This window comes from Amblyomma maculatum, chromosome 10 (assembly GCF_055883805.1).
Source record: "Amblyomma maculatum isolate TAMU_Amacu chromosome 10, ASM5588380v1, whole genome shotgun sequence".
NCBI classification, from domain to species: Eukaryota; Metazoa; Arthropoda; class Arachnida; order Ixodida; family Ixodidae; genus Amblyomma; species Amblyomma maculatum.
Genome location: NC_139353.1, coordinates 25787336 through 25859100, shown reverse-complemented (window position 1 = coordinate 25859100; position 71765 = coordinate 25787336). Strand labels below are relative to the sequence as shown.

Sequence of the window (71765 nt, the reverse complement as noted above, 5' to 3'; positions counted from 1 at the left end):
GTGAACCAGGAGCATTTCCGACTTCTTACTGGAGCATGCCAAGCCCACAAGCTGCGCGTAACATAACGTGGCGTCACCTGCCTTCTAGAGCGCGTCCTCTAGCTCCCCATCAGAGCCAGCCGTGATCGATATTTTAATATCGCCCACGTAGGTGGAGTTAATTGTGAGGTCGACGGCATTCAGAACGACAGGGAGACCAGTCACTGCCAGATTAAAGAGAAGGGGTGAAAGCACAGCACCCTTTGCTGCACCGCTTCCATGAAAAGGGCGGGGCCTACGTTCGAACAGGCAGCGCTGGAATGCATTGAAGCGGTGCGGTCGCGCATGAAGAAACGGATGTAAATACAGTCGTGCCCCGTTAATATGACCCCCGTTAATATGGACGACCCGAATTATGGACAGTTTTTCTGGGGACGAAACCTTTTCAATGTATTTATGCCTCGTTAATATGGAAACTCGCTGTCCGGACAATGGACAGGGGAAGAATGCACGCGCCCCACTTGGGCCCATGTATTTTTGTCTCGTTAATATGGACAGTGCTTGAAAAAAAAAAACAGAGTAGTCCGAACGCAAGTTAAAGAAGGGCGCGCCGCTCGCGAACCCACGCGACAGCCGATACGGCGGGATGCCTGAACGAGTCCTGTGGGGAACCAAAGCCGGCGTGTCGCCGGGGGAGGGGAGCGCAAGAGCGGAGAGGAGCGTACACAGCAGAGAAACGCGCTCTCCCTCGAGACCGGCCGTGACACAGCAAACCGAGGGCCAGCGTAAGAAAGACCCCGAAAGGGGGAACCTGGAGGCTTCTGGGTGCAGCGGGAGTGCCGCCGCAGTCGGGAAAACAGCAACATGTGGTTGCAATAAATTCTGCTGAACGTGAACACAGAGGCCGGTAAAAGCGTAAGAAAGAAATGACAGGAAGAAAGACAAGTGCCTACAGTGGCGGTGGGAACTGAAGTTTTCTTTCCCAAAGCGCAATGTGTGTTCCATGAAGCCGTTAACGCTTTTCGTTGAGAGTTAAGACACGCTCACAAAGTACAGCGACAAAAGAGGCGACGTACGAACACGCAACCCGGACCGGGCGTCCCGTCCTGGACGCGCTTCCCTCTCATGCTCCTGGTTTTCGTCCTTGTTGCACTGTCGAACGGCCAAACTTTGCACACTAGGCGGTCCGTATGTCGGCTCCGCTTTGAGTCAACGATGCGGCCTTGACAAGGTCTGAGCTCTTCGTAGTCGGCTAGCCGTCGCTGTAAACTCTACTTCAGCTTGCAGTGTTTGTTTTATGGGAACACATAAAAACGGCGCCAAGAAGATGGGATGTTCGATAGCCCTCTGCATAGCAGCTTGCCAGCTTGATTCCTTCGCTTTCTTACAGAAACAGTACAAGGCAAAAAAAAAAAAAAAAAGAATCAGAAGAACGGAAAGGCAAAAAGGTTAACTAAGCAAAAAAGTGCACAGCATCAGGAGCCTGTAGCCCTGAACTTGAGTCTGGCTTTTGGCATGGCGGGAGTTAAACGCAAAAAGAACAGAGCTGAACGTAGGCGCGAAGAAATCTGTGAATACAAGCGGCAAAAGCCATCTCAGTCAATCCAAGCTGCGAGGGACTAGTATCGACAGCTCAGCTGTTTCCTCGCCTCAGGAGAATCTCAAGCAGCTACTTAGCGGCTACTTAGCTCAGTGAAGAGCACATTTTGGAAGTGGCGGTGAGTAGAGAATCAGACGCTGATTCATCGCCCAGTGGGGAGTTCGTGCTCGAAAGTTCGACCACCACAAAGCCCAACATCACGGGTGTCATGGTAAGCGAGTCGCTTCAGGCTGCACTACAATTTTTTGAAGACAACAATGACAAGGATAATGCACTCAAATGTGCCGGTGTTCTGTGAAATTTTGAGTCCAGTGCACACCGTTATGTACAAAAGCAGTCGTTAATTACAATTCTCTTTTCTCAATAAAATCCTTTTTGTTTTTATTCATGACTCGTTATTATGGATGACTCACTTTATGGACAGTTTTGATCGGGAACCAAAGTGTCCATATTAACGAGGCACGACTGTACATACCCACTACTCGTTGTTTGTAGTATAGGTGTTCCCAACGTCACGAAGTTTCGACCAAACAAAATCGTCCTTATTTTAGTGCTGCGAAACTGAGCTCGTCGTTCCCAAGGTTGGACCCACCGTGGTGTCTCGCTGGTTACAGCACTCAGCTAATGAGTCGGTATACGAGGTTTGAACTCGACCGCGGTGCCGCAATTTAGAAAAAATGTACCCTGCTGTACGATGTCAGTACGCATGAAATATCCTCAAGTGGTCAAAATAATTCCACAGCCCTCCACTGTGGCATCTTTTCTGCCCCCTTTTCTATCACTGCCACCTTCCTTCCTTCCCTGCGCAGCCCAGCTACTCACGCGGAATTAGGCAGATACGGCGTCTTCCATTTCCTGAATACCAATTGTCATGTTTTTCCTAGGGATATGACCATGAAGCCACCGTTTCTTTCTTTTCAGATTATTAATGGCTCTGCAGAAAGTATAGTTACTTAACAAATAGGCCTCATGAACACACGTGCAATCTGTTTTTGGATTGGAAGTTGTGTAATGCTCTTGCTTCGAAAAGCAATGATGACAAGTGAAAGTCGGTCGGTACCGATGGACCACGACTTTAAAACGACGAACTCGAAGTGCAGCAAGGCATCGAACTTAAGTGTGGTAGGGCCGCAAGACAGATTCTAAAATTTGTCATGCGCATGCTAGCCCTAGTTCCTCCCTGACGTTTTACGCACGTGCCCTCCAAGCCCGCTATCCGTTAAGCATCCAAAGCCCACTATACTACAGCTCTCTATTGTATGTAGCTCTTCACTAATGCGTCCCTCATGCTTGTGGTTTGCATCAGCCAAAGTCAAGTCAGTGACAGCCGTCTCACAAATCTGTTGTCGGGTTCACACATACGAGGTTCGAGTCAAGTGACCGCTCAGCTCTGTGTCAGCCCGGCGGCAGAGAGCAGGTTGACACTATCCAACCCAGGGAACCTATGTGCACCAGTTTCAAAAGCCTGTACATGCACTCTCCTTAACCAAATCTGTTTTTCAGGGAGTATATGTAATATATATACGCTGCCACATCGGGCCAGCGCCTCCCCCTCTTGCCTCTTCACTTCTTGGACAGCAACAGCGTTTGTCTGGACATTGTTCCACCTCGTCTATAGCGTCAGCGAGTAGTTTCCTTCTCGACGCTTGGTGCAACGGCGATTTCGGCCCGGCAGAAACGGGATCACGTAAACGCTGTCGGGTCGGACTCAGCCAGCCCGATATCTGGCGATCCCCGACTCTACTGACTAGCTTCGGACTCATATATACAAAGCTGAGTTGCTTTGCAATGTTAAGCCCTAAAGATCTCGATCTGAAAAGTAGGGAACTTTACCTGCATTAGTCCTCAGAAAGGAATGGACAGGGGGTAATTGTTGCAGGCGGAAAAAAGGCCACAAGCATCATCTTGAATTACTTGAATTATAATTATTATCATAAAAAGAAGAAGCAAAGGTACAATATCGATTAACACACAAAGCATACATCTGAAAAGGGCCCACGCAAAGAGGAGGAAGCTAAGCTAGAAATTCTAATATGACAACTATTGAGAGAAAAATGGAACTGTTACATTTGGACCACGATGTTTACCAGTTAAAAACAATGATCTAAAAATACTCGTGAGGTAAGTCCTGTCTGTGTCACTACGTGCATTCCTGTTTTCAAACAGCTGTCCCTTCAAAAAGCAACCCCGCCCCATTCTGGCGGCAGCCATCACATAGGTCAGCATTCACAGTTCCTTACCATAACAAGTTGGATTATGTGTGTCGGTCTGCGCAAGGTAAGATCAGCCCTAGGTACACGCTGCACGGCCACCGGGACGCCAACTGCAGGACGTGTCCTGGGGACGCCCTGTATGCCTACATCCGACGGTGGAAGCACTATGGCGGAAGACTGCAGAAGTTCATCTGCGAGACGACTCCTCCTACGCGACCGCCCATGTCCAAGAGCCAAAGCCTGGTTGCTTAGAATGAGCATGCTCACATTCAACAAAGCTAGTATTTACTTCCCTTCACTTCATGAATCTCTAGTCTAAGAAACACTTTGAAAGCAAGTCCAATCGTGATGCATGGCACGGAAGTTAATGGCAGAATACTTCCTGGAAGTTCCGCAACGCTGATCACAAGGTGTCTTGCAGCAACCTAACACTCTCTACAATTTAAGGTCTATAAACAGCGGTTAACACCCACGCAGACACGACCCGCTGGCTTCTATGGAAGTGACGACCTTCCTTACGAATTTAACTGAAAGTGAAATCGTTCTTGTTCACGCATCGATGAGAGGTAAACAAGGGCAAGTCAGTCGAACTAGTCAATCAACAAATTCAGTAGAGCTAGTTGGCTAATTTCTTTAGTGGGCAGCTGAAATGGCTTTATATTTAGACTACATTAAAGTAGTCGAATCTGTGAAGGCTGATGGTTAATCATACCAAGTCGTTTTGCGCTAGCATTTAAGTTTGCGCCCTGTTTCGGTGCTCAGGCCTCTCCGCAGCACACGGTATGGAGGATGCGCACCCATGATGACGTCATCTGCGGAGGTGATGCATTTCGAATGCATAAACGCTTACACTGAGGAAGAAAACCAACGCCAACGACGGTAAGGTTACAAATGCGTTGTTTGGAGGCATCAGACGACGCACAAAATGAAGTGGGCGAGAGAGAGAAAGCGAGAGCGAAAACTTTATTCGTCAGTCGTTTAGATGGTCTTGGTCTTGGGCTGCACTCAGCTGGTCCAGGTGACCGGCAGTTTAAGTCTGTCAGCGACCTCTTACGCTCTTGCCTAGGCCCGGGACTGGACGTCCGGGTCCCGACTGGCGAGAACATCTTCCCATTGTTCCAGCGAGGAAGATAGTACTAGACCTGCCGGAGGCGGATCCTCCGCGCAGTCCCAGATTAGATGGTCTATGGTGGTAGTCTCGCCGCACAATTGGCAGTACGGATTTACTGTGGCGAGAAAGATTTTGGCATACGTCCAGGAGCTTGGCTGCGACCGCGTTTTCAGCCGCCGCCACGTGGTAGCCTGTTCTCGGCTGAGCGAAACGTGCGGAGGAAGCATGGCTCGCTCTCAGCTCCTTGTAGCAAGTGGTAATGGCTTGAAACGTATCCCTAGTACGGGCTGGAAGTGGGCGAAAGCAGTAGAAATCTGAAACGTCACCGTCAATGATGTAATTGTGAAGTTACTCCGCATAGCTTTGCTGCTGTGATGAGAAACCTAAAGATCATCATCACTTTAATAGTAGATTACTATTAATAGCGGTTAGATATATGCAATGGCAGCGCGAAACCATTTCTTGAGCTTAATCTGTAAGCTTCATGTATTCTAATGCGTGCATCTCGTGAAATTCTCGAAGAACTGTTTCAGCTTCCCTTTAGGACGTACGACATGATCATTTTGACAGACCTGAAGAGCACAGTCACTACCAAAGGATGGTAACGTTCCTAAATGTGGAATTCTTCCATCTCATTCAGTTCTAGTTTGTAAGAAATAAAATGTATCGTAACATTCATCTGCCCTTACAACTGTCCGTAGTCGGTACAACCCCCCCCCCTCTCCCCCGAAGATGAATAAAAAAATGAACAACGTAAAATTTCTGATACTGCAAGTATTCTGCTCGAGACTCGCACTAGTGGCTACAAGGAATTGTTCACCGCGAAGGACACCAACTGCCATGGAGGCACCCTCCAGGGACGCAGCGTCGTGCCATTTCATTCCCGTAACTTCCAGGCATCAGGTTAACGACCAGCAGTAAATAACTCTTAAGCTCTAGATCATGGTATTTATACGAAAAGGAAATTCATCCGTTTCGACCGCGACATCGCCTCACGCGATGAAAACGGCACCTGCAATGCAACAGCGTTAAAGGCTTTGTTCTGCAGAAAGTCCGGCGTCGACGCTGTGATCAAATCATAATATAGTCATCGAAATTATCGAAAAGAAATTTAAAGTAAGCTTTAAACTACAGTCGAACCTAGTTTCACAACTGGTTGCTTGGTTTAGTCATGGTCGGAATTCAGTGGTGGTGGCGTGCCACTCGAGTCATGCCATGCTTTAGTCAGCTAAATGCTCATCCGTTTCTACTTAAAGGGCAACTCCGGTGGTTTTTTCATCATTTTGTGTTTTTAGTTGAATTACATTCCTCGGCAGGTCCTGATTCCAACACAAAAAGCAGTTTTTCGAAATTCCGATTAGAAGTATTTTAAAAGAAGAAAAACAGCAAATCGAAACCGAAACTGCTTTCGCGGCCAGAAACGACGTCCCAGGTGACGAAATGGTGACGTCACACTCAGTATTAGAAAAACACTCGTACGTGCGTTGGATGGTGAAAATAAAGTATGGAAATCATGACGCTCTGCATAAAATGTCTTAGGTACTTCAACATAATGCTCGCAATTTCATAATCACTCGGGAAGTGGACAGTAACGCCGGTATACTGTTTGTGATGAGACTCTCTGTTGCCCGCAGAAATACTCTCAACTTAAGCCATGAAAACAGCATATTTTAAAGCCGTGTTGCGCGTGACCAGATTATCGTACGGCACCCAAATTTTATAGAATGCGTCAGGACGAAGAGGAGAACCTATAGTAAAATTTTTACTAGAATATTGGAATGTCAAAAAGCCTCCGTTAATTACGCACAGCGGCATCGACTACGCAACCACTTTAAAGCTATATGGTAGGCACTAATGCTACGCCTTTAAGGATATTGGGCGTTAACGTTAAAGGCTCCGGCCTGGGGCTCGCTTATTTACCAGCCCCTAATTTGCGCCTCTAATAAATCATACATTCTTACTAGTATACAGTCATAAACTATAACGTTATTCAGCTGCCAATTCTAATCGATTACTCGGAATAGATAAAAAGCACTTCTTTAGCCAAGTCGTACGAACGTGGCTGCATGGCCTCGGAGTTACGTGCCTTAATCTGCATCCTATAGAGGCCATAAAGATTTATCCCTATCGCATCATCCCAACTCAAACGAGCTACCTGGGTACTCCCCCGAGCTTTGCGACAACAGGGCTATTTTTTTTTAACCTACACCACCTACACTATCGTGCAGCAAAACACCATTGGAGGTACTGGAGTTTTCCTACACTGGTGTAGCTAGTGTAAGTTAAAAAAAATGGCCCTAATATATGGCATCATTACGTCGCACAAATGGTCGACGAATGGGTGCTCGACCATGCCATCTGCCAACTGTTCCCTTCCAGAGCCGTGCCCGTGATTGCTATGCTGGGCTTCTCAAGGTTAAGTCAAGGTCAAATCGAAAGACCTCTTGGTGAGCGACTTTTGAGTTGAATGGAGCTACTGATCATGCCACCTGCCAACTGCTGTTCGCAGTTGGCAGGTGGCATGATCGGGCACTGATTGGTCGACAGGTTCTGTGACGTCACTAGGCCAAAATGCATGGCCGACATTGGCAGCAGCTGCCAACTCGGATAACCTCTTTGAGATGGCAGAGTGATACATGGAAAGCGAACTCACCGTAAATATCTAATCCCGAATAAGATACGCTTCTCCCAAGCACAGCTGGCATATTCGCATGACTTGTTTAAAGCGGGACTTTATCTTTACGTCAAGCGATATATCTTACACATATATAGTGTAGCAGCCGGCGACTAGCTGTATGCTAATAAGAATATGTGAGATAATAGAGGCCTAATTTAAAAGATTAGGGGCTAAGCTAGCAGCAAAGGTATGTGCGCCAACGACGCTCCGCACCGGGAGCCAGCAAGCCTATGTCACAGTGGAGGCCATTTTGTAGTGCATGAAGCACGGCGAAGGCTGCAGGTATAACTAACCGGCTTATCGTTATCTGTTTCGGATTGGGCGGCTGAAGCTGTGCTCTGCACCACAAAATGGCACCCGTGACGTCACTTGATAACCTATTATAGATGCTATCAGCGGGAATAAAACTGAGACAACATTTTGTGTATCGAGCAGAGAGACCAAATACACTATCAATTATATGGAAAAAGAGCATATGACGAGAAAACTGGTAGCTCAGCGGCTTAGCGCATACATCACTGTGAGCTGACCGGCATTAGCCACCGAGAACTTAAAGTGGTAGAAGTCCGCTACCGAGAAGAAAAACGTTGACGTGGTCATGTGCACAAACGTATCCACGATATTAAAAAAAAAAAAGAAATGACAGTATGCAGCTGCTGTTGGCCGAATAGTAATGTGTCGTGTTCCAAGGTGTAGGCGGACAAAAAAAAATCAACTCGAGCCTTTCAACAACCTCAGCACCCCGATTAAGTCTGAAGAGTTGACCTTCAAAAGCGTAGCCCATAGCGTGTTCCATCGATGAACTCGAATTCAGACGGATAGGAAGGGGAAGGGATGCATGGGAAGCCGAAGAACGAGATGAGGTGCGCTGTAAATCCGCTTCGCGCTTACATAGCTCCGTCAGGGCTCGGGGATCTTAATCCCTTCCCCGTGCCACGAGTGACGGCACCTCAAGAGAGTCCACTGCTTCTCCAGCCAGTGGGTACTACTATACCAGCAACACAAGCGTATATACGAGTCGCCCGAGGGGAAACTACGTGGGAACGCGATATAAAACGATCTCGACGCCTTGAGCTCTTGCAGGGCAACCTTCCCCTTCAAAACGACGCTCGGAGAGAGCAGAGCGTTTATCGAGCCACCCCACCGATGCATGGACACCATGCCCCTCCATATGTCCCTGCAACATCGCCAAAGCTTCCTTCTTTGGAGTCATTTTTAGCTTTTATCTTCAGTTCTTGCTGGTTTCTTTTCAACATTTCCTCGTTTTCCTTCTTCACCGCTGCAGTCGCCTCCCCAGATAGACTGGCGTCATCTAAGAAAAAAAACAAATGAAAGCCGGTCTTGGTGGTGGAAAGACGCCCCCCTACCCTCCTGTCCTTTGTGTCGTCGGTACAAAGGAGCTGAGCGTCCTTTGACTCGGGTGCCTTCTGTTGTTTGCTAAGGCGTTCTTTTTCTGACGAGAAAAAGAGATTTCGTCGGCCGTCGGGGCTACGTGGGAGCTAGAAAGGAGAGAACGATGGGGGAGAGGCGGAGGAGGGCCAAACGCGAGTCGCCAGCAGTCGGGAGCTCCATGCAGAAGCAAAATCCAGAGAGAGAAAGCCATTCATTCATGTCAGTTATGAAACTGCGGCACAAAAGTGAGCATCATGGTGTCGCACCTTCTTTCGCCAAGTTTTGGACAGTGAAAACGAAGGCTTTGATTTGGCTTCAGCTACACCGGCGGATCTCTGGAAGCATGGCAGCAGGACACGCGGAGATCTGCAGTCCCTAAAATTTTACTCTCATTAACATGCAGTCTGTTTGAACATCGTGGGCAGGTGAGCAGACGACAGCTAATGGCGAGCACTTAGCGTAGGTTTTTGATAGAAAATTTGCCGTTAGCGCTTAGCAGCTGGGACTTGCTTTTTGCTGTCTTCGCGTACATCTCATACGGGTTCACGGCTGTTACGTCGGTGAGCATCAGTTAGTCACGTAACGATAACGTTAAAGGCCTCGTTCATCGAAAATTGGACGCCGGCGCCGGCTTTGACGTTGTGAGCGAAAAATCGCGAGCATTCATGGCTTTGGCAGGCGGTAGCTGGCAGCTGACATGGCTCCGCACTGATTGGGTATATGGTTGTCTGACATTGCGTTTGGCAGGAGCTGCCACCTCGGATCTCTCTTTTCATATGGGATGGTGATATCAGAATCAGCCGTACAAGAAACTTGCATTCCTGTTATCCCTAGGCTACACAGGCGCTTTATATGTGGGCTGGTAGCACACACTCTCGCGTCATACCCTTAAGGCGGAGCTCAAGTGTCCCCCATATTTTGTGTATGTGTGTGTGCATGTGTGTGTGCGTGCGCGCTCGCAACTGTGCTAAAAAAAATTAACCAAGACCTTCCGCCTTATTCACCTCTGGTTTAAGCCATTATAGTTTCAAACATTCCAGTAGTCACAGAGCTCTGGCTTTTATCTTTCCTGGTTTTATCGAAACCGGAACAAAGTTTTTCTGGACAGTATCTATCGCCTTCAAAGAAGACATTGTTTTCGGAAGGACCACGAACCATGGAAGGACCACACCCTTCCTTCCCAGATGTCAGTAGCCTCAAATGGTTCGAATGCAGGAAATAAACAAGTGACCATTCATACCTCTTCCTATATTTGTCGTCAGTCTGTCTCCTGGATAAAACTGCAGTACACTCCCCAATGCATCTTGGTCGGTGATCCTCCTGTGCAAGACGAGTAATCGACTGGCGACCGTCACCTTTTCATCTTATCACGGGTGAAGCAACAAGCAGAACTTCGATCTCTTTTGTTAAAGGCCCGCGTGCCTTTGGAATTACTGTTTAACACAGAATGATGTCTTACCTTGCCGCTGCGATCCTTTTTCAGTGATTGTAGCTGTAGTTGCAACATGTCCCATACTTGTCAGAATTTACGCACCAGTCCCGAAAGATGCAAGACTGCAGGTGGTGATGGTGCTCCGCTAAGCTCACAAGCAACCCGAAGGCGGCATTAATAAACAGTCTTCGGTGCCAACTTTCTGGGGACAAGATTTTGCACATAAGACGGAAGTGGCCCTTGGATGGCTGCAGGAACCCACACATCACCTGAAGATTTGATGGAGAAGAGGAGTGTGTGGTGTAGGAGCGCACGGCCAGAATCGACCAACTATGGAGAAGGAGAGCCCGGCCGCTGCTCAGTGCGTAGCCTAAGCTATCCTGTGTGTGTTACATGCAACTGTTGCTTTCACAATTCAAGGTTTGACCGGAGCTAAACCATTGCAAATTTTTCGACACCTTCCTATTTCTCATCTATATAAATGACTTTCCGGCTAAGATTTCTGCATCAATTTTTTTTTCTGGTGACTGTTATTAAAAGGGAAATTAGGGACGATAGCGATGCATTTTGCCTTTAGACTGACATTAACAAGGTTCTCGATGGGTGTAACAAATAGAATATGAAATTAAATACTGATAAGTGTAAGAATGTGCACATTTCTCTTATTTAAAACACACCTAACACTTATCCGTTTAACAATGCTTCTATTGAGACGGTGCTATCTTATAAATACCTTCGTTTTTAAGTTTCCTCTAATCTGTCCTGGAAAAGGCACATTGACTATATTACAAATAACGCCAACCACATGCTTGGGCATCTTCGCTTAAATTTCTCTCGTTCATCCAGTTCATTAAGTTATAGCTTTATAAAACTCTGGCACGGTCAAAATTAGAATATTCAGCATCTGTTTGAAGCCCCGGCACTTACGCACTTGTTTTCGATTTGTGAAGGTGTGCAGAACCGCGACTGTCGTTTTATACTTTCTAACTTCACTGAACAAGTATAGTGTAAACTGCTTTGAAATCAAGTTTTTCCCTTCCACTTCTATCTCACCGCAGGTCATTAGCGTCATTATACCATTTTCATGAAATTCACCAAGCAGTTATCTCAAAGACAGATTACTAACAAGACCATCTTGCATATCAGCACGCATTGATTACCGTCATAAAGTTGGGGCTTCATTCTGCCACACAAAACGTTTTCATGAATTATTCACACCCAGACCTTGTATCAGCAGGAATCACTTTCACTCTAATATCGTTTGTATCTCAGATTATAATGTATTTCGCAAAGCTTTTAATGTCCCTTTGAATATGTGTATGCTTGTAATTACGACAATGTTTGACTTTTACTCCCTAAACATGTGTTTAATGTATCTCACTGCACTTGGAGCGTATTGTTTTCTTTATTTCCGGCTATTTCTGTATATTCGTATTTTTTGTCTGTGTCACTGCTGTATATATTGTACTCTTATGTATCCTTAATCCCCTCTGTAGTGCCCTCGGGCACTGAGGGTAAAATAAATAAATAAATAAATAAATAAATAAATAAATAAATAAATAAATAAATAAATAAATAAATAAATAAATAAATAAATATGCTTGCTTGTTTTCACTGAGCACATACGTTTCCACATCGGTCATTACTGAAAGCAAGGTAACTACATTTGATTTTTTATTTAGATTTTTGACCTTTTATTTGTCTTCATGTGGTACATATAAAACACTTCAATAAAATCCTTCATTATTATTTGAAGCACGAGCATGATAAAACATTTATGTCGTTCACCACTTATTGTTCAACAACAAAGCGCGCAAAAATGTACGAATAAAAAGTAAACAAACGCTACTTTTCTTTTTTTTTTTTTTTTTCCTTTTGGTGAAAGGAAGCCCGCCCGCCTCATCTGGAACCAATCCCTGGGGCTAACTGTGACCAACACCTCTGTGTGAAACCTTCGAACCAAACCATAGCAACACAAGTGTTGCATCGTTTTGTTGCTACAATTACGGGTTTTATTGTAATGGGATATGAAAGGGTTCCGCCTGAACTTGGTGACAAATTTTCTTCAGGAGTTTGACGCAAAGGAAAATGACAGTCATTGTCAGTTGCTTGTCGTTATCTTTTAGAACACCAGAACGAAAGGGGATACTGAAACTAAATCCCCTCTATTGCTCGCTTTACATGAAACGCTGCAGTACATTAGGCAGTTCGAATTTGCCGCCGTAGTCACTGCAATACGTCTTCGCCGGACGTGCCGTTTCCACCGAGCTTCCAATGCTTCTAGCACGTCTCATGCATTGAGTTTCGATTTTGTGCAAAAATGAGCCATATTTTCTCTCACTGCAGGGTTTCAGAAAATTATTTTTTTATTAATGTCAGAGACTACTATGGCATTGTCATGTCCACAGTTTCGAGAACATTATAACCGCCAATTTTGATTAACTGAATAATTTGATTGGTGCACTTCAGCTATCTATCTATGCAATCGAATGGAATATTTTTACAGTGATTTATGTCCGTTTGATTATATTTTTAATGTCGCGCCCCCTATTATTAAGAACTTTTGAAATTGTTCATTGAAACGCCGGTTTTATCCCGGTTATCCCAGCTCGAAGGTTTTAAAAAGGTTTTAAAAAAAGGTAACGAAGGTTTTAAAAAAAAGGCGTTGCGCATGCTACTCTAGTGCAACCAACAGAAGACTGTTAAGTATCACATGACCCAGTATGAAGAATTTTTTTTTTTTTTCGTTCTCCGAACTTCCATAATGGACCATTTGCAGAAATCTGTCAGCTTCGCTGCAAGGCTTATTTTTCAACCTAAAGGTCTCGTTCCCAGAGTCCACTCTCGCTGAAGAAACGAGCAGAGGCAAATTCTCCTTTCTAACTAATCTCTGAAATATCTCAATTTCACTTGGATCATGATGATTCAGTGAGAGGGGTCGAAAAAGTACAATGGGTGAATGCCACCCCTTTGTGTGTAAAAAAGAGGGTGAAAGTGATGGGGATTCTCCAGCGCCTTGCTTCTCAAGCATGACTGGTTGCGGACCATTCGTCGCGCTCCCTTCCTGTCACACTTAAGCGAATCGCCGGCGTGAATGCCCCATAAGAGGCGCCTGCCTCTTTTAGTTTCAACAAAGACTGCGAGAGTGTTGCTGGTTGGAAAACAATCCTCGCAGAGAAGCTAACTTACAGATTTCTGCAAATGGCCCATTGATCAGCTAACATTTTAATTATTGGCATGAAGAACGAAGTGTCAATACAAAAGTTCTAGATCGTCTTGGAAAACCACTGACCGGAATGCTTGAACCAAGCTGTCCATGCAAAGTAGTTTTCAAGCTTTGACGTGACAGCGGTTCCACGTGTCTCAGTCAACAAAATTCGTTTTCCTCGGAAGCGCTTTTTCCGATGCAGCGTTATGTGCGCACTGGGCGTAAGATGTGAGCAAGCAACTATAGTCACGAGGTAGCTTTCCTTGAAGGCCAATCAATAAATCGTGATCGTACACTGATGGAAATATTGCAGCTATATAGTCGTTTTTCGAGACGATCTTCCTTGGAACTTTGATCCTCGAGAAAATAATTTAAACGGTCTCTAATTAGTATTTATTAATTATTCGACCTTAACGAACAAAAAAAAAATAAAAACTGACTAAGCCAGGCAACTCTCAACAGCTCTTGGTAACACAGGTTACAAACTCAATGTTGTATAGAAGCTTGGTTGTATTTAACTGGGATATATACGTTGTATATCTTTATTTGAGCTGTAATTTCCACGTGCTTCTGCGCATGATACATTTCTTCCTTTATTCTTATCCCTCATACTTTCACATTAATTGATTTATTAATTGATTGCCTGATTGTGGCCACAAGAATGTCTTGTGCCGGGCCTTGGCAATTTGTCGTATTGGGTTCTTACTTAAAATGATCAAAATCCCATGCGCCATGTATCTGCGAATGGTTTACGAAATGCGAAAGTTCCCTAAACTTTTAACTTTCCTTCCTGTACTATTTCTGCGCCGTGGCTCAGCGATAATGGGTGTTCCGCCCACCGTCTATGCGTGTTCGTGCGTGGGCGCTTCTTCATGCAAGCTCTTTCCTTACGTATATTTTGCCCTTTCCGCCTCGTTTCGCCGCGAAGTGCGCGTCTTGACAGCAATAATGCGACCCGCGTCCCAGCCCTCACTCTCTTTCAGCATCGCCTCGAGGCAGGGGGTGCTGTATTGGGCGGTGCAGCGGCGGAGGGAGGCTGAAGAGCTCGCGAATCGTGATTCAGCGCGAGAGACGCATTCTGCACCACCCACCCCAGAGCAATCCTCCGCAAAAACGGTGCCAGAGAAACCGTAGGCTCATGAACACCTCAGACGCAAAACTTCGATCAACTCTACCAAAAAACATTGTCGTCCCAATCAACCTAAAATTTGAAAAACGCAAGTTGTTGCGTCACCTGGTGATATACTTTTATACTAATATTGCTAAATTTTGTTTTTATATATACAAAAATATAGTTAAGACAGTCTTACATAGGTGACACTGTAACTTGTTAGCCTAAAAAAAAAGTTGAGATCACAATGACGGTGGGTTATTGCATAGTGTATCTACTCACTGCAATTGACGAACGTTGGGAGGGAACGCTGTTGACGTCGCGGTACCGCGTTGCGTTTCTCCTGCGCATGGCCATCGATTTTTGCGACGCGGTAGCCATGGAGACAAGGCAGAGCGATGAGATCAACTGGGCAGGCTCTTCTGCTCCTTCCTCTGAGCGAAATGTTTTCTGGGCGGTCTCACTCTTACGGGTTTTTGCGAGTACGTAAGTTAGGATTTCTGTAAAAATCCGCAAGTCTCGACCTGCATAGTTTTCAGCTTTCCCGTATTAATCACAATCTGTGATTTGTTTTCTCATGTATGTTACCTACAAAATCAACGGATCATGTAAATTCAAATCAGTTGCGAGATTGTTATGATATGTAACGACATCACAGAAAATTTCTTGCGAGTATTGAAAAAAAAAATGGTACAGGTGTGTATACATACATACATACATACATACATACATACATACATACATACATACATACATACATACATACATACATACATACATACATACATACATACATACATACATACATACATACAAGTGGAATTTCGAAGCATAATTAGACTACTACGTTTTTTGTTTTTTTTAATTTGCTTATTCGTCATCAATGCCCATTATCATCCATACGCGAATTCATAGGTTCGAGCGCTCGAGCAACTGCCTTCTGTTTTCCTCCTAATTTGGCCCACTAGAAAGCTTACTTTAAGTCGCAGTTCCTTATTCCTTTGTTTTTATTGCACCTTGTTTTCTGCCAGAGTTACAAAACATAGCATGGCTACATAGCCAAATATTGAACAATGACGTCTCAAGGCGGGATGTGAAAATCATCTGTCAGCCTCTCCGTAGCGACGTGCAGCAATGCAGCAACGCACGTTGCTCTGCGCTCTACATTCCGCGACACCGACTGACGCGTGGAACTGCGCTCATCTGATGTTTACATGGCAGTGCGTTGACTCCACCGCGCGTGCACGGGTGCACTTGAGTGTCTACTATAAAAACCTCGAGTTGACATCCGTCTTTTCGGGTTGCGCACTTCAACTGGCGGATGCTGCTGCAAATACGTGACTTCGACGCTCATCACAGCCCATTCCGGCGCGTGCGAAGCCATGCGAAAGGAAAAAAAAAAAGAAAAGAGTACGAGAGCCGATGCCTGTGCTAGGAGACGAAGGGGAGGAGGTTCTTTGACTGGTGGTGCCTCCTCGCGAGCGCTCGGAAATGAGTCGAAGAACCCTGGTTTTGGTCGCAAACAAACATGGACGTCCGCGGTCGGAGAGCCGAGTTTACGTTTAATTGCGACGGATAGACTGTGCGCTGCGAAGACTGAGCGGTCGCCAGCACGGACGAGCACGGGGCCTCGTCGCTGTCGACGAATGTGGCGAGGTTTCCTTGACAGTCAGCGTTGCTTAGGCCTAGCAATGGGACGAAATGGCCGCTGCTACTTTCTCACGGAGATGGGCGCGATGGAGTTTGCCGTTTTCATGAGGTAAGGGCAGATGCAACTTTGCCTTTTCATGCGCAGCGTACGGTACGCCAAACGTTTATATAACGAGTGAAGCAACCGGTGTTGCCATGAGTGGCAGTATTTGGCTGTCAGCGCTGGTGGAATCAACGCCACTCCGGTGACGTGGTAGAAAAAAAAGCTATCGATTCGACCTAGGGCCGATGTTTTTGGCCAACCTTACTTCTGACTACACAGAGATAAGGAACGTATTGCGAATGAGGAAAGTTTGGTCACGGAGTTTCTAGGGAGACAAGCGAAATAGTTTCCTGGCGAGCGCGAGCTAGCCGAGAGTGATCGTGGCAAACGCCTCTAACACCGTAATCTAATTGTGCCTTGCGCTTTGACCAGCAGCCGCTGGTTACTGCCCGTAAGTTAAATGTTCGAGGAGCACAAAAAAATTGTTCTAATGGACATTGAAGACTTGCACAAGCGTTTTGAAGAGGCTGCGGAGTTGCGAGGCCTGACGTGGGCCAAATTGAGGAAGTTGAGCGTATCGTCCACATCGGCGTATAATTGGAGGCCAGGGAAACTAAAAGCGTTGGCTCTTATCCTCATTACATATTGCCGCTGATCGCTTGTCGAATTAAAATAGGTCGGCGTTTGCTTCAAATGACATGGCAATCACTTGTGTTGTCGCGGTACTTAACGGATGGTTGACATTTGCAAGCATTGGTTTCGGGGCGGCCCAAGTGTAGCACTGATCAGTAGTGCTGAGCCGGTAGTAACCTTCGGCAAATTGCAAATACGTGCAGTACGAAGCTGGTTTGCAGGATCATCATTGTTGCGGTCCTACTTTTCGGACAGGCGATTGAATGCGTAGACATTGAGGTCAGTCGCGCCGTTAAGACTCCTTGCGCCATAACTCGCTAGGCCCTATTCTCTGGGGAACGGCTAAGAAGTCTGCGATCAAAAACACGATTGGTGACAACACCGTCAATGCAATGCCCCTAGTCGGGCGTGTTATCACTACTGCCGTACTCCCGGTGCTTGTTCCTGAATTCCCGATGGGCCAGTCAAAAAACCTGCTTAAATTTTGTGTAGCACGGATCTACTTCACAGGAGATAAAGTTTATCTAGTGACTTGTTTTAAGTACTGCCATGACTAGAACGTTGCAGCTGCAGAGCTCTGACAGGGCACGTCATATATAAGCTTTTCAGTGTTTCGGCAAAGAACTCTCGTGTACAGTTCGTTTGCAGCTGTTATATGAGGAGGTCTTATTCGGCATTGAGATTTCAAATGTCGGCTTTAGGCCTGTTCTCAAAAGCTCAAACAATTCAGTGACGCAGTAAAAACTGTTTTACATCCTGGCTAGCATTAAGATTTTTGCATCAGCCTTTAAGAGAAACACAGCTGTGCCTTTTTCATAACACATAATAAATGCATGTCTTTGAAAATCAATCCCTGATGTTTAATTTCGGAATATAAAACTTTTTTTCCATCTAAATGTCTAAGCGCATTGTATGTGAGCATTAAAATGTGCATGTAGGGACTAATTTACTATTGGACTGGAAAGAGCACTCTCTGTACGGGCAGGCAAGTCGCAAGTTGTGTTAGCACAAGAACCTTATTGTGAGTTTTCTTCGTGCATCAGTGTTTAACTTATGTTCAGGAGCCAGTATCCAAATGCACAGCTGTAATGTTATTAGAGAGAGCTGGGGGCAGCTTTTAGCAGGCTTGTCTAGAGCACTTGTGTTGTTAGCTTCAGCATAGGACATTTCGACATAGAATATATGTTGCTCTTGTTTATACTGTTTATTGTTTTTTGCAGCTGCTCATGAGTGTTAGCAATGTGCGTGAAACCAAGGCCACCTTATAAAATTTTCCTCGCTTTGCTCTAGAACACACTGCTCAAGCGCTCCGTAAACAAGCCCTTTCATGACCGTACTTAAATCGTCACATATAGTGCTTTTTCTGTGGTCACTGAAATGGCTGCCTTTCATGGGCATTTTGTTAAATTGTTAATAATACTGCATACAGGGAAACAGTATGTAGATAATATTAATGGGATAGCGTTAGAGTCCTCATAAGCAGAAAAGGGTATCAGGAAATCATTGATTAGGCGTCGATGATGTCACAAGGTCACACGACATGGCTGGGCACCGATTGGTGCGGGGGTGCGTGTGATCATGACATAATAGACTTTGAAGGTGCACTGGTCACATGACATGGCTGAAAGTTGATTGCGGTGGGCTCGGGGGGGGGGGGGGGGGTTGGTGGCTGCAATTAGTTGTGTATGGGCGTATTTAGCCACCTCCTCGTATCAGGTCAGAATCGAGAGTGTAGCTGTAAAGGAACCCAGAAGTCGCTCGATTGGATCCACAGCCTACTATAACGGGTAAAAAAATGTTTTAAAGCAATAAAAAGTGGCAGTGAGCATGTCACACTGAAGTGACTGAAACGTTTAGCAACAGTGTTGCTTCTAACACAGTTGCATTCCATTCTTGAGGTGACTTATGTGCCCCATAATTTTTTCTGAGATAGTTTTGGTTACACTATCCAATAACCAAACGATTGTGCGGTGCAGTTTTGATTAATGCATCATAAACTCTTTCAGGCAGTTTTATTGTCTAAAAAACAAAAAAAGGAAGAAAATGTGCCAGCTGCATTTTGTGTGGTTTGAGCGTGGAAGTTGCAATTGTTCATGCTGCTGACAGCTCTCAAAGCTGGCTGGCTTCTGTTTTGTTTGTTTGATCTTTTTATTTGCTTTTGAGGCAATAGTTTGGAAAGGTAATGCAGGGGTCATTGATTTATGTACAGCTGGACACCCTGAATCTTGTTAACATTCCAACTATACGGCTACACGCAAAGAAAAGTTGAACCCACGTGAACTTTGTATTAGAGGATTTGTAAGAGAGCATTTGCTCTGCAGCACTATTTCATTCCACTTTTGTGAGTTTGTGCTGTCAAGCTAACTCTATTATTAGGAAGCTATGCTTGTAGATTGAACAGGACCTTTCTAAAAGGTTGCAAGTTGTTGAAGCTGGTCTGTGTGTGATTTTCTGCTGCACTTCATTATCTATCTTTTCCTGTCTATGGTCATTCATTTAAGAACTGGCTAAGCCCGCTAAATTCGTATTGCATTGAAACAGTTACATGTAATTGTGATTTTGATTGGATGACTCTTTAGGATGTGTTTTGGGAGGTGATCTTAGAACTTATTACTCACTGTGATAAGGCCAGAATGAATTCTGAAATCCTCTGCTGTGGCACCTTTCATTATTTACACAAGCATATTGTTTGAATTCGCATTGAACTTCTGTACTGTTGTGTCACAACTCTGTTTCGTTTTTTGCGCTAAGCGTGCACAGCTCATTCATTTGAGAAGGTGTCGCCATCGCCATATCCCAGAATTGAGAAAAGTGGTGTCAGAGAAAATATGCGTTTGGATTTGTATCGGAATCGTGGCGCAACCATTCTTTATGAAGAGTTAGTGCGGCATCATACAATTCCACTTCCCATTGAGCAGCCCCGTCTGCTAGTCAGATTGAAGGCTAGTTTGCAATAGGGGTTTAAACCGAGGACATAAGCATCTCAGATAAGTGTAGGTGTCTGCTGACATGTAAGACAGACACTGGCTTTCTTTCTTTCTCACCCCCCCCCCCCCCCCCCCCTCCTTCTTTCCAGAAAAAAACATTTACACACACACGCACACAAAACAAAGTAAAGCTATTTGCTGTTTTAAAAGTGCTACCGCATATTCTTTTAAGGTGAAGCTTGAGTGTCCCCATGATTTTTGTTTTGCGTGACTAAACAGAAGGTGTTTCAGTTAATTTTATTGCTGAAAGTATTCCCAATGTCTGTTCTCGATTTGTTTGTAGTTTTAGAACCATAGTGGTCATTATTTTCCTTTCTTGTTCTGAGGACTGCTTTTGTTGCTCTTAGTTGGCAAGGGAAGGCTTTAAATCTGCTAATTTTTTTTTGTTTTTTGTCTGACCCCTTTGATTAGACATTAGCAGTTTAGTATGCCTGGAACTTGAACGAGTGTTGTCTGATACATCATCCCAAACAGTGTCTGGTTATCCAACTCTGCACTTTGTGTACAATTTGGAATCTTTGACTGTGCAGTAACATTTGTGCAGTCTATTCCTTTCCTAGCAGAAACTGACCACCCAATGCATTTTAATGCAAAAGTATTACATGTCCCATTACGAGAAAAGCTGGCGCAAGATTTGTTTGTGCTTGCGAGGTGGTAGCGAAATTCCCAGCGATGACAAGAAAAATAGGGTGACTTCATCAATGGCCGTATGGCGCACTCAGCAAGGCAAGCGCCCATGATGCATAGCTGGATCTACTTAGCCACCGCCACTTCAGATAGTCCTGCACATGTTATTAATCTATATATATTTGCCAGGAGCTGGCGTCTATGCAGTGCTAGTTTCCTTTGACATTGAAGTGGCATTGACAGGTTGCATTCTTGTTTCTCCCTTGCCGTCCAGGGATCGGTGGGCGTAGCGGATGGCCGCTCCTCCGCAGAGCAGGGGTGCGCCACCGCCGCCGGGGCCAGGTGGCAGGGTCGGCTCCCGGCCCCAGGTGGCCACCCTCAATGCCCACCTCACCTGCCGGCTCTGCAAGGGTTACCTGGTTGACGCCATGACGCTCATCAAGTGTCTACACTCCTGTAAGCTGCTTCCCCCTCACCCAGCCCATCCCATATTCAGTTATTATTTCTTGAAATTTCGGCAGATTTTTCTGTGTTCCCTACTTTAAGATGCAGCATAGTCTTTTTGCTTTCTTTTTTGCCAATACTATTTTCTCACCTCACCTTGTTGGTTTTCATTGGTGAAATATGTCAAGTTCTGCGTGGTCAAAAATGGAATGGAGATTATCATAGCATTTTTTTTTTTATACAAGCATCTCATGTATCAATAATTAGCATGGAAATGGTTTTGTTAAAACATATCGTGGCAGAAGAACGGCAAATGGCCGTAACAAAAAATGAAATGTCGAAGGTATAGGAATAGGCAGCACAGCAAAAGCGTAAATGGAAGTTTGCGTTTCAAAACGCCGCTGTTGTGTTTTGGTTGTACTCTGCTTCTAGTGGGGAGACTCGCACATTGCAGTCTATTTGTTGACAGGAGCGACGTAACGGCCACCTAACCATTATGGAAACCAGAACTTCAGACCGTTCTGAACCGTTTATGCCTTGCTAGGAATTTATGGCTGCTGGTAATGGCTACTGAAATTGTGAAGGTCCTTGCGTGGAGTGAAAAAAAATAATAACATACTTGAACTGGCTGCATCTAGCTAGGAGGTGGTGCCTCCCAATTCACGTGTTTAACAGACTAACGCACTGCCACGCGGTGAGAACGTTTGCCTGTTCCCGGTAGCTAGAGCCGATCATCACAGAGGCAGACAAACTTCTTCCCCGCACGGCGGCTCTAGCGACGAGAGGCTTCGGTTTTGGTTGAGTGCGAAATTTTTTACCTTACTGATTAACCTTACTGATTCATACCTCTTTCTTCTGTATTCTTTTGTTTAGTGTAGTGATGTAATTTCAAGATTCAAGATCAAAGACATGAAACATATAATTGACAGAGTAAAATGATAGCTTTAACATAGCATATGTATAGGTAAACTTGTCCTAGAGACTGAAATATGTGCTAGTGAAAATGGTAAATGCTCCTGTGATTTCTTATACAAGTCACTGCCCATTGTGTAGAGACATTATTTGGTATGGAACATCTGACCTTCAGGTACTGCCAGTGGCGTAGCCAGAAATTTTTTTCGAGGGGGGCTGACATTGCTGCTCAGCCTCCTCCGTATCGAGATACCAATCGCCAACCTGTCACCTCTCAACTGCGCCATAAATTCTGCATGCCGGGATACAAAGATTGCACGGAAGAATAGCGTGCACCATCTGGAGTTTTCGGTCCATCGACTATCCTGCGCATGTATTGTTTCATATGAAACTCATTCGTTAAATTTAGCAAATGCAGAACTCAAAATTCATCATAACCAGTTTTCTAGCCAAACAATTAACATTAGTTTAAATACGTAGTCTTCCTGACGGGCCCGCAGATGAAATGGTGTCCTGCACTCTCTAAAATGCAGCATCTGCACTCTAACAAACAGAAGTGTTACGAACAGACGGGGACTCTCAGCAGACCACTTCGACAGACTTTTCACCGGAACATACATAGCGGCTAAAAACACCGAGATTCAGTGCGAACAAGAGGCCTGAGGGGGAGAAGACAGTGCGGCGTCAGATCGAGTTTGGCCTGTGGAGGTTGCTCATGTGGCGTCACGATCCCTCCTAGTTTTTTTTTTTCTTTTTTCTCCGCGCACTCAATATCTGTCTGCGTGCTTCGTCAGCTTGTCTGATAGTACCGCTTGTCTCCTTCGTATGGTCCGATGAACGATTTTAGAAAACTAAATGCACCTTTCGCTTTTTTTATTCCTGCAGAAATCTTTTTGAGCATGAAAAAGACATACTGGAGACAAAGTCCACATTGATTTCCGGCTCTGGCGGTTGTTTTGGTCTGCGGTGTATGACAGTACGAAAACATTTCGTGGGGGGCTGAAGCCCCATTAGCCCTCCCCCTGGGTACTGCAGCATTTTCGCTAGAGCTTTGCTCCGACAATTGGGAGTGCGATGAAATGATGCTCGCGCACATTCAGCCCTTTTTCCGAAATATTACTTGGAGTGGTTAGCAATTGTAAATAAAGTCGATTATGTGCACATTGAGCACCTACGGGGTGTGCGGTGCTAATAGTGTATACCTATGTATTCTTAGTTTAAGTGTTGACGAAAACAGCATGTTGGTGTGTTTAAAAAAGTTATATACTACGTTTTCTAATTTGCTTCCATTCATGAATTTTGTACCTAGAAGTGCAGGCAAGCGATAAATTTTCTTTTGAAGCAAAATTAAGTTCCGCGACTGACCTTAGACTGGAGTCAGTGCCGCGGATGCCTGCCTGAGTTTCGTTGTAGTAATCGCATGACTAGCTGTCCCACCACCAGGGTTTTAGCCCTTGGGAATGGTCAGAATGTAGAATTGTTTGGGCCTAGCACATTTTGATGACTCCTTTCTCTGCATGGCATACTTTTCAGCATTTTGTGGTTTACTGGATGGTAGTAATGGCACCCAAAGATATTAGCTGCACTTTCATTAAGTACATTATGCACTCCCCGGAAACATGTTACAAGGGGAGCCTGAATGCTCGAATGCACGTCCGTGGTTCCCTCTGTGATAAACTGACTTACAGCAACCGGTGGAGAGGTCTTCTGAACATTCTTGGCCATTGACGGCTCTTTCTTGCACTTGCCATAGCAATGTGGTGTTTCTTAGCTCTTTATAAAGGAGTGTCATTTTCTCAGGGTGTTCACCAAAACTGGACCATTTATAATCTAGCAAAGGTTTAAAACTAAACCCAGTTTCACAAGCAAAATGCAATGCCAACAATATCAATGCGTAGCCAGGGGGAGGGCTGATGGGGCTTCAGCCCTCCACGAAATGTTTTCGTACTGTCATACACCGCAGACCAAAACAACCGCCAGATCAAATCCTTAAGGCTTAAGGCTGCAAATCCTTAAGGCTAAGATGCACTTCTAGGTACAAAATTCATGAATGGAAGCAAATTAGAAAACGTAGTATATAACTTTTTTAAACACACCAACATGCTGTTTTCGTCAACGCTTAAACTAAGAATACATAGGTATACACTATTAGCACCGCACACCCCGTAGGTGCTCAATGTGCACATAATCGACTTTATTTACAATTGCTAACCACTCCAAGTAATATTTCGGAAAAAGGGCTGAATGTGCACGAGCATCATTTCATCGCACTCCCAATTGTCGGAGCAAAGCTCTGGTGAAAATGCTGCAGTACCCAGGGGCGTAGCTAGGGGGAGGGCTGATGGGGCTTCAGCCCACCACGAAATGTTTTCGTACTGTCATACACCGCAGACCAAAACAACCGCCAGATCAAATCCTTAAGGCTTAAGGCTGCAAATCCTTAAGGCTAAGATGCACTTTCTCACATCCGAAGAGTAATAGCAGAATCTTTGTTGTCTTTGATTTGGGGAAATCCGATTGAGTAGTGAGGAAAAAAAAAAATCGTACAGCTTTTCGCTTTATTTTTTTTTTTCTTATTTAGCAATGACAAAAGTTGAATACAGTTGTTCTCAGTGTCCGTTTACGGAAGGTTTTGCGTACCGAGGAGAAGTAGTAGGAAAACAAAACAGAAATCGTTGGAGGGAAATAAAGGGCGCGGTCGGTATGTTTTGGTTGCGTACAACAAGTCCCAGTCGGAGTTTGAGCTAGTTAGTGGTACGTTGAAAGCCATGGGTTGAGTACAGTCTGACTCGACTTGAAGGTTTAACCTACTCAAGTGGTCCTAGCAAGTTCCTACTGCTCAAGGCGACATTCATCGATGCTTCTTGGCTGGGTCAAGTGAGGTAACATGCAACTAGCACGAGAGCACATAATTGGTGCATATAGTGGAAACCCTGATGTAGGGATATCTTTTCATTGTCACGCCTCATTGACTCGTTAATCGCGTCGATCTCGAAAGGCGACACAAGTGTTTTTTTTAGAACACATGTTGGAGCTTCTTTTGTGTCCCATGCTTTGTGTTCGTACTGCACTTTTTTATTTTCTGGTTTAGAAGCTCACACAAAAGCTTCTTTGTGAAGGTACTTCTTCATTGTGGAAGAAAAAAGTGCAGTTAAATCTCTCAACTCGGGCCCAGCTGCATATTATTTGAACCCCAACCCTTGCGTGCCGACAACTGTGATTCTTTCATTTTTTTCATCATTAGCGTATTTCACGATGCAAACTGGCCCAAAAGGGCCAGGATATTTTGGATGAGGGTGCTCAAGTAAAATCTTGAGTGGCCGCGGTCCCCCTATAGCAGTGCTGCCGGAAATGATAACTACGAAACGTGGCAATCAATGGCTTCACATATTTGCTTTCCGGGCACAGTTAAATTAGGGGAAAGGGCGCGCAAAGCACTTTTCGACAGTAAAACCAGATGAAGGCTGGCTTCATGTGCACAAAACCTCGCACAAACCGGACGATGCCGTGTGAGCAGCACTTGCCTTGTCTCTTGGATCTGCTGAAACAGAGAACTTTATTAATCACCTATAGTGCACATGCAATTACTCAGTTGGACTCTCTGTGAAATTTCCGGTTTGTCGCAGAGCTCCTCCTCCCAAGTTCTGTGTCTTCGCCTCAACAAGTTCATCGTTTGGGTCATCACCGCCACTGCTGCAACGCTGTGGTAGAAATTTTGTATCAGCTGTGAGAGAGCAGTAAAAAGAGCAATCCGCTCTCCGGTAGCAGAGTGCTCAACATTTGAAGCAGGCAACGAGTGAGCGCATAACGGCAGTGTGCGAGTCGAGGCGGTAGGGGTGCACATGGAGTCCGCTCTTTACTGACATGAAAGCCGTTCTGAATGCATCAATGTGGTCAGAGTGAAAAGAAAGTTATTGTTAATCCTAACCTCATGTGCGTATTTAGAGCTGCTGCATTTTGGTGCTCGATGTATCGGTTCTTCTTTTCTTTACTTGTCAGTGCCTTGGCAGATTTTCGACTGTATATCTGCCCCTTATAGTTTGCAGGTCCTGCATACTGAAGCACCTTGAAACCAGCCACACGTGTCCTGTCTGTGATCTCCGACTTTCCAAGATCAACATGGAGAGTCATCTCATGTGAGCTCCCTTGTTTCCATGCTTGCGAGCATGATGGCTGGCTATGTTGTGCACTTGCTGAAATTTTGCGCCTTATTGCAATGTCTCTTGCTGTTGCTTTTTGCCCCTGTGCAGGAGAGATGACATCCTGCAGAATGTTGTGTACAAGGCTGTCCCGGGACTCTATCAAAGTAAGAGTTCATTTCTTAGTATTAAAATGCAAAGGGTGCGCTTGTGCGAGGGTATCATAACCCTTTATATGCCATAGGCTGCATGCATGTCTCACATGTATGCAAATAGTAAAAGTTGAACCTGAATACCTTAAAAATTGAATCACATTACTTTCAAACCACTGGTTTCATAGAAAGAAGGGTTAAACATTCTTACCACTAATTTCATCATAAAGGCCGGATACGTGGTATGTATTCATCCTTCAGTTTTTTTGTTCTTTTTTTTTGATGTAATAGAAAACTTGCATTAGAATTGAAAATGGCTCCAAGAAGTATATTATGAGGCGGCTGGCTGATGAAAAAAGCTGAGAAGCTGAACACCATCAAAAAATTTAGCCTTGCCAAAATGGTCATTGTTGAACTGTACACCCGCATTTGTGAAGACACACAGAACACTAAGCAGGGCTGTTAGCAAAGGAGAAGAAAATGCACTGATAGCTTCGTTTGGTAGTTCGGATGCTACGAATTTGTAAAATAATGGCCCGACCGGAGCGCATTGTGTGCAGTATGCAAAATTTCGGATCTTCTGAACGCACTGCCACACCAGTCGTGCACTGCCCGCATATCATAGACTCTGTGATTGCTGGTCACACTTGGTGCGCATTACCAACATCGTATTCGTCGGGAACGCTTTATACATTGTCAGTAATGAGCTGCGGCCACACGGACTTAAACGAATGCCCTCAGTCGTTAGCAGATCTGTGTTGCATGCATTTTTCATGCTTGTCTGTGCGGATTTTATTCATTTTTGTGACACAGAATTTCGGATGTTGCAAATCTTTCTGTGACCACATTATATTCGTATCTGCTCTGAAGGTGTAATAAATTTTGGGTAGTCAGGGTTAATTAAGAGTTCAAATTTCTATGGCCCCTATTTTTCTCTCTCAGGTGTCCTTCCTGAGTAAAACAGTTGCTGCAGCTTTTCTTTCCTAACATACCTGATAGCTAGTTAGCAGTTATTATTTACTATATTTCCACGAATCTAAGCACCCCCTTTCTTGCAAGAGAGAGTGCATATCCAAGGCTGCCAAGTGTGCTTGTTTACTCTGTTGTTGAGCCGGAGATGTGAGAGTCCTGGGGTGGTGTTTTAAGCGAACTGTAATCGCTTTTGCCGAAAACATTCACCAAATAAATTATTGAGCATTTGTTGAGCAAATCTTGAGCCTGTTACTTTGGAGATCGTGATCATGAAAAGGGGTACAGGGGTGCTTAGGATCGAGCAAGTATGGTACATTCAGTTGCATACATTCTTTGCAGAGGGGAACAGGGGTAAACAGAAGTACCGATTTCCAGGGCAGGAAAAGGAGATAACACTACGCAAAAGAGCAAGTCGGCTGGAGAAGTTTTTTGTGGGTTGTTAGGGGTCCACAGACAACAGGTCTTCTCTCCATGCCTGCCCCTGGTGCCGATTTAACTGCAATTATTCTCAGGTCTCACATTCTGCAGTTTTAAGTTTTTACCGTCATCTGTCCTTGTCTTTTTTGTTCCTCCTTCGGTTGCTTCCTTAAGAACATGGATGCAAATGAGGGTGTTGCTGGGATTGATGCTCAGATTGTTTCTCTCAGCTCTAATCTGGGAGTTGTCAATCTTTTTATAGCTAAATGGAATGTGCAGAAGCGCAGTGCCCATCGGAAACTGTTCAAATTAAATCAAAATTACTCTCTACGTAGCGACAGAATCTTCTATATGTAGTTACAGTGTGGTTTATTCATGAAATATTTTGGCAGTAAAGAGCAAACACTGCGAGCAATGAGCCATGCATGGATTTAGGCTCGTGGGGAACCCCGAAAGTTCTCCGAGGCACCCATTTGTTTTGTGGAAGCCAGTTTATTAAGGGCCCCTGCTTTTCCTTGCTCTGATAACTCGTCTCATTTGTGTCCTGTGCACGCTGCTGCAGAGGAGATGAAGCGTCGACGAGACTTCTACAGCTCCAAGAGCAACAAAGGTGAGTTGACCACTGATTTTTCACCGTTTGTTCGTCACGTGCTTTTGTCAAATGTGCCCTACTTAAATGGGAACATGCCCTTCCCCAACAAAAAAAAGGGGGGGGGGGGGGGAAGAAAAAGGCGAATGCTGCTGCCACTGTTGTCTTCGATTGAATTAGTTGCACTGAGCCATCCGCGGCCTTCAAAATCAACCGCCCCGCCGCGGTGGTGCAGTGGTTAGGGCACTTGACTGCTGTACCCAAGGATGTGGGATCGAATCCCGGCCACGGCGGCCGTTTTTCAATTGATGCAAGCAGCAAGGCGCCCGTGTGCTGTGCGATGTCGGTGCATGTTAAAGAACGCCAGGTGGCTGAAATTTCCAGATCCTTCCACTATGGCATCTCTCATAGCCTAAGTTGCTTTGGGATGTTAAACCCTGTAAACAAAAAATCAAGCAGAGCTGCCAGCACCTGGCTCCAATGCCTTAACTCTTTCATTACCATGGGAAGAAATGTCCTTATTGTGGGCCTTGGGCAAAAGTTTTTTTGCTGAAAAATATACATCAGGAAAAAATGTATAAACACCACAAAATTGATGGTAATGAAATCTATTTTCCAAAATAATTTATTTCAGTGTGAATATTAGAGAAAATAATTGTAAAACACAGAAAAAGATAGACAGGAATAATTTTAGGTTTACTAGAGTATGACTAGCGTATTGAAAGAGAAATATTGCTTAAAAATTAGTTTACTATATAAAATGTTTTCTAAGATGCGCCATTAAAATTTGAAAGTCATAGCCCAGAGGCTATTTGGAGCTAAAAACTTTTTCTGGCGCTGTCTGAAAGAGGCTGATTTCAGCCTTTGATTTGATATAAACGTTATACTCCAAGAAAGCAAACATTTATAAGTACAATTTTCTGGCCTAAATAAAGTGTGGTACAAATACTTCAGAAATACACAAAAACAAAACACGTCGGCAATATAGTGCCTTGAAGCAAGAAATCACGCCTGCATCCATAGCCGGCTAGCCTGCACTGCTATTAGGTGGGAGTAAAAAATTTCGCCATGCGAGAGCTTCTTAGCTGTTGAGTGCACAGTGCAATTGTCGAGCACCAATGACATCTTCTTGCTTTCGTGCTGTATCCGCTGATCAGACTTGACTAGCCACTCGCGGAAGAGCTCACGCGTCATCCATTTTTTCCCGTTATGACGGTAGCGAACCGGGATCCTCGCTACACCACGAAAATATTGGGGATTCTTGGATTTCCCTATGACAAAGGCAGGGCACTTGTCGCTGCCGTCCATGTTGGCACACAAGAAAACGGTCACGCGCAATTTGCCTTGCTTGCCGCCCTTACAGGGATCGCTTTTGACAGTAGCATCTAAAAAGACAGCCCAGTCTCATCCCCATTGTACAAGTCCCGGCCCGCGTATGCTTCTCAGATGGAGGGCAGTGTTTCCTCAAGCCACTTATCGCCCACGACTGCCTTGTAGATGATTCCATGTCTCTCCTTGAACCGTTGAATACAACCACCACCAGGCTGGAAATCGATGTTGCGCAGGTAGTATGCAAAGTTCTAACAACTAAGCACAATTTTCCCAGTGTGAGTCGATGCTTCGCCTACTGGCACTGTAACTCTGCACTGACATGGAAGGGCAAACAAGGTCATTCGAGCTGGCGTCTGCAGAAGCAGACGTGCAAGGATCTTGGGAGGATCTTGCTCCTGTGTGGCTGTATGTTCCCATAGAGCCGGGCGACACGAATGTAATTGAAGGCACAGCTGTGGCGGAGAGAGCAGTGACACGTCTGCCTTCCAGCATTTCTGACACTGATTCTGTGTCTGTATGCATTGCAGAATTGACGCGTTTGAATTGTGGTGCTGGCGAAGACTCTTGAGAGTTCCTTGGACTGCCAGAAGATCAAATCAGTCGATATTGTCGACCATAAACCCTGACTGCTCATTGGAGGGTCAAATTCTAAAGTTAAAGCTCAGCTACTTTGGTCATCTGATGAGAAGAGAGGAGTCGCTGGAGAAAGATTTGATGTTGGGAAAGGTTGAGGGTCGCCGGAGAAGGGGTAGGCAGCGAACGCGATTGTTAGATGGCATCCTCGAGGCACTGCAGCTGAAGTTATGTGATGTTAGGAAGATAGTGAGAGACCGGAAAGCGTGGCGTGACATGGTCAATAGGGTCACGAAGAGTCGGACACAACTGAATGACTGAACTGAACTGAGCCTATCCCTACTTAAAGTGTACTTAGGCCAGTGGCTACCTAGAATGCATTGCCTGTGCTTTTCATGAAAAGCTTTCATTTTGTTTTTTTTTTTTTGTTTTTTTCTTAGAAGTGTTCCATGAAAGTTCGTCTTTAACTGATTAGTGTATGGGAAGGGTTCATGTTGAGTTTTTTTTACAACGCTGTGGAAGACCAACCAGATGTCTTCAACTCGTTCATCATGCCAGAGTTCACCTTAACTAACCACAGTCTTCTGTACACTAACTTGTGGCTTGGTAGACATTACTGTGGTGACAGACAAGGTGACAGTACCCAAGAGCAGTGAAACAGCTGCATTTTGAGGCAAAAGCTGTGTATCCTTCTTTAACTCTAGTATGGTATGCATGTGCATGTGCTTACGCATGCTTTCTTTGTTCTTCGCTCTTTCAGGGGACCAAGCATCGCTGAGTCCTGAAGAGAAAGGCGAATTGGACAGGTCGAGCTCTGGCCGCATCGTCTTCAGTCCCGATGAGGCCGTCAGCCTTTCTCTGGAGTACAAGCCTATGTAAGTGGGTCTTTTAGCCAGGATGCAGAGTGCGCTGTTGCATTGGCATGATGTCTCCGAGTTCTTTGTCAGTTCTTGAGCATGTTAAGCAGCTTGAGCCATTGGTAAACAAAAGCAGAAGCCATTCATGTCAGGATGCTTCATCCTATGAAAGAAGAAAGTGATTCCTTTTTATCGTATCTTAACTACAAGAGGATTTTGGCCTAATCTTTATAAATAATGGGCATTATTTATAACATAGCAATTAATTTTCTTTGACCCCCACCCTGGGTGACAAAAATACCTTGCGTCACAGCGCTCTGTGGCCAAAGCTGCCCTCGTGCCATAAAAATTAAGCTCGTCATTGTCACCTAAAGTGCTCAAATTTGTAACTTTCTAGCGGGGGCGAGCAACTGTGTGAGCATATTGTAAACTGTGAATCGAATATGCATGTATTGGACTTGCCAAATGAATCAAGTAGCACTTTCAGCTTCTCGATTAACTTTTGAATATTTGGTGCGATGTTCATACAAGACATGCCTTGAGTCTGAACAAACTAACATTTCACAAAGCAAGGTCCACTCTAACGCCACATAATATGTATGTTGCTGCAGTTGGCGTGCACAGGACTGAGGGCGCAGCTACACGGCACAGTACATGTGTGTAGGGGTGCTCATAGTGCTAATAACGGCTGTTGAAATGCTAAACGCAAACTGCAAAATGCTTCTGCTGGTTAAACTGCTTGCTTATTCATGCTGAAATTTGTCACACAGGTAGCATGCGACCTATAGCATACAGCATATCGTTTCTAATACCAGTTCGGATGATGTACTTGCCTGATTCGATCAGAAAGTTGTTTGGAATCTGCGTCGTCTGCAGCTCGGCGACCCAATGCTACGATGCGGATTTCGAATAATTTCCTGCTGCTTCTGCCTGCGCTTCTGTTCATTTTTATTTATTAATTTTTTTTCAGGCTATCGTTAGATTGATGCCATTAAGCTTGTACTGTACAAATATTTGCAACAGTAGTGAATACTTATAAGAATCGTAACAGTGTTTAACTCGATCCCATTACCATTCGATATATATTCAGTTCCATCTTCAGCTTCACTAAGGCAAACAAAGCTGTCGTTTTTGTGTTTGTTTCAGTTTTGGAAAAGTGTGTATGCACGCCCCTACTTTCTAGTTGGTTTTCTTCATTGGTAGTCTCCTTTTCATTGTGGCTGTGCCATATGCTCCTGCATATCAACAGTTGTGAACTGAAGGATTGTTCGGGAAGCAAAGAGCTCATTGGGGAGGGTCCCTTGAAATTGTGATTTGCATTAGTACATTTATCTCTTATATTTAACAAGGTTGCAGTTGTTTGCTGAGTCTGCTGTAACACACCTGTTAATTGGAGCAACTTTTGCGTCACATTTGTAGTGTGTGCATGTGCCACTAGGTGGCATCGCTGCTTCCCTAGCTATTTATACTTGTGTTCAATAAAGTCCGGCAGTTATTTGTCTGCTTAGTAGCATAGCATGCCGATCGTCGTTAGTACTTGCAGAAGCACATTTTGCTACAACTTAGATCTCTGAGTGTATTTTGCCTAGCGAAGGATTGCTCGGACATGTCAATTTCACATCATGGTGCTGCATTCGGAAGGAGGGCGCAGTCTTGGTGCTTCACACGCTGATCAACGTCGTAAAGTGCATTGCACTGCAGAGAAATGAGTCAGCTCAGCTCGCCTCGAGGTGACTGCAATTTGCAGTTAGTATCCTTACGGTTATTGCGTGACGCTGCAGTATCTAGAGATATGTGTCGCGCAAGTGATGAGTGGGCACTATGAGAGCAGGCATGCCTGGAAGATTGCTCTGTATTGAAATCTTTGTCGTAACGACTACAGTGAAATGGTTGCAGTTTAGGTACACAGCACAGTTAGGAACTGCGACACCTTCACGCTGAGTAAAGAAGAAATATTTTTTATGCTTAGTCGCATATTTTTCCTTAGCATGCGCTTGGCACATTTATTTGTTTGTTTGTTTATTCAAGTTACCCCTAAAGGCCCTCCAAAAGAGGGTATTACCGCATTTACACGATTGTAGCTCGACCCCCCCAAATAACATGTACTGAATCGCATGCTCCCGACAACGAAAGTTTATTGCCTGGCTGTACAACTCGTCTTCACTTCAAATCATGTATTCCGGCAATATGCGCGGCAAGCTTGGCCTCCAGCTCTGGACAGCATACCAACTGTATCCCTTGGAAACCTCCTTGCTTGGCATCACGGTTGAAAATGTTTTTTCGCTGCCACCGCCACTCCCACATAACCGCTTTAGAAGCTTCGAACTTGTGGCCCACAGCGCAGTTGTTTCTTCTGCATAAATGATAGCTTCCTCCTTGAACGCTGCACGGAACAAGCACCGAATGCTTTTTGGGCTGGAGAGTTCGTGATGAAGCATGTAGCCGGTCGTAAAGTCAAAAGTGCGAAAGCACAATGAGCGCGAACTCAACGAATGATCGGTGTCTGCTCTTCCATCAACCATTGACACTAACTGGAAGTGCCGCCATGTCACGTGACTCGACGCGAGACATACAAGAAGGGAGTGTCGCCGCAATTCGGAAAGCGGCTCTTCCATAAACTATCGACACTCCCGCAGCTGCAGTTTGTGCTGTGTAGTGAAAGTTAAAAATGACAAATTCTTCCTGAGAAGCACGCGCAGTAATTGAATGTTGCACTTAAAGCCGTAGAGCAAATAAATTTGCCCTAGCCTCCCTGATATTGGTATGGTTTTTGGCTTGCTCTTATTAACAGTGCCAAGGTTTGGTTTCGATTGTAAGTTGACCCCAAACTTTGAATTTTCGAATTTTAAAAAAGGAGTCGACTTGCAATCATGTAAATACGGTACATGGGGAGTGACACTATCATAATTGCAATACAGTTAGCAAGAACAAGTACAAGAAGCATTAATTAAACATCAGGCATAACATCTGAAGGAGGAAAGAAAAACAGCAGCAAAATATTGTACACATTTCCATCGCAGCAAAGTAGCTCTTGGAATTTTTCAATTTCAGTTTCTGTAGCGAGGAATGAATGAATTGGCATAACAAGATGAATGACACTTTGCGCATTAAACTTTGAAAGCATGATCAAGTCGTGGAAGTATGACATGAGGTGACTGAAACAAATCACTGTGAAGTAATGGATGGTGATAAAGCCTTTTGAGAAGTGTTAACAGAGCACGTTTACGACAATGCGATAAGTCTTTCAGTTCAGTACGTTTTTTACTGCTGTAATGCTTGTGAAAGGTGAGTAGTCTGAAAATATAAAATGCACAGCACGGTTCTGCAAGGATTCGATGTTGGCAATAACATAGGCTTGATAAGGGTTCCAAATAGCCATTGCAAATTCATTTTTAGCGTTTTGTTATATAATAGTGTGAAGCTGTTATGTTATGCGTGCCTCTCGACTGGCGTGTAAAGCTTTTATGTCACAAATTAGAAAGTATTGGAACCAAGTTGATCGGGTTTCTTCTACAGAGCAGCGAAACTGGCATCAGCCATTGTGCATCTGCCAGTAGCGTTATCGGGAGGTTACTAGGGGCTTTCGCATAGGTACTCCATAAAGGCCCTTATTCCCCCTCCCCCCCCCCCCCCCCCTTCCCCCTGCCATTTTATGTGTGTGATATTCACTGAAGAGTGAGAATATCGTAAGTTGACTGAATAAAAACAATATAGTCGCAAATGTGCTTCGGCAAAGTACAGAACTTTGTTGGCACACTTATTCCTTGTAGCGGACTTGCTGTGGGGTCTTGGTGTCCATAGCATTTGGCTGGTGAGCTTGATGTCATGGGATCAAATCATTCATGCTCATGGTGGCTGCACTTCAGTAGAAGCGAAGTGCGAAAACTGAGTGGGAAAAAAAGAGTGCAATGGCAGTAGTAGGCTGTGATGTTTGATTGTGCGAGCATTCTTCCCTGCACTGGTTTCTTTTTCTGTTTTCACCTGACTAGCGTTGCGGTGAAGGCGGAACCCGAGGCACCTGGACCAAGTAGCCAAGCATTTAAGGTGAGCAGTAATTTCATTTTATAGTGGCGCCAAATCGGAGGCTTTTAAATACCCCAAGCAAAATCTAGTCTTGCTTGTGGAGCAGCTGCACAGCAGCACACAGCGAGGAAGACAATGCCGATTGGGAGGTAGACGCCCGTAATCTCGATCTCCCGTAGCGGGAAATGTAGCTCGGGATTTAATTGGCGACATATGTGTGTTTCATTTCAGCGCGGTACAAGAAGCCACAGGCTACTGCAGAGGTGCAAAATCTGTGGTGTAACACCGATTTTCCACGGTATTAGAATTTTAGCCAGAATGATCTGCATTTTATTTATTTTTTTGCGCATAGGTAAAGAGCGCGTGCCAAGAACTTTTATTGTTGGTGAATGGTGCCAGGAATGTAATTAGTTACGAAGACTTTGCAGTGTATGATGTGGAAAAGATGCAACTGAAAACACCTTTCACTGAAAGGCGGTGAGATGAAATAAAATGAAGAGAAAAGACGGAGCAGAGGTTGTAATTGTTTGCCGACTCTCTTGGGGCAGGAACCAGCCAAGCGTTACCTGAACTGCCCAGCGGCCATGACGATTGCCCTGCTTCAAAAGTTTCTTCGGATGAAGTACAGCATCAGTGCTAGATACAAGGTGGGTGGATCAAAAAACATTGTTCAAACCACTTAATGGACCTTGTGCCAGTCGGGTTTTCGCAGTACTTACTCGCGACGCCATTTGTGAGCTGTATGTGCAGAGTTCACTCTTACCCACCCACAATATGTAAAGCCTCATCACTGTTGGCTGCTTGGAACAGTATGCCTTTTTCATTTGAAAATAACATCCCTTCAAGTCAATACCGTCTTGTGACTTTCATTCAGGTAAAGGCATCTCTACCTTCAAAGGGATAGCTCTAGTTATTGCTGATATTTCAGATCTACACCGTTTTTATTCTCTTGGAATGTAAACGGTGTGGCTCTCTAAGAGTAGTTAACTCGTTAAGCTTACTGCACGCCCGTAGCTGAAAGCCAGTCTGATGCATGTTGTCAGAAACACTTCGGTAATTAGGTGGAGGTGTACCGTTGGAGACGCATTTGCAACAGCATTTTGCCAATAAATAGGACAGCGCACGATGCTCCTTCGGAATCGAGCTACAGCCGACGAATTGCGACTCCTGAGTGTCCTCATTAATTGGGATTGGAGGGAGCAGACTAATGCGTCCAAATTACCCAAGCGTTGAATTGTTGTATGCCCCTCCTCAAAGAATAAATAGCCTGCCAAAAAATGGCTCTATGAAAGTAAAAAATGGTTAAGTAAAAACCTGGGCACAAAGACCATTCTCAGTTTAGAATAAAACTGTGAGACAATGTTGACCTTTTGCAGTTCCATAAAGTGCCTTATAAGAAAAAGCTTAGTGACGAGGCAGTCACTGTCTCAAAGCTGTGGGCACAGCTAGCTAGGCTCATTCGCGCGGCTGGTAGCTGCCATCAGCGTGGTCCAATGGGAAAGCTCCTGAAATGTAACTGTGTGGCCGGACTCCCTCTGGGCGTATATCTAAGAAAGCCAGCAATTGTTGGTACACCTCCGCTATTATGTGCACATCAGAGGGGCTCAGTAAACAATAAGTGTGAAGTGTGAGCTAGAGGGGGATATTTTTAGGCGACCTCTAGTTCAGCTGGTCATACCGCCACATGGTGCCATATTTCAGTAGCCCGTCCTAAGCATGACTTATTAATGATGTTCTACCGTGTTACCTAACGTGGTGCACAGATTCGGAATTTGGAGAAGTGATCAAAATAGCCAGAAGCAGTTATGCGAGGGTACATGCTTGGAAGGGCAGGTTCACTGCTTGCGAGACCCTTTCATGAAATACGATTGCTTCTGAATATAGATGTTACTATAGCGTTGGAATTTTTGACCATCCTTAGGTGGACATACTGTACATGGATGACGTGCTCTGGAGTCACTACATGCTTATGGACGTTGCCTACATCTACTCTTGGAAGAGGGTGAGTGAACTTGAATATAAGCCTCGCAATTCTAGGTAGCGCGCGTGCGGCGATGTCATTTCGTGGGAAGTCGTCTCCGCGGCCGGACGCACTTTACTATAACCGATTTTTACCAAAAATGTCTTTACTCTATAAAAGGGTAAAATGTACAGTCATCTATCGAAGATGAACTGGAGGACTTTGCTTTCACTTCACTATATCCGAGTTTATTATAACGCGGTTCTGTACTGCACTGTAAAAGGAATAATCGCCCCCGACATGCAGGGTGCGTTAATTGCTTATAACGGAGAAATCTGGAGGCATTTCTTTGCTCTTGTATAAGAAGACTGCACCGCAGCTACGCTTTCGTATATATTGTTTACTACTAAATGTTTCCTCTGCAGCGGATGCCCAGCAAATGACTCTTAGGCCCTGCAGCTTAAAAGAGAGAGAAGATTGTAGATTCTAGTGAATGAGGATTGTGCCAGATTAAAGGGGCCGCTGTGAAAACTGCACATGAGCACGCAGGTGCTGAAGCTTGGCTCGCTCCACACACGCTCTTCCCCGGCTGTTGCTTGCCTTCCGGAGACAGGTGTCCAGGCGGCAAATGGGAGCCATTGCGGGGTGCTTGGGACACTCTGCACACGCTGGATGATTGCGACAGCCTTGAAACCTCTCGAATCTTGCAGAAGTGTGTTGGGTTTGCAGGACATGTTTTACAAGCAACAGACAGCCGTTTTGATGTCGTGGCATTAAAGGTCCCATTCTTCAGAAAATCCGGCACCAGCATTGTTGGCGCCGGTGCTATGAGCGAGAAATCGCAAGCATGATAACCACAGATAGTGATTGGAAGTGACATGGTCAGGCACTGACTGGACATTGGGTTGTGTGACGTCACGAGATGTTGCCATGTTGGTAGGTGCTGCGAACTCTGGATGTGTTGGGTAGTCTGTCGCGTAACTTACGACACTGTGCTAATGACTGTTTGTATAAGGGAAGCAACAAATTAAAAGACTTGATTGAGCGAATAGTAAAGGGCATGTACGCGAACACACGGGCTGGCAGCCAATGGGAGACATTAAAGCATTAAAGCCAGGGAATGTTGCAGACTCTTAGTTTTCATTTCACAAAATATGCCAGTTCAGAAAATTGAAGCCCTAACTCATATCCTTAGGTTTCGTCCACTCACTTCAACAATGACCTTTTTTTTTTTATTGAGCGTCACGTTTTCTTCTCTGCTTGCAGGACGTCCCATTGCAGCTGTTCTACCGCGTGTTAGAAAATTTGCCCAAGCCAGCCGCGCAAGTTGCGTCGCATGTCGAGGTGCGGACATCAGCGTCCAGCTTGGCACACAGCGTGCCGCAGCCTAGCGGTGGGTTCACGTCACATGTCACTCCGTCGAGCATCGACACCAGAGGTCCAACCACTGTGGGTCAGAGGTGAGTGATTTTGGCACTCTTGCTGTGGCAGAGCCCTCACTTTGGATTCATGCGTAATGGTTGGGGTCAGAGAATAGATTAGGGTGGAGCGCATATGACAAGTACTCTCGCAGATTATGACTGGCAACTTAACAGTATCACTCAAGAGGAAAGTGTATAACAGTTGCATTTTACCTTCACCTATGGGGCTGAAACATGGAGGCTAACGAAAGAGGTCGTACTTAAGTTGAGGACGAGGCAGAGGGCTATGGAACAGAAAGTGGTATGTACAACGTTAGGAGGTAGGAGTCGTGCAGAGTGGGTCAGAGAAATAACTCTAATTAACGACATTCTAGTGGGAATCAAGAAGAAGAAATGGGCATGGGCAAGGCATGTAGTGCGAAGAGAGGTTAACCGATAGTCGCTGAGGGTAACAAATTGGATACCAAGGGGGGGGGGGGGGGGGGGAAGCGTAGCAGTGGGCGGCAAGAAGTTAGGTGGTTGGATGAGGTTAAGAAGTTGGCAGGGGTCAAGTGGATGCAGCTAACGCAGGACTGGGTTATTTAAGAGTAATATGGGAGAGGCCTTCGCCCTGAAGTGGGTATAGTTAGTCCGGCTGCTCATGATGATGATGTAGTCAAGCCTTTCAGCCCGGTTCATTCTGGTTGAATCTGTGCAGAGCCTAATGCACTTAGTTTAGGCTGGCCACCAGCACGGAGGATTTAATAGCGATTGATGAGTGATTGTGCCATGGGGTTGAAAGCATGCATTTTTGCTGTTGCCACCAGGTCTTGATTAGCCTGTCACAGTAATGCAAGAGCATTTAGGGAAATTATACCTTTTGTGAAGAAATTGTAAATTGCGGAGCTTAAGGGTGCAGCCTAGTCCTAAGACAGTTTTTTGCCTATTTGCGGGCAAATTCACACCAGATATTCAGTTTGCACATTCTTGTGCCTACTCAAAAACTGCAAATGTTTTTCTCGTGTGGCAGACAGTGCTAGATATATCAAGGAAAGTATGTATATCGTTAGAGGAAGCTTGGTCAGTGGGAAAGATTCTTTTTTTAAAGTCATCTGTAGTGAACAGGGAGTGTGAAGATGTGTAAGCTAGTCTTCAAGGGTGATTTAGATGAAAGGTACAACTTGTACTTTGTCACCTGTGACAAACGATTTATCTTAGGATTTGCTTCAATGAGTAGTGGTTCCAATTTGCCACTATTGCAGAGCTTATTGTACGTTTGTGCCTTTAGTATTTAGCCTGTGTCAAATTGCGGCCTCGACACTATGGGAACACAGTTGAACTTTATTGAGGCACCAGCTCATCATTATCTTAGCTTCATCCTCTGCAGGACCAGGCTATTTCCCATTGCCTTTTCACTTAACCCTGTCCCTTTTCAACATCAGGTACCTAATCTCCCACAAACCTCCTAATCTCATCTTCCCTCTTAGCTGGCCCCACTACAGTAAAGCCTCGTTTATTCGGATCTCATTAACTCGGAACTTCGGTTAACTCAGACTCGCTGCGTGGCCCAGGTAAGACTGTGTATAGTTCAATGGCGGCAGACACTCATTATCCCGGAGGTATTTACCCGCATATCAGTTAACTCGGAGAACTTCGAGGATGAGGGCTACCGACCTTCCTGTGTTACTGTGCGATATAGCATGGATATGCATCCACAGCGGACGAGCAACGAAAACTTATGCGAGGCGAGTCAGTCTGCGCGCTGCTCGGCAGAAATGAGAAACAGCGGCAAAAAAAAAAAAAAAATGCTGAAAAGCATGAAATGTGGTGACGATGATTGCGGATCATGTGAGCAGTGGCTAGGTGGCGTCGGTGACCGCGCGCTTCAAAGAGAGAAGCCTTATCATCATCGTCATCATCAGGGCGGCGAGACTATTTGTATTTTGCTGTCAAATGACTGTCACTGCTGTTCCGTGGCTGCGATGGCTACACTGACTGCACAACTCCCGATTGTTTGTGATGTGACGGTGACACCAAGCGAATCATGAAGATAAGCGCCCATTGATGGTGACCGCTACTCCAGTGAAGCGACGACGATGTCGCCATCGCTGGCATGCTGACCGATGACGACATGTTTATTGCAAGTTATCGATGAAGACGGAAATTGTTTTGACGATTAAAAAGTCATGAGCAGCCCCTGCCGCAATGTCGCACTGTGCAAGAGGCCGCCGAGCTCTCACTGTACTGGGGGAATTTTGCGTCGAATCACGCGACAATGAGCGTGCGCACCACGGCTTGATGGCACTGAAAAAAATTATTGCGAAAATTTCAATCAAGAAACAAACAAAAATAATGCATTTATTATGAAATAAAAGTGTATGCTCAGTACATTTTTTTGTTGTTTTCGATAATCCGGAATTCGGTGAACTTGGACATGTTTGCCGGTCCCTTGCGATCCGGATTAACGAGGTTTTACTGTACTGCGTTTCTCTTTGTTATCGATAGTCTCATTGCACTGCATGCTCTGCCCATACCAATTTCTTTGTTTCAGCTAGGGTATTTGTAACTGGTAGTAAATACAGGTTTAGTAAGTGGATTTCTTTTTTTTTTTTTTTTTTTTTTTTTTTTTTTTTTTTTTTTTTTAGGTGGCAAGGTTAAAGTTAATAGGGCACTCATTATAGCTCTTAAGGGGGAACCCATGTCTTTGCGGCCAAAAATCGGTCAGAAAATCAGATTTCCAATCTCGTTTTCGCGATTCTGAAATCTTTCTGCAGCTACCTCCAAAGTTTCATTGAAAAATACCGCCTAATTTGCGCATTATAGAGTTCTAAAGACGGTCTGCACGTGTGGCCTTTTATATTGAGGTCAAATCGCGCCGAATTTCGTTCGGCCGTATATAGAGAAGTACACGATCCAGGGGTATAACTTGGTCTCATTCGAAAGATAGCGATTCATACCATTCCTATGTTTCGGTTGGCGACCATGACTGAGCCCACCGAAGCGCTAAACAAAGGAACAAAATTGCGTGAAACATGGCTGCTATTGTTCTCCCACCGCACGTGGGCGAAATAGCGGCGTCGACTGCTTGTGGTCTGGCGTCATTTTGAGAAGTTTTGCGCCGTTCCCTGGTTGTGACCACAACGTGAAATGTGCAATATTTAGATTCGTGCTTCGTTATTAGCCTAAAAAAGTAGCGAAATGAGATAAACACGTCGGGGACGCTGCATCGTCGCATCTGGTTACCTGCAATCAATGACAAAGCGCTAACGCTCTGCGTCGAGTCCGCGATGGCCTGATAATGGCGTAGCATAGCCGGTCATGCTCAGCACGACAGCGAGGGGCGGACACGACCTTGTCGTGGCAATTCCTGCCGTGTACAGGCACCTTAACTGTGATGGTGCAAATGAACAAGTGATGCCTAAGCAGCTTTCAATGCGGGGTAGATCGCGCTGAGGCAGTGCCACGACCGGCCGCTGCAACAGTCACGAAACGGCGTACCAAGACACGCGGAATCTCAAGCTCTGTCCAAATAAACTTGCTTCTGAATGTTACGTGGTGCAAGATGAGCAATGAGCCCTTATCACTAGTTAGTTGCAGGCCGACTGCGTTTACAGCATAACGTGAGAATGGCGATCGCGTGCCAGAACTTAGCAGCAATTTTTGTGGAGGTCGTGATGCAATCGCACTAGCCTTGGTTGCGGGCTCTGGACCATTCATTCCGTTCGTCGGCAATTTCATCCTTTCGAGGGCAATTACATCGATAGTAAATCATGCATTGACATCGGAAGCCAGTCAGAACCCACTTTAATGAGTTACTATTAGCTTTGATGCTTCAAAAATATGCCAATACATTTTTCTTCAATTTCTCAAAACTGCACTTTTCACACATTCGGAATTTTGGAGGAGCGATGTTTCTGGTTCTATATCAACTATTGCTATGATTCTTTTCTTGCTAGGAAGATAAACTCATTGGCTGTGCAATAATTAATATTAGTCCTAAGCTACCAGCTGGCTAAGAAAATTTTCAAAATAAATTATTTTTCTGAGTTGCCAAAACGAACATTTCCTTTTTCAAGTTTGACGAGCTGTAACTTTAATGCAAATTATCCTAGAATATTCATTTATGCTTAATGCACTCCTTGGGGACTCTAGATCATTTAGAAATAAAAATCTTCTCCACAAGGTCTTATGTTTAATTACCAAGGCTCCTCTAAACAAAAGACATGCTTTCTTTGCTGTATCAAAAACTATTTCCTGTAAAAGAAAAATGTTTGCAGTTTTGGAATCGGAATATTAAAATGCACGAACTCTGAAAGTTTGATGTAAATCTATTCATAAATAGAAAAATTAAGTTTAAGACCAGGGTTCCCGTTAAGGTGAATTTCTTGTGTTTTATAAGGTTTAGTTCTATCGCATGCTCATTAACTTGGATATGAGCAGACTGGCATCAATTAGCTTGGACGAGGGGTCACGTGGAGGTACAGCGACCTGCAAAGTCAGTGATCATGTCATGCAAATAAATCTTCGACCTGAAACCTGCCGCGGTGGTGCAGTGGTTAGAGCGCTTGGCTGCTGTGCCTTAGGATGCGGGATTGAATCCCAGCCTTGGCGGCCACTTTTCCACAGAGGCAAAAAGCAAGGCGCCCATGTGCAATTCGATGTCAGGGCACGTTAAAGAACCCCAGGTGGTCGCAATTTCCGGAGCCCTCCACTACGGCATCTCTCATAACCTGAGTCGCTTTGGGACGTTAAACCACACAAACCAAATCAAACCATGAACCCGAATTGCATTCAACAGTGGTGCCTACACACCTCAGAACTGCGCACTATATGACAGGCACAACGACATATACTATGGTGAGGCTGCCCAAACTAATAAAAAATAATATGCCTTTGCCCATGCCACTAAGTACAACGGGCACGACAGTCAAAAGTAACCGATTGACAAAATATAATCCAGCAATGATAGTTCATTTCACTTTCTTACAATTCATGTCACCCCATCTCGCGAACACTGTTTTGGGCTAGACTATTATATTTTAGCTTTAATTTGAAATGGCTGCACGTCGTTGTAACAACGCCTACAGGCATATTTCTCTATCTTGCATCCACGTGCTTCCTGCACTCCTCGAGTGTATGCGAGGAAACAGCCTGAAAGCTTGACAGGGCCATTTGTGAGTGAGCACTGCTGTTACTGCATCATTGCACTGCAAAAAGAGCTGCAGAAAGGATTAAGTCTGGGCGAGTTGGTATGTGTTCATACTGGAGAACAGCGCAATAAAGGCGGGACAAGGACGAAACAAGCGCTGACTATCAACCAGGCTTATTGAAGGACGGTAAGGGAAATGTATACAGAAAAACAAAGCAATGAAACAAAAAAAAAGTGGAAAAAAGCATAAAAAACAAATCTGTCACATGGAACACGTCACGTTGCTGCTCATTGTGCCAAGTGCAAATGTAAACATGAATGGGAGCATGAAAGGAAATTGGAACAAAATGGCGGGCTTCTGCGCACAAAGTTCCGCTACAAAAAGTGCAAATGCACACCTGAGTACAAGAATACCAAAGTTCTTTTCCGTCATAAAGACAAGGTGACACACGAAATAATGGACGCGCATTACATTCACAGGCCAATGCGTTGGCAATCCTTCCCTGGCATTAAGTGACAAGGAAATAGCATATATCGCCTCCCATGTGGCAGATTTGATTTTCATGGCTACTTTTTTTCCATTGTCTTCTTGTTTCGTTGCTTTGTTTTTCTGTATATACTTGCCTTACCGTCCTTCAATAAACCCAGTTGAGTCAGCGCTTGTTTCGTCCTTGTCCCGCCTTTATTGCGCTGTTCCCCAGTATGTATCAGTTCTTCGACACTCCCGACAGTGTGTGCAAAGGAAAGCGCTTTACGGAACAGTAACAATTGTCACTGTTATTTAGTTTTTATCTCTGATGTATACACAACCATATACTAGCCTTTGAGATAAAATTACTCTGATGCAAACGGTTTTGGGCAGTTTTGTAGGGTCATTCAAAATTCTTTCTAATAATTTGAACTGTTGGACACTGTTTGTGATGTAACCTCTTGCAACTGCTACTGCCAGCTCATCTTGTTGAGCTAATTCAAGCCATCCAAGTGGCATACTGGCAATTGACTGTGGCAGTAAACCAGTCAGCTGTGAATAATTACAGTATGCTCAGTTCCTACAATAGGTGAGTGAAGAAAAGAGCGACTCGAGAGTGTACTCAGAGGAAACGTCATGTGTCAACCTTTGAGGCATTCATAAACACTCGTAGAAGTAGTGCCATTAATGAAGGCATCACAAGGTCCTCAAATTGGCTAGGAAATTGGCATTGCAGTTCATTAACCTGATTGGTTATTAGTGATAGCAGTGGCGTGTAGCAAAACTAGTGCACTTGTAATGGGTGGGAATAGCTGCAATGTGTTCTGTTAAAATGGTAGTCGCAGAAAGTAGTTTTTCTAATGCAGCACTTCTGTGTCAGCTCGCTTGCGTTCAGATATCCACGGCATGCTCCAAATAGATAAAAGTCGTCCTAAAATAATTTCTTTTTTTTTTCTGCATGCGGCTGTGCTTACACCGAAGATTATCAGTCTTTTTAAGCCTCGGGGAACCGAATGGCTTTAAAGATGTGCTGCTTTGAGTTATGCCACATGTCTTGTTTGCATTTGGTCAAACATGAAAGCAAAAAAAAAAATGTAATAATAATAAAGCATACATTTACTCAGCCTATTTAAAAAAGATCAAATTGCATTTTAAAAATGGCTGCTTTCATGATGAAACTGTTGGCTGCTGTAGCCTGTAAGTAAATACACTATGGTCAGTTCTGAAATGAAGAGGGCAAAAAAAATAAAGGTGAAGAGCATTGAAGCATGCATGTAATCAGGTACTTGGTAACCTGAAAAGCATTTAAAAGAACTCCAGAGTCTTGTAGAAACCCAGATTAAAAAGTCTGGTCTCAAACTGAAGAGTGGCCCCCTTTTTACTTTTTTACTTTTTTTTTTTTCTTTTGCAGTGCCAGTGTAGTGCAAGACAGCAGAGGTTGCACAAAGGAAGCTCCCTTGCTTGACCCCGCAAAGTTCATCGACAGAAGTAAAGCGCCAGCTACGGAAACCCCGGTGACAAAGCCCTGTGGAGCCAATTCTAGCGTCACGGAGATAGAAGTACAAAACAAACCCAACCCTGCACAACAGAGTTCGGGGCAAAGGGATCCAGCTGTTGTCACGGCCACACCAGTGGAAACCCAGGCAGCAGCAACAATTACCGAAGCATGCGCAAAGATGTGCAGCATTCAACAAGTACCTGACACCATCGACGGAACCTCCAGCAGAGTCAACGTGGCGGCTGCGAAGACTTTGGCTGCAAATTCAAGCACTGCTGCGGAGACTTTGGTTTTAAAATCAAAAGTGGCAAGGCCAGACTTACTGAAAGTGGATACTGCAAAGATGCCGACAGTGGGCTCTGCTTTCTTTCCCGGACCAGTCGACACAGTGGGTGCGAGCAAGTTGGCAGCTACAAGTCGTGACGGAGGAGGCAGTGTGTTGAAAGACGCTGCATTGTGCAGAGCAGCGAAAGTACCTGCCGAACTCGGAAAGAGTCTGACAAGGAGCGATGATGAAACGGGGAAAGGAGTGACAGAACATATGGCCCTTGAAACTTCGTTGGCAGAGCAGACACCTAGCAAAGTGGATGCAACGGGGGATGCCACTGTGGCCAAAGCAGGTGCATCCGTTGGTGGTGGTTCGAGTGCCAGAACGGCAGGCTTTGTCATGAGAAGCCAGCCCAAAGCTATACCACCACTAAACGGCATTGACAAGGGGCTGACTTGCGGCTTGGTGAAGAGTGTAACGGTGAAGAATGACTCGACTGATGACGAAGTTGTGAAGAAAGTAGAGACCTTGCATGGGACGACATGCCCCGCATCTCCAGACGTTGGAGCTATCGTGGAGACCAAGAAGGTTGAGAATGAACCAGACACTGAAGAGGTACAGACGTGTATAAGCCGTGCTGCACAAATGGCAAAGGCCAAGATGAATGCCTTGAAAGCTGCTGCGGCCTTACTAAAGGATAGTAGTCAGACAGAGAAAGACACTAAAGAGTCTGGAGGTCTTTCGGTTACGCTGAGGGCCAACAGGATATCCTTCAGAAGCAACAGTGAAGGCTCAGCTGACAAGCGCCCCCAGAAGACTCCATCCAATCAGGGAGACGCGGTGCCCAAAAACGACGCGCCAGCTTCAAAACCACCCACTAGGGCAGTGACTCCTCCGCTGCCTGTCATTCCTTCGTATCTGACCTTGAGCAAGTCACATCCTTCACTGTTCCACACATCTCCGCGAAAGCGCGGTCGTCCAAAGCTGGCAACTGTGAACAGTTTGAACGAGGAGATCGAGCGGGCTCACATGGCTCGAAGTAGCGAGTTGGCCGCTACTGCCACTGACAGGTCCAAGCCGCCCCCAGTCATCCCGGTGATTACAAGCCTCAAGATCAAGCCCATTCCTCCTCCACCTCCGCAGTCAGACGCAACACCACTGTCCTCGCCAACCGCGCCAAGAGAACAACCCGAGCTGCGGCCCCGATCAAAGAGCCAAGGAGACGCCTCGGAAGAGAAGTCTGATGCTGAGGACTCAATGGGACGCCGCAAGAGTAGGCGCAAACGTGGCTCTGCCGAGTCGAAGGCAGTGGCGACGGAGCTGAAGGACCTGAGCTTGGAGAAAGGACAGGCAGCAACACAGGAGCCTCTTCAGAGCCTGGCAGGTGGCATGCCCAGTTCCAGGCCTCCTCCCAAGCAGGAGAAGATAACACTGCGAGTGACTCGCGATGAGAAGTGCAACCTGAAGGTGGAGAAGCAGCTGCGTCCTGCAGTCGTCTCCGAGACTCTTCACGATTCGGGGTTTTGTGAGGATGTTGAGTCATCAGTGCCTTCTCCCGTGCCCGACACCAAGCAGAAAGGGGAGTCGCCAGGGGCAGCGGCCAAGGCTGCACAGCTGCCTTTGCACCAGGAGATAGTGTCGAGCACCAGCAAGGGGCTTGAACAAATTTCTACCTCCCGCCACATACACCATGGGACCAAGAAGGACTTGCGCAAGAGCAAGCGAAAGTCTGTGGAAGAATGGGTTAACGAGCAGAGCAAGTGGGTTCGGACACACGAAGTGGAGGCAGCGAAGCACGAGGCGGTCATTTCACCACCTGACTTAAAGACCGCAGCAGTTAGTCAGGATGCACCTTCGAAACCCGGTGCCTCTCAGGTGCCGAAAGAAGCGCCTGCCAAAGTACAGCGACGAGGCCGCAAGCGAACGAATCCTGTTAAGATCGAAAAGCCAGTGCCCCTGGCTGATGCTCAACAGGAAAATTCCGCAGCTGTCTCTGTGAAAATTCAGAGTTCTTCTGCGGAGACTGTAACTCCTCCTCTACAGTCTCCTGTTGAAAAAGAGGCGGGTGCAGAGGTGGCATCTAGAAGCAGCAGTCACAGCCCCAAGGGAAGCGGCAAAAACAAGCAGGAGTTTGATCACCCAAAAAAGTCTCCAGAGCTTGTCATCCCCAGGTACATTCCTAACGCAGCCACCAGTGTGCCACTCACAGTCACTCATGCTCGGAACAAGCGCCTTCGAGAATCCGACAAGACCTCTTCCTCTTGCCTCGACCTCTCGGCTCGCTTGGGCGGCACGGGTAGTGAATCATCGCCTGAGAAGGATTCGGAGAAAAGCAAGTTTTTCAAGGAAGCCCTGAACCTTTCTATGAAAGAAACTGAGGCGGCGCCATCACCCGCATCAGAAAAACAGTGTTCCTCGTCAGAGGTGCCATCAAAGTTACTGAATGATGGCACGAAACCGTCATCTCGGGAGTCGCTTAACACATCACCAGCTTTGGAGGCTGAAGGCAAAGTGGTCACAAAACCCGACCCTTCCCAACTGGACCATGGAACTGTGTCACAATTGAAACTTAATCCAGCTGCCGAAAAAATTCCTTCATTGAACTCGTGTCAGGCTCCGAAAAATCCGCAGGGCGGGATACGAGTAAGCGGACCATCTTTAGGTCAAGAAAGCAGTGTCGACTCCTCTCGCAGCGTAAAGGGCAGAGCACAAATAACAGAAGAGCGCATTTCGCCCAGCTCTTCTCCACACCAGCCGACACCACTTGGTAACAGCCTAGGGAACATGTCGCCAAAAAACAGGCCTCCAACGCCATCCTTGGAGCCAGGAGTCAGAGCAACTCCCACTGTGGCTGCTACAACTGTTGAGAAGCACCTGTTAGAGCACTCACCCAAGTCCACGGAAGCTCACGTCTCCAGCAGCATATCACCAAGCAGCACTGTTGGCTGTGAAATTCTGCCGCGGATCAATGAAACCGGTGTCTTTAGGCTTGAATTCCCGGCAGTAGAAGCTACTGAGGAAATGCCAGCACCTGAAATGAATTCCCCCACGGAAACAGTTGTACCAGAAAAAAATGCCGTCGAGCTTCCAAAACGTCGTGGCACACCGCCTTTTGTCACAAAAGAAATGTCCGAAAGCGTTCGAAATATTGTTCTCGTTCAAGAAAGCATGATGGAGCTTCGTCAGGGGACTCGGAGGTTATCTGGCAGCACAGTGGAGTCAAGAATAACAACACCTGAAAAAGTGCCACGAACAAGCTCAGTGTCTCCGTCTAAAATGAAGGTCACAGCGCCAGATCATTTTCTAACCTTAGGCCTAAAAGATGGCAGCAGGAACAACATGAAAAATATCCCGGGTGTTCCTTTGGCACATTACAGGCCGCAGTCATTGCAGAAGTTTCCACTGGCAAGTAGCCAGAAGATGGAAGCAACTGTGGACACTTTCACACAAGATGTCACTGTTGGGCCAAGTGTATCGGTAATCGATTCCTTGCATGACAGGCACCCAAAAATTTCTCAGCCTCTTAAATCACAAACAAATTGCCTGCCACCATTTGATGGTGTGCCACTGTTAAAGACGTCTCCTGGGGCCTGTTATCCGGACGGAGAGAAATCCAGTCCACTGAGAAACCAAGCTGGACAGGTGCCAAAAGCTCCGAGCCCAGCAAGGTCTCCACTTTTGGAAGTGAAAAGTTTAAGTCCTCTGGGCCTCTGCAGCATCAGTAGTTCCTCCAAGACAGCAGACGTCACTGCTGGCAGACCTCAGAAGGAGAGGAACCTGTGGTGCCCCGCGGCTGACGTCTTCTCTTCAAAACAGCTGGCTCAAGAAGCCGCCCTTGAGAGGATTGCCGTAAACAAAATTGTCTCACCGAGTGAAGCTGACATTCGGAGGGTTGCTGCCGACAAAAGCACCTCAGCAGAGGAAGTCACCCATCAAAGAATTGGTGCAAACAAGAGCATTTCGATTGGACAGGTGAAAGAAGCAAGTATGCAGGCGCCACACAGAAACCAGCAGAAATGCATGCTGGACGTTCCGCAGGTGCCTAGATCTCTTTCCGTTAGCATCGTCGCGCGTAACATGCCGGCGAAAGGCCATATACAGGCGGCCCAGGCATTACATTCCTCGAACCATCCCGTAGATTGTTTAAGCTTGTCGCGGCAGTCAAGTGTTGGCGGCAAGTATGTAGATTTTGTTGCTAAAGAAGCACTGCCACAGTATGGGGGCACAAGCATAGATGGCAGGCTCCTTGGGTGCAGTTCCCTGTTGTCACACACACACCCGGAGCTGTCCATAATGTCAAAGAGTGACTTTAAGAGTGCAATCCACATACCAGCTTCACTAAGCGTCTACGCCGCAGCTCACCAGAAGGGCAGCTTGTCACCTCCCACCGTGTACAAATCAGCGCGAACAGTCCTACCAGAGGAAAGGGTCTCCCCAAGATTGCGGCTTGAGCAGCCTCGCGTTTCCCCTAGGCCTTCAGACAGAGTGCAGCAGTCTGCTTTGAAGGACGCCTGCCAACTTGCAGAAGGGCACCGGATCAGCTCTTCGAATGAAACGCGGGAAACTAGCAAACCTCACGGCAGCCGGGAGACTACTAGGATGCCGAGTTCCAAAGCCAGCGAGAACGTGTACCGAACAACAGTGGCCGAGCTGGACCTCTTCACTACGCTTAGCATCATCGAGACCATGAAAGGGAGGGCGACCGTGCACGACATCATCGACGACTACATCACCAACCTCGGCAGCTTCTTCTGCACCCTGGAGAGGGCACCCGCGGAAACGAGGCTTGCGGTGGAAAATGCGTTCTCTGCAAAGGAGAAAGTTCTTATTCGGGTTGTGAGGCTGCTTAAAAAGCTGACCACTGACTTGTCCTCGAGCCAGCTGACACGGGTGCTTGCTCTAGAGGCTTTAGTGGAAAGATTCCTGCTGCGATGTGGCCGGGGCCGCAAGGTGCCTCCAACGGCACCAGCGACATCGGAAGAGGCGCTCGTCACTTCGTCTGAAACGGGCTTCTCGAGCATGGGTGCTGCGTCACAGCAGCTGTACCTCGAGAGTGCAAAAAATGAGCCACCAGCCGTTGTAGGTCCAGAGCCAGACGTCGACACCATTGTTGTTTCCACTGTCGGCGCACACTTCACATGCAGAGAGCCACGGAGAAAGGCTGTGAAGCGTTTGAAGTGGAGTTTGAAACTTAAGGACCTGGTGGCGTTGAGAAGGAAGCCTGCCGTGCTGCCTGTGACTTTCCCGGTTCAGCCGAGTGTGTGCAGGAGGATTCATCTTAAAAGGTCGGGAGGCTGCTTTCCTTGCCGTCCTCTGCCTAGGCTGGAACATATACGGTGGGTATTGTCTTACTTTTCTTCTCTCTCTACGAGGCTGCATGTTTCTGGCATTTTTAGTGTGTTGGCATTAGAGTGCCCATTGTCGTACAAAGTGGGAACTGGATTGCACTGCATTACAGTGTGTGATCTCTTTTGGCGAATACTCTCAATGCGATCATTACCAGTCGTGGTTTGCTAGCAAGTTCAAGCGCTGTTCAGCATTGTAGTGGCAGCTTATTGGAGCCAGTACTGCAGATGATGCATCGGACAGTGCCGGTTCATGACACCACCGCAGCATTTGAACATGGCAGTCGCTGTCAATGGGAGGAGCTCTGCAGTCGCAGTTTCAGTCGCTTATTTCAAAATAAAGAATGTCTGTAGGGATATTACTCAGAATTTGGGAATAAAATAATAAGGTCTGGTATTCTCTACCGGAATATAGAACTGTGTGATATGATGGACTACTATGTCATGCCCCCTTTAATGGCTGTTAGGTGCACCTTTAAAGAAGCCTATAGTTTTTCGTAATGCCTTACAAAACCCTGCTTGGGTATTGAGTAAGAGGTGTTATGTGTTAGCTTTGATCATAAAGCACAATACTGGCAATACAAGCATTTAGTAAATTTAGAAAATTTACTTTAGTGCTGCCTTAACACTCACGTTGCCTGTTGTCGATATCAATAAGCAATTCATATGAGGCGGTGGGCTTGTTTGAGTACGCCAAAATGAGTTTTTGTTCCACGAATCCACGTGCTGTCAATTCTACCCCCTATTTTTACATTTTCTTACAATGCTAGAATGAGTGCAGGCTGTCAATAAGCATTTCCATCATCACTGAAAATTAAAATGTGGAATTCAGCTGAATTTTATCGTCTGTGAGGTTTGTTCGAAAGGGTGGAAGGAAGAAAGATCCCTAACCCAAGTTGCAATAGCTCTAACAGGCTTAAATCACAACTTCTTCATATCACCAGGGAAGTTGAAATGATGACCTGTGGACATGAAATACGACGGTTTCGAGCTGGTATTTGGGACAAGCAGGGCGGGCTGCGTTTGGTGGAAAGGGGCAACATGCCCTGTCGCTTCTGTCGTAAAGATGTCTTCATTAAGAAATGCTTATTAAGTGGCAGCGGCTGCTATTCCGGCTGATGCCTAATGCTCGTGAAACTTGGTTCAAGGATAGTGGAGCATCTTCATTTTTATGTTGGTTAGTTACCCTTATTAGCTTCATTTGTAAAGCAGGGATATGGCAATTACTGTTTCTAGATGATATCACTCTGAACAAAGATCCATGTTTTTGGCTAATGGTGCTTTCCGCTGGTCGACCGGAGCTGGGCGCCCGAATAGAAACAGAGCGACCTAAAGCCCTACAGAGCGAATCGGGCTTGGTCGACCAGGGGAGTTTGCAGAGCGCATGGCAGAAGTAATGCCAAGCCGTTTCAAGAAGTCTGAAGTCCTAGCCAAAATGTGTTGCGATTGATAAATAGGCGGGAGTGCGGTACTCTGCAACTTGCTTTCGCACGATTTTAACGGTGTGGACGTTTTTCGATAGACGCGCTTAGACATAAGCGCGAAAAAATGGTGATGCCTAGCGTCCTGTGTCGATATCTCTAAAGCCGCTAAAAACAAAAAGAATCTCGCAACGTCGGGAAGTGACATCGCCGAATAGAGCTTTCGAGGAGATCCGACTGGTCAGCGGATCGAGCTAGAGCGCCCCAAGTTGCTCTGAACGACCAATGAAATATGCGCAACTGATCTTGTCATCCAGTGGAAATCGTCATAAATTTCAGAATGTCCGGCATTGTGGGTCTTTTATTTTAGATGAGTTCTTAACATAGACGGCTAGAATATAGTGGTTTTTTCTACCGTTTACAGCTGTCTCCTGCCACAGCTTGCTGCCCCTGTAGGTCTACCGACCAAGAGCCTAGCAAGGCTTCTTCCCGTGACAAGTTTTCGTCTTCCTCAAGGCACTGTGATTGTGGACGCACTTTCCTCCTTGTTGACTGGACACCTGCCCTTTCTAGTCAACCGTGGCGTTCCCCGAAACGGACTACATTCTTACATGTCGGCGCAGTCTGTAGAAACAGTTTCTAGCACTTCCCCATTGGCATTGCAGGCCTACAGATACAGAGACCCAGGCTCCCATGATGTTGAGCACATGATATTGTCGGCTTTATCGCAGTTCCTGTCTGGCCAGCAGGAAACTGGTCCGTTGTGCAGATTGGAAGTGGCCTCGCATTTGGAAGACCGGCTAGATACTACTAGCCTTGTCCCCACCTACCATCAGCAGTCTAGAGAAAGACCGTACATGCATCGCAACCTGCTGCTGGTTGAAGCCACTGCTGAAAGTTCACTAGTCATCTCATCTCCACAGTCAAATAGCAAGCTTGTGATTGGGCCCAACTTTGACAGGCACCTGCTGTCGAGGTTGCTTGACAGGCTGAAGTTTATACCAAAGACGCAAGGTGCTGGTGCAAATTCCTGGATCAGCAGCGCAGCACGGAGAGCCGTCGGTGGCGGTAGCCAGAGGAGCTGCCGGATGTTGACGGGCTGCATTGGAGCACCTGACCAAAGATTGCCTGCGACACTCTGTGGCTCAGGTAGGGCTGAGCCATTAGCCAAGCCAGAGCCACTAGCTAAGCCCAAAGCTTCAGTGTCCAGGAGGTTTCTGCGGAAGCGAGCACTGGTTGCCAACGTTTGCAAGGCTCCCATTATTCCGAAGAGAAGGCGCTTAGCGAGCAGTCCCTTGCCTAGCGCTATGGAGAGTCCTGCAGCTCGACAGCAGCAACAGCAGCAGCAGCCTTCCATCGACGTGTGCCTGCCTCGTGAAGAGCAGGTCGTTCCCAAGGACTGTGTAGTTGTGCTGCACAGATTAGAGCTCCTCGATAACAAGGAGACACTGCTTAAGGAGCGCAGGAGCCTGAGGTGGAAAAGCAGCAGTGCCCAGCAGAAGAAGAAACCAAAGTTGTCTGTGTTTCCAGCTCTGTCGGGTGTCCAAAGGTAGTGGGGGCCTGATCATCTGGGCAATGTGTTCCCGGTTTGTTTTGTCTCTGTTGTAAAGAGAGCATATTCCTCTCCTTTCTCTCTGTGCACCTGTTTCACCGCAAGTGCAGTCTTTCCTTGCAATTTGTTTATCCCAGTGAAAGAGGCATTGGACATTGTTTAACACGTAGCACTGCTGATTTCTAGCTTATTTATGGTAAGGATCTGTTTTTGTTGTAAACATGTACAACGTGTACAGGACAAGGAGAGCTTTGTACATAGTGTATGATAAATAAATTTTTGTATAATTTAAGCTACATATTTTGCTTGTGTTTGTGTGAAGGGTGACTATGGTGGCACAGGTTGAGCCCTGACCAGCATACCACTAAAATGCAAGCTCTGTGTAACATCGGGAGGTCATAGATAATGTAATGAAATATAATGCTTAATGTGCGCTTGGTTATTACATACTAAAGACTGGAATGCTATGGCACTAAGACATTCAGCAGACACCTCCAATGTGTGCTGACCATTAGATTGCACACTGGTAATACCTGTGGTCGTTTTTAAAAAAAGTTGCTCATAAATTGTCGACTCACTGTCAAGTTTCGGACATATATAATGGCTAGCGCACAAGGAAAATGCACACAGAAGGTAGGGGGACAGGAAACTAGTCCCCCGACCTTCTGTGCGAGTCTTACTTGTGCGCTAGCTACTATGCTCGAAAATAGCCAACTAGTCCAATTAAGAGCCTTGTCAGTCACTCTCGAGAATTGGTGCGCTGCATGAACACTCAAGAGCCGTAACATTTAAATTGGGAGGTATTTCCAGGCCCATAAAGTTTCCATTTCTTGTACATTTTTTTATTCCCGAGGGGTTGTGAAAAATGTCACGAACAGGGCAGTCATTATTAGTCCTCGCTTGTAATCGTAGCGAGGGCTATCGCAGCTAGGAGTAACATCTCGTAACAATCAAATGTCATATGTCGCAGTTACAATGGTTATTATTAAACGGCCAAGGTATGTGACGTCGGACGATCGAGCGCGCCGTAACACGCAGTCTCGGACAGTCTCTCTGTCGACAGTTCTCACTTCTTATGGGGTCGGAAAGGCAGCAAACTCCCGAACATTAGATGTTGCACCACTGGAAACTTGCCCATGACCTCGGCCTTGTACATTTTGATCAATCCAGCGTTGATCTTGGCCCATGTCGGAACGGCGCTGATGTTCCACAACTGGTTTGAGTGCTCGTGGAACGGGCCGCTCTTGACTTTGGTGATGAACTCTATGCAGCCCATGAACATGTAATCCCGCGAATGGTTCTGAGCGAAACCCGGCGTTGGGAAGGACTTCGGCTGTATGATCGACTGTCCAATGAGCTGAGCGCTGCCCCAGACAAACGGCAAGAACTGATAGTCGTCGAGGCTCCAGACTCCGTGGCTTCCGGCGGGCTCCAGGCGGTACTCGAGCTGGAGACGACGCACCAGTTCCAAATACCTGTGAAAGACTGCCAGGATGGCGGCTTGCGAGTCTTCCTCAGTCCAGGCGCCCACCTTAAAAAGGCAGTAGAGGAACATGGCAAAGTTCATCTCGTGCCCCGTACCATAATCGATACGGGTCATATCACCGAAGCTGACTCTAAAGTAGGGCACGATCTCGACCAAAGCGGGATGCAGATTTGGAGGTAGCACTTCGCTTAGAAGTCGCTGACTCCCTTCCTGGAGTTTCTGGAGCCAGGTGCGGAAGGCTTTGTTGCCGAACCGCTGCGGTTGACTGACGGGAGGCGTTTCTTGTACCCAGCAGTCCAGCGTCTCCAGCACGGACAGCAGATTCAAAGTGACCTCCGACTTAATAAAGTCGTCGGTGAGTTTCTTACCCTTGACCCGCTCGTTGAGGGCGAGTATGAAGCCGACAAACTCCATGTACGCTTCGCTCTCGGTCCAGCGGTTCATTTCGGCTGGCGTCAGCACGCACGGCTGCGGCTCCTGGTACGCAGGTTCTTCTTCGCTTTCAGACATTTCGTGACGAGAAATGCTTCAAATGCTGAATGACTGAGGAGAGCTTAGGCTTGTGAAGTGTCAAGCAGATCAGTAATCGTCGTCGTAGGTCAATGGTCGTATTTCGATCTTGTGGGAAACATGGAAACACTATAGTGCCTAGAAACCATGCTAGAAACACTTTCACTTTTCCTCCATGGTGGGAAAAGTGAAAGTGCCGATGGCGATTAGTTAAATAGCGCGATAATTTTAGTACAGCCAACTGAGTACTTATCATAGTCTGCGAGACGAAAATCTCATACCCGCGTCACAAGAGAAATTTAACGTCACCGAATGACACTGTGTTAAATTTATTGCCATTTTTTTTTTCTACTTCTGCACTTCTGCACGACGAAAACTGTTATTTGCAAATGAAGCAATCGCCATCAACGTTATCGCGATGGGGCGACGTGCGCGCCACTCGCGGCGGCGAGCGCGTGTCTATCATGAAGGTACCAGTCAGTGCCTCCTTTTTCAACAAAGCAAAAGAATAGAACATTATGGTGGCGCCCCTTATGTACATGACGCCAAACTACCCTCCAAAGTAGAGATGTGCGTACTTTCCAAAACGGCACTATTTTTACCACTTATAAAATACTTTCTGCATTGTTAAAGCTTAAAATAGAATTCTAAAAAAGAAAAAAGGAAACCTACGAGGGTGGGCGTAAAGCTAGCACCACCACACAGTCGCTCAGTGTGAAACAGATGGGCAATCTCAATAGTATGGGAACGGGCGCGACGCTGCGAATGCTGCATGTACTGCAGGAGGCATTGCTAGAGCAGACGACGGCGCCCGCAATGCTGTGCCGTGCTGCGCGCGTCGTTACGGATGAGCCCTGCGCTTCTTTCTCGATCACAAATGCCGCATAAGAACAGCGGACACACTGCTGCGTTGTAAGCTGCAGCAATACTTACTTGAATTCGCCTGATGGAACAAAATTTTATGGTTTCCCATAGCGACATTTGGAGACGGAACGACAGCAGAGTTGGATTCGCCTTGCTCGTCGCGAAAAGTAAGTTTAAGCTCCGTTTTTTTTTGTTTTTTTTTTTACGCATATGCTGTAGAAGTAGGCATTTGCTGAAGTCTTAAGATGCGCAAAAGGGACGTTTCTTGGCAGCTGCCGTTATAGATCGTTCATTGCATGCGCGTAGCTGTGTGTGCTGGTTATTTGTTTTTATGTTTATCTCTGCAGCGAAGATGGCACGGATTGGGTGCCTTCGGCGAGATCCAAGATATGCAGCAGCCATTTCGTGGGAAATTCAAATTCGAACCAAGAAGGGCACCCGTCCTACTATTCAAGTATTTTCCCCTGTCTACAAAAAAGCGAAATTCACCCAAAGCACAGAACAGCACAAGGCGAACGGCACACGGACGAGCAGAGACCGTAGCGTGGTGGCCGTACACTGCGAGACATTCCAACGCAAGGGTGATTTGAAAAAAAAAAAAAGGAAGAAAAAAGCGTTCTAGACAGAGCCGCGCTGCACACTCTTGCTGGAATTATATCAGGCGCAAGGAAACAAGACTATACCCAAAATACCCCCCTCCCACTTCAATCTTACATCCACGGGCTACAATCGGTGACCCGGCGTACGACTAATCGCGGGATAAAAAAAGGTATGTTGCAACTCTCCTGCATCCTGCCCCCTTTCCGCCGTCCGCAGTTAGGGTGCTTAAGATATTAGATACGTACAATTGCCGCGGACGGCACCATTCCTTTACTTCCTCTTTGATTATTAGGGCGAAAGCCTTTAATGGCTCATGCTGTCGGTGACAAAGTGTGTCCCGCTTTTGCGGCGTTCTGATTGGCCGAGGCGGGATGCGTCCCTGCTATCTGCAATGTCACACTTGAACGCGCGCCAAGGAACGTCACCCGACAGGAGCGATGGTGTACTGTCCAAACACACACTTGCCGGAGAAAGTGTGACAGATACAGCGCCTTTCCTTTCCTGTTAACCAATTATAATTATATGTAGCACTGCAACGAATGCCGACAAGCGATGGGAGGCAAATTATAGGATAAGAAGGGTACGCTTTCAGGGACCCTCTAATTTTAAGGTGAAAGCCGTTAATGGCTCATACTGTCGTGGACAAAGTGTGTCCCGCTTTTGCGGCGGCTGTCGTGTGGCATTCCTTGGCGCGCGTTCAAATGTGGGATTGCAGAGGGCAAGAACGCAAGACAAGATGAGACTTCTGGATGAAAGACGCAGTACCTGTCACACTCACTCCGACAAGTGTGCGTTTGGATGGTGCGCCATCGCTCCTGTCGCGTGGCGTTCATTGGCGCGCGTTCAAGTGTGAGATTCCAGATGGCAGGAACGCTAGACAAAATGAGGCTTCTCAGGCTTTCGCATTTGAATGCTTTAGTTGCTAAAGTCCCTCGTAATTATTTTTACAAAACCACCACCACCACCAAAAACTAGTTCGGTGAAGGAACTGAGTAGGTTCCGAAACGTCGTGTGTTATTCCTCCTTTTCTAGTTGCCGTTCCTGTCTATCACACTTTAAAGGCCCATTCACACTTGCGACTCGCAGCGGTCGCCTCACCGTTTTGGTCGAAAAGCGACGGTCGAAAATGGTCGCATCGGTCGAAAAGCGGCAGCCGCGGGCCGTTCGGGTACTGCTCGATTGCCAGCCGGGCGACTGCCATAGCTACCACCCGAGCCACAACCATCTTTAGCGATTCTAAATCCGCCGTACGGAACTTCGCCCGCGGTCGGATCTCTACCCCAGCCTTCCGGTTCCTCGCCTCCCTCTCCCCACCCGAACACCCTATTCAACTAATATGGGTGCCCGCTCACACGGGTCACCCAGGCAACGAAGCAGCTCACTCTTTTGCTCGAGGATACGTCGGCCGAGCAGGGACTGCCACTGCCTGGGGAGATGCTCGCGAGCGCATGGTATCCTATCACGAAATCTCTCTCCATTACCGTGATCAACGAACCATCTACCCTCCTCCTCATAAATCTATGACTAAGCTACAACAGGTGACGTGGCGCCAGCTTCAGTCCCGTACATTCCCATCCCCCGCTTTCTTATCTTTGATCCACCCAGGACTGTTCTCGCCGCAGTGCACCCTGTGTGGGGCACCTAAAGCTGATTTTGAGCATATTATGATCAAATGCTCGGAATTCCACCCTCCAGCCACTTGGCAACTCTCCGACCTCGAGCGATGGGAGGCTGCGGTGTCCAGCTCTGACCCGGCCGTTCAAAAGCGGCTGACAGACTGGGCTTTGGGTGTCGCTGGGAAGCACCAGCTTCCGGCCACAACACGCAGCCAAGAGCCGACCCGTCATTAGAATGTAATCCCTTAAGGCTCCCAATTATAAAGTTTTTCACCACCACCACCACCGTTAAACCAATCAGCGGCTCAGCTGACGTGAACGTAAGTTAACTTTATTCTGTGCGGTGAACAGTCAAGGTAGACACGACGTGGAAAGCAACCTGCAAGTCGCATTCGCAAACGTGAACATCGGTTGCGCTGGGCCGCTCTCTGGTCGCATGTGACTGCCGGTTGCGCGCCCTTCGCGACTCGCAAGTGTGCATAGACCTTAAGTTGCAAGAATGTAGCGGTAACCCGGGCCAGTTGGTACATGCATAAAGCTAACAGCGCAACAGTCAGCTTGCTAAAAGCCAGCACATAAATATATTTTTGATTTTATGGCTTTCGATGGCACAATGATGCTTGTCTGCGCAACGCACCGGGCTCTTGGACCTCATCGCATGAAATTATCTCCTACACGTTGTGTACATGGCCTGTTTCAAAAAGCTTCGTTCCTTTCCTGATTGCGCACTGAAAGGATTTTGCAACCACAATAAGAGCCCCAAATCCCGCCTCTACAATCAGCGACACACCGCTGACAGATGACGTCCCTGCGGTACCCTGCGGAGACGCGGAGGGAGCCTTCAATAGGGACGAAGAACCGGCCGCGCGGTGCGCTGAACGCAGCCTCTACTGTGGCGGCGCCCAGCGGGTGCAGATTGCATATACAAAGATTTTGTGTTGCGCATTGTGTTGTATTGCGACGAAAGATCTTTTAAATTGCATATCTGGCGTGCCTTGTAACCAAGCTGTTGATCACGACTATTTTAAACGGCTGTGTCACATCCGGGCTGGTATTACAGAAAGTGAACGCGAACTGAACGCTTTTAGGCGCGGTTCAGGTGTCCATAGAACAAGTGTGACAGATACTGCGCCTTCCCCTTCCTGTGAACCAATTATTAACTGAACGCGGTTACGTCACCTGATACGCATTTCCGGTGTGTAGTTTTGCCGAAGGGAAGAGGAGATGCCGTGACGTAAAAGCGTTCAGTTATCTGGTGGAAAAAAAGTTGCGAGGGATTGATTTACAAAATTGATTGATTTATAGGAAGGGAAAGGCGCGGTAACTGTTTCTCTTGTTTTATGTGGACACCTCAACCGCGCCTTAAGGAAAGGGAGGAAGGTGGAAGTGGAAAGAGAGAAAGAGGAGCCGTAGTGGAGGGCTGCGTAGTAATGTCGACCACCTGGGGATCTTTAACGTGCGCTAACATCGCACAGCACACTTTAGCGACTAAAGTAATGAACGGCGAAAGCTCACCTTGTCTAGCGTTCCTGTCATCTGCAATCCCACAACTGAACGCGCGCCAAGGAGCGCCATGCGACAGGACAGATAATGCGCTTTTCCTCCGGAAGTCTCATCGTGTCTAGCGTTCCTGCCATCTGCAATCCCACGCTTGAACGCGCGCCAAGGAACGCGCGACAGCCGCTGCAAAAGCGGGACACGCTTTGTCCACAACAGTATGAGCCATTAAAGGCTTTCGCCTTAATTATAATTGGTTTACAGGAAAGGAAAGGCTCAGTATCTATCACACTTTTTCCGGCAAGTTTGTCTGGACGGTACACCATCACTCCTGTCGCGTGGCGTTCCTTGGCGCACGTTCAAATGTGGCATTGCAGATGGAATCCGCCTTTTGCGTGAGTTCTATGCGCATGCGCGAAGCCCCAGCGGCGACTGATGAAAACACACTGAGAGGCGTCGACGGCGCTTCTCGTCGCCGCACTCATAGCCAACGCACGGGGGCTGGAGGCGCGGTACGTTCACAGCCTCGGTAAAACGATGCCAACCACCTGTGCCGCTTACGGCTGCCACTCTCGAGGCGTGCCGGGATGCAAGACGCGTTTTGTTACGTTTCCTTCGGCGAGCCGCGACCTGCAACGGCGTGAAGCTTGGATTAGGGCAACCAAGCCAACCAAGCGTCAAGACGTGAATGGGCGACCTTGGCAGCCGACTGCGCGAAAAACACTTCGTTACAGGTATGTATGCATCTAAAGGAAATGTGCATGATGAAAAGTATCTACCGGAGTTTGCACCAAGCCTGTAACCCACCAGTGATAGCCGCAATGAGCATTTGTTCGGGGCGTCTGATGGCGATGTATTTTGTCGTTTGTTTTATTTATGTGCGAAGGGGCCGGGTAGCGCAGATATCACAGGTGGCTGTGTGCGCTAGACCGTAATATTTAGCATGTTTTATCGCGACTGCCGCCTGACTAAAAAGAAGAAAAAAAGGTGTTTGTTGTGATGCACCGCCGTTAGCGAGCCGAGTGGTTGAGCTGGTCATGAGGCGCTCGCGAACGGCAGTGCATTAAAACGGCGTATTTTTTTTTTTGTTAGTGAGGTGGCAGTCACGATAAAACATGCTAAATATTACGGCCTAGTGCACACAGCCGCCTGTGATATCTAAGCTACCTAGCCCTTTCGCACATAAAGATAAGAAAGGACAAAATACATCGCCTTCAGGCCCCGGCGCAACTGAAGCAATCACGCACCGAAGAAATCCTCATTGCAGCTATCACTGGTGCGCTACAGCCTGGGTGAAAGTTCCAGTAGGTACTTTTCATCATGCCTATTTCGCTTAGATGCATACATACCTGTAGTATCTGTGTTTTTGCCGCTCGGAGCATATGACGCACTTGACACTTGCACGGCGCACAGTACTTTTTTTTAATTAAAGGCTCGCCTTCGTGCACGCCAAAGCATCCGGACTTTGTTCCTTTAATGTACACAATCAGATACACTTCGTTAGGGAGCTTGATAATCGTCGTCTTCGTCCAACCGTTTGCAACGGCAAGGAAACCGCCCGGCACAATAAATGAGTCTTCTGGAGGGTTCATGCTCGTTCACTTGCAGAGAGGACGTAGAACAGAGTTGGTTCCTGACCGAGATGCGCATCCGATATGTAGGAGATTCACATGTGTCACAAAGTTGTTGATTCCGCAGAAATCGCGGCGGAGGCAGAAATGAACGTTGGAGATCCTTTCACAACAGAATGACCATTCTCTGTGCCCCGAGAACCTTTTCACCACTGCGACCACATCCGTTCTGACTCCTGAGGCCAGAAACCGGCTACAGCTCTGAATCATCCATTGCCAGAAAAATGCAGCGCGTTTCCTGCAGGTGTGCATTCCGGCCGGGACAATGCCCTTTTCACGGGGTGTGTATATGTGACTCTCTGCCGATCTTCGTGGATGAAATCCTATAGCTGCACGGTTGTAGATGACGCGAGGAGGAAGCGACGCCCATTGCACCATGCCGGCGCCGCGGTGACCGCATTGTGCTCGGTAACTCAAGACACCCCGCGCATATGCGCCGCTCAAAGTCACAGGAGACGATTCCACCTAGCTCTGCAGCATCAACAAACCCCTGGCTGCTTTGCCCTTTGAGATCCCTCTCTCTCTCTCTGCCCCCACGCTCTCCTGTCTGCCGAAAACCTGCAGGCCGAGAGCGTCTCATTCTGTCACGTCGAACACGGCCCGCGCTACACGCTCTTGCAATACGAAGATAGTATATGCGTACGTGCGTTATGAGTGGATTGTGAAAACGCTCTACCTTCCCCCATACTGCGTGAACATGATATGCTGCAATCACTGTCACTACTTTCCGCTCCGAGGCCAAAAAAAGGGGGGAAGCTTTCGCTTTCTACCAGAGTTGGCGTGGCCATTTCGTATGGTGTGCTTTCGCGTCGTCTGCTACACTGCCGCTCAATGTGTTTCCCGCCCGCTCCCGCATGGTGGCGCCACATCCTCGCGCAAAAGGCGGATTGGGACGCATCCTGCCTCGGCCAATCAGAACGCCTCAAAAGCGGGCACACTTTGTCCACGACAGCATGAGTCATTAATGGTTTTCGCCTTAATAAAGTTGTTATCACATCACCTCCGAGGCTTTGAGCGGAAGTACTTCCAACCAATCACAGAGCGTTCCGAAACTGGACGCTCTGTGATGGTTGGTCAAGGTTGCTATGCGGAGCTGCACCCCCCACCGGCGCAGGTGGTTGCTAGGGAGATAGGAGGAGTGCACCGATAATGCGGGGAGAGGCCACAGCTGGCACCATCCCAAGGAACGGACGGACGGACAGCCAAAAACAACAGTTCCGGGGAGGTTGTGAAGGGTGGCTATTCCTGACCCTACGGGGCTGGGACAGTATACGTTAACGCCGCTTGCGGCGGGGGCTATCCAGCCTCCAATTTTTATCTGTTGTAGGCCGTCATTGCACCCGCCACCGTTTAGGTGGTGGACGATGGCTGTTGCGGCACGCGTCTTTCTCTCTCTCTTCTTTTTCTTCTATTCTCTACCCTCTTTTCTCTGTGCCCCGCCGGGGTGGTGCAGTGGTAAGACGCCCTACTACTGTGCCGGAGTGCCCGGGTTCGAACCCGACCTCGACGGCTGCGTTTCGATGGAGGCGAAACGAAGCGGCGTCCGTGTGCTGTGCGATGTCAGCGCACGTTAAAGATCCCCAGGTGGTCAAATTACTCCGTAGCCCTCCACTACGGCTCCTCTTTCCACTTTCACTCCCACCTTCCTCCCTTCCCTTAAGGCGCGGTTGCGGTGTCCACAGAAAACAAGTGAGACAGTTACCGCGCCTTTCCCTTCCTATAAATAAATCAGTTTTTTTTTCTCTGCACGAGGCAGCGGAGGTGGCTCAGCTCAGAGCCAGTAGCAGGCCCGTGCATTTTCTTTTCCTTCTTCCTCCGACCGTTTTTAGAGCGCAGCTCTTTGGCGTCCGTTCCTGGGTTTCGCGTCGGCGTCGTCGTCGGCCTCGTGACCAGCTCCGCCCCCCTTTCATCCCCCCAGCGCTAGCAGCGACCGACTGATACCGCTGGATGCCGCTGACAACGTGACTGCATAGAACACCGTCGCCGCCATGCAGAAAGAGAAGGGGAGGGTCCCCCCCCCCCCCCCCCCTGTTCCTGTGTGGCGGATAGGGTGCTCTTCAGTTGCTGACGCGCCGGTTATTTCACGTAGGCCCCGGCACGTCGACGAATACGTGACCACCTTCCCACGGCTAGACCTGGTTCTTGGCGCTGCGGAAGCGAGGGTATCATATTGTTTGCGTCGGCATCGGCGGCGTTGTCCCTGAAACCAACTCCGCAGCTGGGGTTGACCACTATCGGCGTCAGCAGCATCAGTCAGTCGCTACTACCTCTTCCCTCCTCCCTTTATCGCGTTGTCCGCTTGGTGCGCGCGCTTCTGCCCCCATCGTTTGCCACTGGGTGTACACGCCGCCCCGCTCCCCCCTCTTCCTGCGAGTCTCCGGTTGTCAAAGCGCCGATTCCTTTCTTCGCTCTCCTCCAATGCAACCCCTGTGCGGTGGCAATCAGAGAACCAGATCGGTGGCGGCGGATCTGTATATGTGCACCGCCCGAGCCGAAATTGCCGCTGCCGTTCTTTGTTGAAGGAATACGTGTGAAAAATAAAAAAAAAATTCTGTGATAGTGCATACATGTGTTGCTCGATTTCTTTGCCTCAATCTATCGAAAAGGTGAAACAGCTTATTTGCTGCGCTCAAATTTCGCATTAGGAAGTAACGTAATCGTCGTTAATTTTTTTTATTTATTCTCATCACTTCTGATCATTATCATGCATTTATTTGGCTCATTTAGTTCGAAACACATCCCCTTGGGGTTGGCGCGAAGTGATATCGCTTGGACGTCGGCTGTTTCGACGTCTGATTGATTTTACTTTCACATTTTTGGCTCTAATTAATCATTTTTCTGTACCATCCACACATCATCTATCGATTACAACCATACGTTTGATCCTCTCTTCTGAGAACGACACAATGGCTGCTGACACGTTCTGTACACGCGACCTTGCCGACATAGCCTAGCAAGGCTAGCGCCTTAGAAATGGCAAATGAGTATACAAAGAGTCGCAGGGAAGGCTTTCGCCTTGCCACTGAGTGCATCCAACGAATTTTCTGAGCCTCGGCATCTTCGAAACCTCAACCGAGCGCCGCCATGTTGTGCTTGGAGGAAAACTTGTATAATTCGAAAGCTTTGCTAGCCTCGTCGAGCCAAAGTAATCGGCTGGATAAACTTGAACTCAGGCGCGGCGAGAGGAGCCGCCGCCGCGCGCTTCTTCTCACGTACGGTACGCGGAGCCGACGGCCCTCGCTTTTTCTGCTGCGTCGCTTCTTTTACTTCGAACGCCTACTGCTGCTTCTTCATACATCTCGCAACCTTTATTCGTACCGTTACATATCTCTACATATGCAAATTTGCCTGACACAATGCCACAGAGCCTTTCAGTCCCCTACCTACCCTCCCCCTCCACCGTGATCGCTGACCTACGGCTCGCCTTTTTGGACCTCGCCTTCGAATTTCCGTCGACACCCTCATATGGTCTAGCTGCGGCTATGCTTGCCCTTACGGCTCGCAGACAGCCACGGAGGAGGCGCGTGCTGTGAACAGTGCTTCGACTGCGTTTTCTTGGCGTTCACAGAGAGCTGTAGAAGAGTTAAACCAAAGAAAACTATGTCTGACCAAGCTTAATCGACTTTCCGCTTTTTAAGCTAGATTCAGGGCTATACGTCGAACCTGACTTAGCTACACGGCATAACCAAGCATAACAAAGCCTTCGCTTGCATATACGGGCTTAGCCGAACTAAGCCGCGCCGCTATTTTAGTGAGAAAGCACTGTTAAGGATACCCCAACAAAGCAAGAAGCTTGTCAACCGTCGTTGTGCCTGACTCCTGATGGCCCTTCAGATCGTGACGTCACAGTGTACGTGCCGTAATTCAAACAGTGCTTTCGTACGCATGGTATCGTGACGTGTATCGGGACGGTATCACAGTGTACGTGCCCTGGCGTTCGTAATTCAAACAGTGCTTCGCATGTATCGGTTGTGAAAAACCGATTATTGTTTTTCAGATTTAAACCTCGAACTGAGTTAAACGCGGTGAGCAAAGACGCAAATGGGAAAAGCTTGTAGTGTAACGGGATGAGAGATGACCCTCAATGCACTCACGGCGTTTGCCCTTTGCGTTTTCACTGTTGCACGGGCGCGCACACCCCTGGTGGCGAGGGCAGATAAATACTGACAGCTGCCTAAACTTATACTCCCAAATTTACCCGGATAAGTACATTCGTATATGTGAATTTTGCCGTCAGCCAGTTAGCCTTGAATATATGATGTGGATTACTCAGATCTCCAAAAAAGACGCAGTGTCGTCATTCAAATCAGTGGTGTGCGGTCAGGTAAAGCCGTAGAAGTGGGAGCTTGCGAGTGGGCTGCGGAGGACGCTGGGCTACAGTAGCTGGGCTCAAGGACTTCCGTCTGCCTGATGCTATCAACATTCTTCTTTAAATCTATGGGAAAATAAAACCTTTAGCAACCACAACAAATATCCCTCCCGTTCCTCGGTCGCCTTTTTCTTCCCGCGGTTGCCCTTAGCAGCAGACGGATTTTGCGCTGGAAACGATAATTCGGCGTCTGCTCTTGCGCTCGGTTAGCTAAACCTGTTCATCCAGCGTTATTGTGCTCGTTTCTAGGATCATGGCCCGTCACTTCAAGACACTGTTTTCTAAACGTGGTAACGGCTTGCCAAACAGACGGTTGGGGCAGCTTGGAGCTGACGCTTCCTACGACGCCGCCCATCTTGGCAGCTCTCCTAACAAAAATTCGTCTGAGACGGCAGCTCCCAAATGTGAAACTCGGTTGTTGCCTGCACCGCTGTCGCTACTGCGAGGAATCGGTAAAAGGCATCTGTAGGCACTAGACAGAATACCTTGGCGGACTTGCATTCGCTTCTCTACTACCGAAGCGCCGCTGGATGCGGGGTGCCGCACGTGAGGACAAATTGCCGTTGTCACTGACTTTGGCTCGACAAGGCTAGTAAAGGTTTCACTCTAAAATACCGGCGATGGCAAGCGTCATCAAGCGGCCGCATGACGGACGCAGCGAGCTGAACATCCGCAATGCATTGCTGGATGCGTACAAACCCACCGGCGATTGTGGCCACTGTCGCCTCAGACAGTTCTGTACTTGACGTTCAGACTCGCCATTGGCTGAACTCATGGGGCACTCGTTTTTCCGAAATTCGTATCGAAATGGCGACGGAACTGTTTGTCATATAACGTTTCGGGTGTTTTACACTCATAGCATAGTGCACACATGTGCTAGTCAAGTCTTAGCCTAGTTTGCGACAGAGATTCTAAGCAACAGCATACGGCAGCACCAATGACTGGTTCGACGAGGCTAGTAAAGGTTTCGCTTTAAAATACGATGACAAGCAATATAGGGTGACGTCATCAAGCGGCCGCATGACGGACTATCAAAGTTGTGTGGCCAATATGGCCTATACAGCTTCCAGACACCATGAGAACCGCGATTGTGTACATGTATTACTTCAACACGTACCGAATACAATAGACTGGCACAACGAATGCATACGTGTCGAAAACCTCACTTGCAACATTTCACCGTCGGAACTATAATGCTTTCGCATTAATACACGTAAGCAGTCTTGTCTTTGCATATCTTTATATTTTTCACCCCATTTAATTTGTTGTACTGTTGAACCACACTAAAGGCAGTGATAATACTTGAAATTTTGTACGTAGTGCACACATATCTAGGCAAAGTACTGAATTAAAAAAAAATGACCAAAAAATATGCTGGAAAACAATATAATTGTCATCGCACCGAGGAATCATTCGCAAATATCGAGGTTTAAACTAGTTGTCTAGCTAAGCTCATTGCTTTCAGAAATAAAACTGCAGGAAGTAGTATACAGTTTAAATGTTGTGCAAGAAGATTTTGCAGCTACAAAAAAAGAAAAACCCATAATCTAAATCATCAAAAAATAAGCAATTGAGGATATAGTGAAATCCTCTCCTCCCTTACGGATATATTTATTAAACGGATAAATTGACCCATCCCAAAGATTACATACATGAAAGCAAAAAAGAGAAATCGTACGTTGTGAGCCATCTTTGATTTCCTCTACCTCTTCCTCGCTATCCCATTATTTCCGCCGCCCCAGTTCAGGTGCTTCAGATATCAGATAGCAGATACCGGGGCTGGCAAACACCTTTTCCTTCCTTTTGTATATACAATAAATGACCGTGCACTACCATCACCACCCGCATAACCTTCAAGGCAACCATAAGCTGCTCTAAAATAACTTGATTCAAAACAGTGGGCATTCACAGCCTTATACATACCGCTGATTTATACTACCTATTACAAGTGGGGGATACATGATTATGATTATAATATCACCAATTCTATAAAAAGACGTCAGTAACGCAATAGATGGTTATGACGATTCTTAGAAAACCAGTGGAATGTTCACATTTTTTTCTTGTACTTTAGTGGCATCATGGACTTTAACAGAGCGTATATATCACGCAAAAGTGGCTATGCGAGTATTAAATAAACTGTATGAGCATCAAGGTGTCATTCTAAACTAGCTAGGAGCCAAGTTGTTAACCGGTTTAAGACATAGAATTGGTTTTATCATTCCAGTTTTTGAGGAAGTCTCTATAGTGTCCGTTTTTTAATCCGCTGAAATGTTAGTCTTGTTCGCATTACAAGCCACGTACGTGGATATCTATAATTTCAGTCCAACTTTATGCACGTCATAGGAGAAATGAACTGTTCTGGACAAGTTTATCAGTCAGTTCTCTTGAGAAAAACCTTAGGTTCCATCACCAAACTTGATTTCATGCGTTGGCTCGCAGTAAGACATGGTGGGAAACGCTCCTTTTTAACTGTTGCCCAAGCAACGACGCAGAATTAAACACCAGGTCCCATCACAGCACCTCCGATCAGTCAGTTACCACAACGTCAGCTACCATCAGGAACTTCCGGATGTGAGCCCAGCAGTCGTAGCTCAGCTCGTCGAGTTCTATTGAGTGTCTACGGAGGCACTCCACTCGTCTCTTGACGACGCCAGCCAGCTTCATGTACTCGTCGAGGCCCGTCAGGCAACGGAGGCCCAAGGCGCGCTTGATCATCACCGCTGCTTCCCTTGATTGTACGCCGGCGTTTTCCTGGACTATACTGAGGACCCTTTCATGTCCAGACACCAGTTCCACAGCACTTGCATTGTATGGGTCGTGGTCACCCATCACGAAGCGGGCTGCTCTGCTGACGAGGCTGGCATTGCGCCTCGTGACGTTCCGGATGACCACAAGCTCAGCATTACGATCTTTGCAACTTGGAAGCTCAACGCGGAGCAAGGTGTAATTTTTTTCAATGCCGGACATCAGCGTCTGCAAGAAGGCGTTGTTGCTACTGCGACTGAGCGCCGCGAACGACAGCTCGGTCAGGTTTTGGCTGTTGACAAAGGCAGCTGCGAGAAACTCAGCGTTGTTTGCGGTCAAGGACAGCTCTCTCACTGCGATTTTCTTGAGACTGAGGTTGGATGCCAGAGCATTGACTAGAAGACACTGGGCACCAAGATCATGCTGTTGCTCCCGGCGCTCGTCTACGTCAACGTTAACAACTTCTATGTCCTTCAGTGTGCGTGCTTCCGATATGTAGGCTGCCATTGGAGCTTGTATCTCATCCAGGAAGCAGCATTGCACACACACGCGGAGTGAAGTCACGTGACTGCAGGAGGCTAGGATTTTGAAAGCACTGACAAGAACCTCCATGTTTGGGAGATGCAGAGAACTGATGGTGACGGACGTCACCTCGGCGCACTCGGGAAGCATGGAAAGGCTATAGATGCTCACGTGGTGATCTGCGATGTAAATAGCCCTCGCTATTCGGGAATCCCGAATGATTTGGCATATCTCTTTGAGGCTAGCGCATGCTGGAAGATGACCTATGTAGACATTTTTAAGGGTTTTGTTGAGGGCCATGGCGCGGAAAAACGCGCAGCACTCCTCGTCAGAGAAACCCAACAAGTCCATGGTAAGCGCCGAGAGTGTGGTGTTTTGTGGCAGCGCCAAAAGCCAGGGCTCAATCCTGGCAGCGGTGTCTCCGCCTAGAGGTTCGATGCCGTAGAGTATGGTCGACACAACGCAATTTCTCGTGTACGTAATACTCAGTGTTTGCAGGGTGCGGTTCCGGGCGATTATTTCCGCTAAAAGGGATTTGTCTTCGACATCGTAGATATCTGTGTCAAATACCATCTCTTCAAGCGTCGTAGTCGATGCGATGGCCTTTACCAGAGACTCTAGCCCACGCCTCCTAACCTCGGGCGTTCGCACTGTAAGCTTCTTCAGAACAGACTGTTCGTTTTGTAGGTATGTGACGAAGTCATTCAGTATGTCCACGCCGCAATATGAGAACACGCAGGCTCCGACAGTCAAGTCAATGATCGTGTTATTCCGCAGGAGCATGTCTATGAACTGCTGGGAGCAGTCACCGCTCATGCCCATATCGGAGACATCCAGACTTGTAAGATTGATGCTGTCCTGCTGATGAGGAAATGCAAGCAGTGGCCGATTAACGGAGAAACAGGGGTATTCCTCCCGGTGCAGTGTGCCTATTCTGCCTGAAGGGCTGACAAGCTTCACCAATGCATTAAAAACGTTCGTTTCGAAGTACGGCACAAACGAGATGGTCAGTTTCTTGACGCTGTACTTGCCTTGAAGGAGTTTGAGAAGGAAGGGGCTTCTTGCCACCACATAAGTAAGCTCCACAGCCACAATGCAGTGGTGGCGGGAGAGGAGGTTGCTGACCAGAATCATTGCGAGGCTTTCACAATGAATGCGTTGGTCCGCCGAAGGAAACAGGGTCCCTGTTTCTGGGACAGTAGCAATGACTAGTTCACCCAGGCCATTTTCCTCTCTTATCTCAAGACCGATGTACCAGAGAACTTCGTTGTAGGCGGCTAAGCGTCGAACCAACTGACACACCGGTGCTGATTTACTTTTAGTGCAGGGCAAGGTTAATGGCTGGCGTTTTTCTTGTGCAGATGGCGGGACAGTCGTCATTGTGTGTGCAGAGGTATGGACTCGTGCTTCGCTTCAGTTGCGGGATTCAAGCTTGGGCCAGGCTTCCACTTAACGACTGGACAAGGAAAAATAAGGGCATAAATTGTTATGAAATTGAGGGTAGCGTTTAAAAGATGGTTTGTCAAGTTAATGCTCATAACGAGAAAGAGAAACAAAGCTCGCCGTAGCACAAGTGCAGTTAGACGAAATGACAAAGTTTGACAAACGCTAACGGGGCAGCTTCACCAGAGGAACATGAACACGACTAGTCAGAATTTCAAAGGGGAAGGCTCTCGTCCTGCTGTGGACTTAAGCTAGCTTTGTGACGTGCTTGTGGAACACTGACTTTGGAATTACGGTGCAAGTTCGTTGCCTAGTTTTGCGCATGCTGAACCCACGTACATAAC

The 71765-nt window shown here is 46.8% G+C and overlaps 2 protein-coding genes and 1 pseudogene across 2 annotated transcripts in view; 2 read left to right on the top strand and 1 right to left on the bottom strand.

Annotated features, from left to right (window-relative positions):
* The window catches only part of LOC146175934 (peptidoglycan recognition protein 1-like), an 18398-nt gene extending 14314 nt beyond the window's left edge, over positions 1-4084 (top strand). Inside the window, exon 5 of the mRNA XM_084582304.1 lies at positions 3857-4084. Coding sequence (XP_084438430.1) covers positions 3857-4044 — 188 coding nt within the window. The 3' untranslated portion in view covers positions 4045-4084. The remainder of the gene's footprint in view (positions 1-3856) is intronic.
* A 12093-nt stretch (positions 4085-16177) lies between these two features.
* LOC146175933 (uncharacterized) lies at positions 16178-54433 on the top strand. The gene is made up of 12 exons (XM_084582293.1): positions 16178-16482; positions 20938-21119; positions 26059-26155; positions 26270-26325; positions 28262-28309; positions 30954-31068; positions 35040-35094; positions 35622-35720; positions 36995-37075; positions 38300-38493; positions 45463-51153; positions 53008-54433. The coding sequence occupies exons 2-12, from the start codon at positions 20957-20959 to the stop codon at positions 54134-54136; spliced, it is 7728 nt and encodes a 2575-aa protein (XP_084438419.1). The 5' UTR covers positions 16178-16482; positions 20938-20956; the 3' UTR covers positions 54137-54433.
* A 464-nt stretch (positions 54434-54897) lies between these two features.
* On the bottom strand, positions 54898-56148 carry LOC146175932 (serine/threonine-protein phosphatase 2A activator pseudogene; annotated as a pseudogene).
* Positions 56149-71765: the final 15617 nt, after the last annotated feature.

Coding starts and splice junctions, on each gene's coding strand:
- LOC146175933 (XM_084582293.1), top strand. CDS start 20,957: ATGGCCGCTCCTCCGCAGAGCAGGGGTGCGCCACCGCCGCCGGGGCCA. Junction 31,069..35,039: donor TCTCTGGAGTACAAGCCTAT/GTAAGTGGGTCT, acceptor TCACCTGACTAG/CGTTGCGGTGAAGGCGGAAC. Junction 35,095..35,621: donor CAAGTAGCCAAGCATTTAAG/GTGAGCAGTAAT, acceptor CTCTTGGGGCAG/GAACCAGCCAAGCGTTACCT.